The sequence below is a fragment of the Neomonachus schauinslandi genome, chromosome 1 (assembly GCF_002201575.2).
Source record: "Neomonachus schauinslandi chromosome 1, ASM220157v2, whole genome shotgun sequence".
NCBI lineage: Eukaryota > Metazoa > Chordata > Mammalia > Carnivora > Phocidae > Neomonachus > Neomonachus schauinslandi.
Window position 1 is genome coordinate 209,331,683 of NC_058403.1, and position 68,773 is coordinate 209,400,455.

General features: G+C 56.3%; 3 protein-coding genes across 7 annotated transcripts in view; all 3 read right to left on the reverse strand.

The window, feature by feature from the left end:
- ZNF414 (zinc finger protein 414) overlaps positions 1-29 on the reverse strand; it is a 3,603-nt gene extending 3,574 nt beyond the window's left edge. For 4 of the 5 annotated variants that reach the window (XM_021705338.2, XM_021705337.2, XM_021705336.2 and 1 more), the window contains exon 1: positions 1-23. This exon is cut by the window's left edge and continues 89 nt beyond it. The gene's annotated coding sequence lies outside the window, so the exon portion shown is untranslated. The other variant, XM_021705335.2, reaches the window with a different exon arrangement.
- Positions 30-3,211: 3,182 nt separating this feature from the next.
- Positions 3,212-35,746, reverse strand: MYO1F (myosin IF). The gene is made up of 28 exons (XM_021704975.1): positions 35,638-35,746; positions 27,436-27,573; positions 26,872-26,961; positions 26,695-26,789; positions 26,200-26,287; positions 25,998-26,087; positions 23,615-23,746; positions 23,322-23,453; positions 22,995-23,127; positions 22,609-22,805; positions 21,826-21,906; positions 21,617-21,703; positions 20,546-20,632; positions 19,955-20,122; positions 18,785-18,870; positions 15,794-15,875; positions 14,286-14,392; positions 13,703-13,801; positions 13,464-13,608; positions 7,678-7,792; positions 7,415-7,584; positions 6,398-6,543; positions 5,908-6,054; positions 5,643-5,791; positions 5,071-5,154; positions 4,351-4,546; positions 4,095-4,264; positions 3,212-3,583 (listed from the first exon to the last, which is right to left on the reverse strand). Exons 1-28 carry the CDS (start codon positions 35,638-35,640, stop codon positions 3,507-3,509), a joined length of 3,294 nt encoding a protein of 1,097 aa, XP_021560650.1. The 5' UTR covers positions 35,641-35,746; the 3' UTR covers positions 3,212-3,506.
- A 1,443-nt stretch (positions 35,747-37,189) lies between these two features.
- On the reverse strand, positions 37,190-52,942 carry ADAMTS10 (ADAM metallopeptidase with thrombospondin type 1 motif 10). The gene is made up of 24 exons (XM_044918306.1): positions 52,759-52,942; positions 52,224-52,570; positions 51,709-51,865; positions 50,615-50,832; positions 48,891-48,974; positions 48,661-48,806; positions 48,200-48,243; positions 47,947-48,052; positions 47,716-47,862; positions 47,373-47,514; positions 44,596-44,703; positions 44,053-44,198; positions 43,890-43,953; positions 42,769-42,871; positions 42,353-42,486; positions 42,140-42,263; positions 41,121-41,201; positions 40,872-41,035; positions 40,651-40,777; positions 40,428-40,557; positions 39,851-40,055; positions 39,390-39,566; positions 39,157-39,316; positions 37,190-37,961 (listed from the first exon to the last, which is right to left on the reverse strand). Exons 1-24 carry the CDS (start codon positions 52,844-52,846, stop codon positions 37,852-37,854), a joined length of 3,312 nt encoding a protein of 1,103 aa, XP_044774241.1. The 5' UTR covers positions 52,847-52,942; the 3' UTR covers positions 37,190-37,851.
- Positions 52,943-68,773: the final 15,831 nt, after the last annotated feature.

Genomic DNA, 68,773 nt, shown 5'->3' on the forward strand with positions numbered 1-68,773 from the left:
GCTCACGTCGACGCCATTTTCCGCCTCCCAGATCTCGCGAGAGCGCGGGCAGGGCCTGCGCACAGCGCCCCTCGAGGGGGCGGGGCCTGAGATCTGGGTCCTCCAGGAGGAGAGCTCTGTAGGCGGTGCTGCAGGTTTGCAATCCCAGACCTAGCAAAGAGTGCACCTTTAAAGACCCTGTGCTCAGAGATCCTGGCGAAAAATCCTTCGGGGCCTCTGTTCTCGTCTGCTAAATGGGTATCTTTATCCCCTCCCGTCCCATCACCAGCTCTCAGCCGCTCTCTTTTTTGAAGAGGTGATGTTGATTGGCCCGCCTTTTTGGAGATAAATTGGCAGTGATCGTCAACATTATCAATGCACGGAGTTCTGAAGTTGGAATAGGCTCCCTGTGATAGCCAGGGGCAGGAAGCAAGCTGTCTGTCCTCCGGACAGGTGTAGCCTAAGGATGGAGACCCCTGGCTGGACCCGCGTAGAATAAGTCACCTATCCATCCGACATTCCTTGAGCGCCTACTGTGTGCGAGGCGTTGGGGACCCAGAGGGGAACAGGACAAACATCCTTGCCCTCAGGGGCCTGCTCACATTTTAAAACGGGGGAAACAGACAATGAGTCAACAAATGCAGAAAACCACCTTAGGGATATTAAGTGCTACAAAGGAAAACACACACAGAAGGCAGAGAAGTCTCTCTTGAGTTGACTTTTGAACTGTTACCTGATGGTCAGGAAGGAGTGAGCAAATGGAAGGTCAGGGGACTCTGGAAAGTGGATAGCTGTGCAAATGTCCTGAGGTGGGGAGGGACAAGCTTCTCAAGGACCAGTAAGGAGATCAGCTCACTGCTGGAACAGAGTGGAGGCAGAGTGTGGAGGTCAGTAAGTGAACTTGGTGCAGGGAAGGTCACACAGGACCTCATGAACCATAGAGAGGAGTGCGGTTTCTATTCACATCATTGATGTATTTTTAGCAGGGGTAGGTTCACCATCTGATTCTTGGCTGTTGTTTGGAGGATGGGCAGTTGGGGGGATGGTAAAGTGGATCTTTGATCTCAGGTCTCTATAATACATTATTTAACATTCAAGAGGTGTCTGTTGAGTTCTGAGTAAGTATAGACTTTATGTGCAGTGTATTTCCATCTGTGTACATAAGATACACCTATGTGCCTTTATATGCGGAGAATACCATTAGAAGGAGACATTTAAAAAGTGGGGAGGAGAACAGAGATTTTCAAGTGAGGGAGAGACTGTCTTTTCATACTTTGTGCTGTTTGAATTAAAAAAACGTGGTTTTGATTATCATTAATACAGTTAAAAACTCATTAATCTAAAAAAAAAAACAAACGGATCGTTTGACGCAGGGTGGAGGTGTGTTTGTGTGTGGAGGGGAGGTTGGTGCAACCTGGGGAAGGGTGGGGTGAGGCCTCAGAAGGACATGGACCCAAGGAAGGGAGAGGAGGGGCCAGGCTTAAGAAATTCTATAAGTCGGGTGCCTGGGTGGCTCAGTTGGTTAAGCGACTGCCTTCGGCTCAGGTCATGATCCCAGGGTCCTGGGATCGAGTCCCACATCGGGCTCCCGGCTCAGCGGGAAGCCTGCTTCTCCCTCTCCCACTCCCCCTGCTTGTGTTCCTGCTTTCGCTGTCTCTGTCTCTGTCAAATAAATAAATAAAAAAAAAAAAAAATCAAAAAAAAGAAATTCTATAAGTCAACAGGATGTGGGGCTGTGGAGTAGGCAGGGCCAAGGTGATTCTGAGGTTTGCAGTCTGAAGATGCTGTAACCTAGATGTGAGGCCCAGAAAGCCCTACTTCCTGTAAATGGGGTGACTGCCATGGCATTGGGGCCCTGGGACTGTACCCCAAAATGTCAGGGGGCAGGCAGCGTGCATGGTGAGTTCAAGGAGAGAGGAGGGAGGTGGAAGCCCCAATTCCTCTTCAGCACCAGGAAACGCCCAGTTGATGAGATTGGTGGCTCATGCACTTCCTCCCCAGCCTGTTCTAATGTCTAAGTGTTGCAGAGAGAGACATGCACAGTGGTGGTTGGGCAGTGGAGGGGCGAAAATCAGAGATGGAGGAAACCAGGGACATTCAAGGGACTGGTTAAATGCTTTTGTGTAATGATTGGCTAATAAAAGAGTTGTTGAGACCCAGTTGCAACCTTGGGATTTTTTTTGGCCACGCTCAGCTTCCCAAAGCAGGGACAGAAGAGAGAGGGTTCAGATCCTGCAGAAGGTGCTGCTGGCCAGTCTTTCTCTGATACCTCATCTCCCATCCTCCAGTTGGGTAGGTGACCTCTGCTTGGAGTCCTCCTGTCACAGCGTGGATCGCTGTATGTGGTGTTTGCCGAGTCAAGATCTGCTGACCCCAAATCCTTTTCTTCCTTCTTGGCTCCTCCAGCAATGCCCACTCTCTCTCTGCATCCCCGGCCCCTGCCCCAGCCCCTGTCCCTTCTCTGGCGCAGTCCTGACCCCACCAATTTGGCTGTGTCTCTCCCAGACTGGCTGCTCTTTGAGGGTCTGAGCCCAGAGTGGGTGTCTGTTTGGAAAGTCGGAATACTTAGGCTCAGACCATGGCGGGATCCGCAGCAGTTCCAGCTGCATCTGCAGGGAGTTCTGAAAGGCTCAGGCTCCATCACTGGCTTGGAAACATCTGGGGAGTCCAGTGGCCAGGCTGACCCCCTAAATCCATGACAATAGATGCAGGAAGCCAGGGCCCTTGCGTATCAGAACTGGTTCTGACCCCAGGTGAGTGAGGGCTAAGAAAGCACAGACATGGGAGTGGTGGTGCAGGGGCCAGGGGTGGCCCAGGCTGGATTGTGAAGGACCATGTGGGACCTGCCTCCTTCCTCAGGGTCCAGTCAGGTCCTGGATGGGTTTGGGGGCTGCAGATTCAAAGCTAACAGGACCCACCAGACTATTTTCTGCAGGAAGGCCAGGATGCAAATGGCCAAGAGTGGGTGAGTGGGCAAGTGGGACAAACACCAGCTTTGGGAGATGTGGGGTGGGGGTATATACGAGTTCAAGGCTTGGCTCTGTGGGATCTCGGGCAAGTGACAAAACTTCTCCCGGCCCCCAGTTTTGCACCTGCAATGGGGTATTTGTGGCTTCTCCCTCAGTGTTTGGTTAGCGCTCAGTAAATTTAATTCACACTTTCACCTGGCAAATGTTTATTGCCTCAGTGATGACAGAAGAAGGGGAGTCTCACTTGTCAAGGTGCCCCCAACTGTGCTTGGCACTTTGCCGACAGGACACAACTCATTTATACTCACAAGGCAGCTGGGAGGTAGATTCTGCTGTTAGCCCTGTTTGACACAGGAGGTGTGTGACATGGGGGATGCCAGGGCCCTGGGGTGGCTGCAGTGGTGACCCCCAGACCCAGACCCAGGGCCTGGGCTGGGCTGGGCTGGAGGCCCCAGGACTGGACCTTCTTCTGGCTAATGTGGCCAAGGAAAACCAGGCCCTGGCCGGCAGGGCCTGGCTCTCTGGCAGGCAGGCAGCAGGCCGAATCCGGGCCCCCTCTCAGATCTTCTCCACATAGTTTCCTGGGAAGAGGCCCTCCTGGCCATGCAGCCGGCCTTTCCACCAGCCCGAGGAATCTGTGGGTGAGAGGGGAGTGTGAGGCGGTGTGCGGCCCACCCAGGAGGAAGCCATCATGTGGCTCCCTGCCTGTTTTATTCATCGCCACTCCATGACCCCTCTGGGACTCCCCACTTACCCGCAGAGGGTGCTGCTGAGTCCCAAGCCCCTCTGGGGTGGGCAGGCAGCCCAGGGGACTAAGGTAGGAAGGTGGCCTGGGCCATCCAGACACGACTGACCCATTTTTACTCATAAGGGGTCTCTTTGAGGTGGGTTCTGCTATTAGCCCTGGGCTTGACAGGAGAGAAAAATGAGGCCCAGGGGACTGGGCATGCTGCTGTGAGGCCAGGCCCCCAGAGAGCCTTAGGAGGGAACCTCCAGACCCAAGGCCTTCTAGCTTATGCAGCCACTGGCCCGGAAGAGAGTATCTCTGGTGGGGGCTTGTTGCTTCTGTTCTCTTCCGGAAGGGTGTGCAGGAATGGGGGGTTGCCCAGCAGGGTTCTGACTCCCCCTCTGCCCTGGGACACACACCTTCCATGAGGATCTCAATGACCTCGTTCACGTTGAAGCTCAGCTCATCCACATCTTGGCCCACATACTGGTACAGTGCCCGGCACCGCGGGCCATGCGTCCGAGGCTGGGGCTTGGGTCGGCCCACGCCCGGCACAGGTCGCTGCCCCACACTGCGCTTCCTCTGCATGCTGTGGGTACAGGGAGCGCTCGTCAAGGCCCAGACACTCCCCTGCCCCCTGTCCACCTCCTGGGGCTGCCCTCTTTCATCACTTACCCTGCCACACCCTGGTCAGGTACGTTAAGGAATTCTGTGTTGTGCTCCGAGGGGGGCCGTGCCCGGGGGCGCCTGCTGGCCCTCAGGGCTGAGGATGGAGGGCCCCGGAGAGGCTGCTGGAAGCCCCCTCCAGATGTGATCTCCAGGGGCAGGGGCCCCCTTCTGGCAGAAGGAGTCACTCCATTGTGGTCCAGGCCTGTGGCAGGAGCGAGAGTTGGGGCATTTATCAAGGTGATGGTAGGAGGATTTGGGGAGGACTTAGCTCCAAGATCCCAGTCTGAGGGGGAGGCAGCCAGTCACATGCTCAACCCAGCATGGTAAGGACTGGCCCAGAGGGAGTCTCTGCAGGGGTAAGATTTCCACCATCCTCTTCTGTAGGAGGGCTTTTGTTGGTGGGTCTTGGAGGATGAATGGGAGCTCAAGCTAAGTGGGAATTTGGGAGACAAGAGGAGCAAACAGCCCAAGCAAAGGCTTGGGGATATGAACAAATTTGTTAAGTTGGCAGAATAAGATATAGCTTGTGTGACAGGAGTATAAGATGGGAGGAGAGAAGAGGTTGGTGGTTAGCTGGGTTTGGCTTCTGAAGGGCTTTGAATATCAAACTAAGCTTAGTCTGTATTCTGTGGAAGAGGGGGAGCTGTGCAGAGTTCTATCTGTTGACAGCAGGCATGGCTTGGGTCATGGAGCACACAAGAGGCAAGGGAAGACACATCTCCTCACCTCTGGGAGGCCCAGGGGCTGCCCGGGTAGGGGCCTGGACTGGCCTTCGAGATTTTCCCTGGGCCATTCCCTTCCGTGTAGGCTCTGAAAGGGGAAAGGAGATGGGAATTTGAGTAGTGACCAGACCACAGCAGGCTCTTGGCCCCGCCCACAAGTCCAGGCCTCTCTGTGGCCCCGCCCCAGACTCCGCCCCCCTGGCTCCCTGGCTGTCCCATCGGCACCGCCCCGTAGTTACTGGAACAGTGGCTCTGCCCAGTAACTGGCCCAGCCCCCCAGGGCCCACTTCTCACTGGCGCGGCTCTCTAGGCCCGCCCACTACTGGGGGGGTTATTTCCCTGGCCACGCCCCCTCCACATTTCTCTCCCATTCATTGGTTACCTCGCTGACCCTGCCCTCTCCGTGGCCGCGTCCTTTCCATTACATCTCTCTCGACCCACCCCTCCCCGGCCCTCACCCGCTCCGGGCCAGCCTCACTGGCTCCGCCCCCACAGCCTTGATTAGTCCCCCCTCGCTGGCCCCGCCTCCATAGGGCCCGCCTCTTTGGCTCCGCCCCTAGCTCTGCGCAGACTCACTGGAGCTTTTGGGCAGCCCGTCGCCCACGCTGACTGTGAGGGACCGGCCGCTAGCCTTGAGCACGGCCACCTCGCCGGAGCCACGGGAGAAAGTGACGCTGCGGGTGCCACCTCCGCCCCAGCCCTCCTTCTTCACTCGGAACTGTAGTCTGTGGGGAGAGGAGGAAGCTGCGGGGACGCCCACTCCCCAAGCGGGCCGGGGCCACGGGGCGCGAGAGGGGGCGCTGTGCCCAGCCCAGCCCGGGGACGGTGGCGGGGGGCGTACGTGTCGCTGAAGGTGAGGGGCAGGGCCCTCCGCGCCGCCTCCTCGAAGCGCTTGCTCAGGAGGCTGACGAACTCGGTCTTGAAGATGCTCTCCAGGAAGCTGTCGGCGGCGTCTTCTTGGAGGATGAAGAAGTCGTCCTGCCTTGTGCTGGGGGAGGGGTAGGAGGAAAGGCAGGTGAGGGTGGCAGGACTGACATGTGAGATGCGACGGGGAGGGTCGGGTGAAGGGAAGTGAGGGGTGATGAGAGAGGGGGCAAGGAGCTGGGGAAGGTGGTCATAGAGAAGCGTCAGGTGAGGGGACAGGTGCTCTTGGCACATAAGGATCATGAGTGTGGGGGCAGGGGAAGGTGACACGGAGGGCCAAGAGAGGGTTACAGGTATAGCGTCGGTTAGATGGTCAGAGTGACAGATGGGGTGAGAAGTGTGAGGGCAGCTGAGGATGACAAGAAGGCAGATGAGGGGGACTGGGGCAGGGGAGGGCCTGGCCTCACCTAAGGGAAACTCCTCGGAGGGCCTGGATCTCCAGCTTCTTCTTCAGGACCTCACACACCTGGCCCTTCTCTGGTCCCTTCTTCACCTTCTCCCGTCCGATTATATACACACACTTGGGCGTCAGGATCAAGTCCCTTTTGATGGGCTGTGAGGATGCAGGAGCAGAGCTGGTGGCTGGAGCCCTGGGCATGGGCCGCCTGGCTCCACAAGATCAACCTCAGGCAGGGGAGTGGTGCTGGCAGGTGAAGGACAGGTCAGCTGAGTGTTTCCCTCCATGTGAAGGTATATGAGGAGTTACATTATATAAGAAATAGGAGGTTAAGGTATATTGGTTAGAGAGGGGTTTCTGGGCCAGTGAACAGGTACAGGAGAGGTGGCGCCCCCGGGCACGGCCCCCCTCGGAGCACAACACAGAATTCCTTAACGTACCTGACCAGGGTGTGGCAGGGTAAGTGATGAAAGAGGGCAGCCCCAGGAGGTGGACAGGGGGCAGGGGAGTGTCTGGGCCTTGACGAGCGCTCCCTGTACCCACAGCATGCAGAGGAAGCGCAGTGTGGGGCAGCGACCTGTGCCGGGCGTGGGCCGACCCAAGCCCCAGGTGTGTCTGGGCCAGACGAAGATACGTCTAAGTGACAGATCTATCTAGACTGGCTGAGGGTATACCTAATGGATAGGTGTGTCCAGGGTAAGTGGGGGTGGCCCTATGGTCAGGGCTTCTGGGTGAGGGAAGTGTGTAATTGTGGAAAGCTGTGTCTGGCCAGACGAAGATGTATGTGACGGACAGGTGTGTCTGGGCTACATGAGGGCATATTTAATGGCCAGACGTATCTACACTAGTTGAGTGTACAGGTGTGTCTGGCCCAGTTGAGGGTGTACCTGTGATGGGGCAGGTGTATCTAGGCTAGGTGAATATATACCTGTGGACAGGTGTATCTGGGCCAGGTAAGGGTGTACCTCTGGTGGGGGTGCCAGGCTGGGGCCAGGATCCCAGACGTGCCCACCTGCTAGTGCCTCACCTTGAAGCGGCGGTCGTACTTGGTGACCGAGTCAGCGAAGTCCACGCGTTCCCTCTTGCCCAGGAACTGGCGCAGCTCCGGCCGCTCCTCTAGCCCCAGGTAGTCCCCGACGAAGTTCCGGTTGATACTGTTCCGTCTCCGCTCCTTCTTGTTCAGCAGGATGTTGGAAGCTGTGGGGACACCGGGTCAGGGGCAGAGGTTGTGGCCTGCCTCTTCCAAGTCCATCTGTCCCCACCCTGAGCCTCCCATCTGCAGCCTCTCACCTTCCTCCCGCATCTCCTCATACTTCCGGACTGCCACATGGCGCCTCCAGGCCTTCTGGATGGTGCGGGCAAAGCCATCGAACTTACGCTCTCGCATCTCCTCCAGAAGGAAAAGCTGGGCGAGAGGGAGGGGCGGTGGGTCTTTCTCTGATCCCACCCTACCCACTTGCTCTTGCTTACAGGCACCTGCACGCATGCTCATACACTATGGTCAAAAAAATTTTTTTCTTCCTCCAAATGACTGGACCCAGGGTTCCCTCCCAATATGGGGCACAAACCCCTGCATTAAATGAAACTGTGCGCTGGTCTTGCAGGGTTCGAATCCCAGCTCTGCCTCTTCTAGCTGTGCCGTCTTGCCAGAAATAGTGTAACATCACAGTTTCTCACACTGCTAGTTAAGTTATGGCACGTCACCCACCTGAGGTGCACCCCAATTTCAGAGATGTTAGAAATGTGAACCAATGTGCATCTTAGAAAACCAACAAAATACTGTAAATGTGAAAATCTGGTGTATAGGACTGTGATGTACCTGGAGACCAGGTAGTTGTATAGTGTACAACCTGCCCAGCCATACATGCCCTCCCTGGAAAAGAAGTTTTTACAGAGAGCAGACTTTTGAGTTTTAAGAGTCTCAGTCCACAGGGGACTTAAGGTATAAACTATATTAGAGCAAGTCAGAGTTGCAATGCCATGAAGGATGTCCCTTCACTTAGAATAATAACAGTGAACATATCAAGGAGAGGAGCCCACTGGATATGAAAAGTTATAAATCTCAGTAATAAGAACAATGGGGTGCTGATCGAAGAATAGAACAACCTAATGGGATAGGACAGATGACTGGGGAGCGTTGTAATTCAAACAAATGTATTTATTTAAAGATTTCATTTATTTATTTGACAGAGAGAGAGACACTGAGAGAAGGAACACAAGCAGGGGCAGAGGAAGAGGAGAAGCAGGCCTCCCGCAGAGCAGGGAGCCCGATGCGGGGCTCGATCCCAGGACCCCGGGATCATGACCTGAGCCGAAGGCAGACGCTTAATGACTGAGCTACCCAGGCACCCCTAATTCAAACAAATTTAGTGATAAAAGGGACAGCATTGTCAATCAGGGAAATACCAAAATGGGAAATAATGTAAATCAAATGGGGCTTTATTTAGAAAAATATTTAGCACTTCACCCAGACAGATTTGTCAAATACACAAATATTACATCACTGCTAAGGCCTGCTTTGCTGAGCAAGGTGGTTGATGTTTCCCAGAAACCCCAGGGTTTGCCGCAAGGACCAAAGTAAGTCTGTAGATACTTGGTTCAAATGCACTTTAAAAAAATATATCTTGGAGGGATACCTGGGTGACTCGGTTGAGCATCCGACTTTTGATTTTGGCTTGGGTCATGATCTCAGGGTCGTGAGATCGAGCCCCAGTGGGGCTCCGTTCTTAGGGGGGAGTCTGCTTCTCTCTCTCTCTCCCTCCCTCTCCTTCCGCCCCTCCCCGCCCCCTGCTCATTTTCTCTCTAAAATAAGTAAATCTTTATATATCTTTGAGAACTTTTAAAGCTGTGAGTGTTTATAAGTATTCATGAAAGGTGGGGATCTTTTCACCAGGAAGGAATCCTAACCCCACCAAGGCTATAGTTTCACAGCCTGCAGGGAATCGAGTGGAGTTTCCATACTCCTTTGTTTCTCAGACTGGTATTATATGGGTCAGTGGGTCTGTGTGCAAAGCATGCCCAAGTAATGCCTCGTATAGGGTGTCTGGATGGCACGGAAGTACATTCTGCAGTTTGCTGAGAGGACATCAGGTATGAATAAAGAGCTTGCAGAACTGGGGGTGGGCCAACCAGGAGTCCTCTCTGCCTTAGCTGTTTAGGGCAGATGGGATGAGTGTCCTGCAACCTCGTTATTTCTGCTCAGGGAAGGGAATTCGTTTTCAATTTGGGAAAGGAATCTTCCTGTCTACAGAGTTTAAAATTCATCTCCTTCGGGGTGCCTGGGTGGCTCAGTCGGTTGAACGACTGATCCTGAGGTCCTGGGATCGAGCCCCACATTGGGTTCCCTGCTCAGCGGGGAGTCTACTTGTCCCTCTGCCTGCCCCCACCCCTGCTTGTACACGCGTGCACGCACGCTCTCTCAAATAAATAAATAAATAAAATCTTTAAGAAAATAAAATTCATCTCCTTCAGGGCGCCTGGGTGGCTCAGTTAAGCATCTACCTTTAGCTCAGGTCGTGATCCTAGGGGCCTGGGATGGAGCCTCAAGTTGGGCTCCCAGCTCAGCAGGGAGAGTCTGCTTGTCTCTCTCCCTTTGCCCCTCTTCCCACTTGTGTTCTCTCTTTCTAATAAATAAAACCTTTTTTTTAAGATTTTATTTATTTATTCACGAGAGACAGAGAGAGAGAGAAGCAGAGGCAGAGGGAGAAGCAGGCTCCCCGCAGAGCAGGGAGCCCGATGCGGGACTCGATCCCAGGACCCTGGGATCATGACCTGAGCCGAAGGCAGACGCTTAACCGACTGAGCCACCCAGGCGTCCCAAATAAAACCTTTTTAAAAATAAAATTCAGGGGCGCCTGGGTGGCTCAGTTGGTTTAGCGACTGCCTTCGGCTCAGGTCATGATCCTGGAGTCCCTGGATCGAGTCCCGCGTCGGGCTCCCTGCTCGGCAGGGAGCCTGCTTCTCCCTCTGACCCTCCCCCCTCTCATGTGCTCTCTGTCTCTCTCATTCTTTCTGTCTCAGATAAATAAATAAAATCTTTTTAAAATAAATAAATAAATAAAATTCATCTCCTTCATGTGCAGAGGGCAGAGCTGCATGTGCTTGAGGTGGGTAGACAGGCCCCAAATCTGAGCTTATCCTAGTGTACTGGCTTGAATAGTGTTCCCCCTCCAAATTCATGTCCACCCGGAACCTGTGAATGTGACCTTCCCTGGAGAGAGGGTCTCTGCAGATGTAATCAAGTTAAAATGAGGTCATACTGGAGTAGGATGGGCCCTCAATCCAATATGACTGGTGTCCTTCTAAGAAGAGGGACATCGGGACCCAGACACAGAGGAGAAGGCCATGTGATGACAGAGGCAGAGAGTGGGGTGATCAGGAGTGGCAAGGATGCCTGGCGATCACCAGACGTTAGGGAGAGTCAAGGAAGGATCTTCCCTGGAGCCTTTAGAGGGAGCATGGCCATGCTGACACCTGATTTTGGATTTCTAGCCTTCAGAAACATGAGAAAATTAATTTCTGTTGACTTAAGCCATCCAGTTTGTGGTACTTTGTTAGAGCTGCCCGGCATGACAGGCAGTGAAGGCCAGCAGGTTGTAAAACACCGAGGATATTTTGAGTCCATGTTTACAAGACACAGAATCCAAGTCAGAATCATCCCAGCGTAAGTGCATTTATGGTCGAGAAAGTCCCCAACTCCATTAGTTCTTTGATCAATTTTGATACTGCACAGTTATGAACAGTCATAAAACTGTTCCCATGTTTGTTTCTTTCTTCTGTTTTCATTTTACTAAAATGTTTCTCATCGGGATCAGTTTTGTCCCGTGCAAATTTTCAGTCTTTCTTTTTTCCTTACAGAATGTTTCCATGAAATGTTTCCCTTTGTGAATTTCATTATTTCCAGCCAGTTCATCTTCCCCACCTCAAAATGTGCAGACTGCATTTTTTGTCAGAATTTGATTGTACCTTATATAGTCTTAGCCAGTGCTAGCTTTGTTTGTCTATTTGTTTTCTTCAGTGTCAATTTTTAAAATTAAAAAAAAGATTTATTTATTTGAGAGAGAGAGAGAGAGAGAGAGAGCGGCGGGGGGAGGGGCAGAGGGAAGAGGAAGAGATAGTCTTCAGCAGACTCCGTGCTGAGTGTAGAGTCCGACACGGGGCTCCATCTCATGACCCTGAGATCATGACCTAAGCCAAAACTAAGATTTGGATGCTTAACCGACTCTCCACCCAGGTGCCCCAAAGACTGTTCTTATTTCTTGGGGCAAATGCATCTATAGGGAGAAGCTCTAGATGTAGGTACAGACAAGTTTGGGGGACCAAGAGCCCAACCTCCCAAGACAATTTTCTTCTTTCTCTCCTTTCCTTTTCCTTTTCCTTTCCTCTCCTCTCGTCTCCTCTCCTCTCTTCTCCTCTCCTCTCCCCTCCTCTCCTCTCCTCCCTTTCCTTTCCTTGCCTTTCCTTCCCCCACCCTTCCTCCCTCCCTCCCTTCCTCTCTCTTTCGCTCTCTCCTTCTCTCCTCTCTTTCTCTTTCTTTTCTTTCTTTCCTCTATACCCAATGTGGGGTTTGAACACATGACCCCAGATTAAGAGTCGCATGCTCTACTAACTGAGCCAACCAGGAGCCCCGACAGACTATTTTTGTAGCCATAAAATCTCCAGAATCTCCACCCCAGTGTTATGTGTTTGGTTTGATGAGAGAACAGTTACTTGTAAGTTACAGTAACATCAAGGGAATCATCTGGACAATTTCCCAGTTGTCTTCAAGTCCCTAAGGTGCTAGCGGAGCAGGTGGTCTGATCATGCAGGTGGTGAGGCACCTAGCGAGGCCTGGGCAGGCAGCAGCCCTTTCCCCAGTGCTGGAGCGTGGCCCAGGCTGGGGGACATAAGACTTGCGTGGGACTGTGGTGAGTTAGCACAGTTCATCCAGACGGCCGGCTCCCGGTTTGCTGTCCAATCCTCGCATAGAAGCAGGTGGCCAGGCAGGCCCCCCAAGGGGATTCCTTGCCCTGCCTTTTTATTTATTTATTTATTTATTAAGATTTTATTTTTCAGTAATCTCTACACTCAACATGGGGGCTCAAACTTCCAACCCGGAGACCAAGAGTTGCGTGCTCTGCGGACAGCCAGCCGGGCGCCCCCTCCCCCACTTGGCCCTGCTTTTATGTTCTCTTTGTCATTGTTGCTTTTTAAAAAACTCCCCCCACCCAGGTTTATTGAGATATAACTGACATATAGCATTGTGTAAATTTAAGGTGCACATGAGTTGATGTGATATATGTATATATTGCAGAACTGTTAACTAGCACCTACGGTTACCATTTCTTTTTTGTGGTGAGAACATGGGAGATCTACTCTCAGCAAATTGCACGTATACAACACAGCATTGGTTACTATAGTCGCCATGCTTACAGTAGGTCCCCAGAACAGATTTGTCATTGTGACTTTGTTTTTTCCATGCAAGCGGAGGCAGCATGGAGTTGGTGGGGCTCCCAGCCTTTCGCTAAAAGGCTAAGAGCTGATAACGACGTGCTGGAGGGATCATTTGTGCATGGAGGATGCGGGATGAGGTTTGTCTGTGGTAGATCAGGGCCTGGGGCAGGTCTTGGGATCAACCAACCACCACTAGGACAGGGACTCAGTGTGTTTATGAAGGAAGGAAGGAGGGAAGAGGTAAGAAAACATAGGAGAGGAGAAAGCACAGAAGAAAGTTAGTAAAAAAGGAAGAAAGCAGAAAGAGGACAGAGAGAAGGAAACAAGGGACAAGAGACGTTCTGGAGAAGCTGTGAGTTCTTACCCCTCATTGGCTCTGCGTTTCTCCACCTGCCGCCTGGCCACCAGGGACTATCCGGCTAATTCAGGTTTTTCTGAGCACTCGCTCACACTGCGTAGCGGACTTCCTGTTTTGTCTGAGCCTCACCCCAATCCTGCAGGGGGGCTACCACTCTCCCCACTTTCCAAAAGGAGAAACGGAGGCTCCGAGGGGTAAGGCAACATGCCTGAGGCCTAAAGTGGCCTGAAGAGCAGGACCTGCCCCCGTGCGGTGATGCACGTATCTGCCTCTCTCTCACACTCACCGACTCAGGGTTCTTGACAAAGACCTTGGTGCTCCCCATCTGGTACTGGTCTGGCTCCATGTTGACCGCCCGGAGCAGGTGCTGGACGCCCTGACGTTCATCCCCACGCCACTGGGGCCACGTCTCAGGGGTCAGAATGGCGTACCTGGAGGCAGAGGGCATGGGAGGGTTTGGGGTCCCTGCTGGCAGTCCCTCTGCGGGGTGGTGGGGAGGGCCTGGGGCAGGCGGGGGAGCCTCACCTCTGCAGGAACTTGGAGAACTGGCGGCGGTAGGCGAAGCCAGCCCGGCGCACCCTGATGTTCTCCTTCAGGCCCAGGTACTCCACCTGGTGCTTGACCCTAAGGGGGAAGGCACTGTGAGTCCCCTGGGGGATACTCCCTGGTCCTGGGTGTGAGTGGGTGCTGCTGAGCAGGGCTGGAGAGGGCAGATGTGAGACCAGGGGGGTCTGGATTCGTGCTGGGGGCAGTTTGGGGGGTGACTTCAGTGTCTGGGAGTCAGTTCTGTGGAGTGGGGGCCTAGCTTCTGGGGGGAGGGGTCTGTGTGAGTTCTGTGGTCAGTTCCAGGGTTAATTCTAGGGGTGTGTCCTAGGGTCTGGGGACAGAGGGGACTGTGCTAATCCCTGGGTCACCCGACGCTCAGTTCCACTCATCCCTGCAGTCCGGAGGGTCTAGGTCAGTGCTGGGTAGGACCCCAGGACCCTGAGAGGTTTTGCTCTGGTCCTAGGGGTCATCCTCGGGATGGGTCGCATGACTCTGGGTGGGCTCTCGAGGGAGGGTCAGTCTGGGGGGACAGGCTGTGTGCATTGGTCCAGCTGGTAGTCACCTGCTCTCCTCCCAGTCACGGGGCTTCTTGGTCTCGTTGGGTTTGATGCAGCGAATATAGTGGGGCGTACATCTCTTCAGGGTGGCCACCAGGTCATTCGCTTGTTTCTGAGGTGGGGGAGAAGGCGGGGGTGGTGCACAGACGGGGCCCTTGGACCCTCTCTCCTCCCACCCTGGGTACAGGGTCAGGGGACAGAGAGACCCTGAGTGGGGGGCTGGCTCCCAGTGAGCCAAGGGGTCCGGTGTCCCTGGTCTGTGCATTCTTCCATTAGCACACACCATGGGGCTTGATATTGTGTGTGTACCTGATCCTTGAACCTCAGACTAGGAGCTCTCCTGTCTGCAGCATTCACTGCTTAATCTGGCGCGTAGTAAGTGCTCAGCAAATGTTTGTTGATGGAGTAACTGAGCACTCAAGACAACATGTTGCGTAGAACATTTCTGCCTGTCCTTCGAGGGGGACCACTGCTTTGGGAGTAGGGAATCATGTGTGTGTCCCTTGGGTTGTGCATTTTAGTCCCTTGGGGGAGACTAGAAAGGACATTGTTCCAGGCGGGGGGATTGGAGAGAGGGGCACGGGAGACCTCGATGTGGAGTGTGTTCTGCTGTGTGGTCCGGGCTGGTGACTGCTGCCGTGAGCCTTGGTCTCCCCTCCACCGGGTGGGACTAGTCCCATATGTGTAAAGTGTCCCGCGTTTGCAGCCAGCCCTGGCAAGGGCTCAATGCGTGGTTATGAAGAGATTTTTTTAGACTGGGACACCCAGTTGATAGCAGCACTATTCATAATAGGTTAAAGTGAAAACAACCTACGTGTCCATCCACGGAGGAATGGATAGGAAAATGTGGTCCATTCATACGCTAGAAGATTCTTCAGCCTTAAAAAGGAAGGACATCCTGACACGTGCTACAACATGGACGAACTTTGAGGACATTATGCTGAGTGAGGTAAGCCAGACCCGGAAGGACACATCCCACAGGACCCCACTCCCAGGAGGTCCCCAGAGGAGTCCCGTGCACAAAGACAGAGAGGACAGGGTGGGAGCCAGGGCTGGAGCAGGGGGTGGGGAGTCCGTGCTTCATGGGGACAGAGTCTCCGTGTGGGGAGATGGAAAGTTCTGGAGAAAGTTCTGGAGACAGTTTGGGGAGATGGAAAGTTTGGAGACAGATAGTGGGGGTGGTGGCACAATGGGAATGTGCTTCATGCCACTGAGCTGTGCACTTAACAATGGTTAAAATGGTACATTTTATGTATATTTTACCACAATTCAAATTAAAGTGGTAAGTAACCAGAAGACCAAAAAAATTATTGAGATGATGGTTCACTTTTGGATTTAGAGAGTTAGGGGGGACTTCAGGGAAACTGGTCCAACCTCCCCACTAGCCCCAGAGCTGGAAGAAGACCCTGCAGCACAGAGGGTGCCAGAGAGAGGAGCGGAAGCTCCAGGACGAGAGAGAGACAGACCCCAGCCCTCCCTATGCCCAGCTTCTCCTCTCCTGCCCCAGGCCCACCTTGATCTTGGAGCCAGCCGTGCTGGGGCGGCCCTTCTTGTCTACATCCAGCTTCTCAGGAAAGAGCATCCGGAGGAAGGCCCTAGGCAGCGGGGACAGGGGGAGTCAGAGGTGCAGCTGAACCTTGGGTGCTAGCATAGTTCTCCCTGAGTGTGGGGGGTGTAATGGTGAGAACTGCAGAGTTCGTTTTGTCCTTTTGGTTCCTTGATCTATTTTCAGTGTTCCTTCTGCCGCTACGACCACGCACGACTTGGGTAGCAAGTAAAGTAGAACAAAGTTCAGTTCAGTAGGAACGTCTCTCTAGGGCTGCAACATGTCAGCATCTCGGGCTTTAGGGGCAGGTCCCCTTGTAGGAGCACACACAGGCTCACATGCGTGAGCGAAGAGATACAAGCGTGCTCGCTGCCTGTGGTAGTCCTAGATAGGCCCAGTCTGATTGTCCATCAGCAGGGGATTGCTTCGACATTCTTTGCTCCAGTCACAATCCCCTCCCTCATCTCCTCAGTGAGGTCTTCTCCGACCACCATAACACAGAACGAGTGCACTGCTCATCCATACATATTCGGGAGGATGAAAGAGTTCTGGGGGGCACCTGGGTGGCTCAGTCGGTTAAGTGGCTGCCTTCGGCTCAGGTCATGATCCCAGGGTCCTGGGATCGAGCCCCGCATCGGGCTCCCTGCTCAGCAGAGAGCCTGCTTCTCCCTTTCCCTCTGCCTACTGCTCTGCCTACTTGTGCTATCTCTCTGTCAAATAAATAAATTAAAAAAAAAAAAAAAAAGAAAGAGTTCTGGAACGAGGGAGTGGGGATGGTTGCGTTGTGAATGTGCTTCATGTTACTGAGCTGTACAATGCAAAATGGTGAAGAAGGTGAACTTTATAGTGTATTTTATCACACTTAAAAGAAAGTAAAAAAAAAAAAAGAGTGAATGATGCCCACCACACGCTCTAGCCCTTTATCAACGTAGTTTTTCTATCCAGTGCTTGCCCCAGTGGACACCAGAATCACCAGGAGAGCTTGTGAAAACACGGCTGGCTGGGCCCCCACCCGGTTCCTCTCGAGTTTCTCATTCACATATCTGGGCTGGGGCTCAGTAATTTCTAATGAGTTCCCAGGTGGTACTGCTACCGCTGGTTCAGGAACCCTACTTTGAGAACCACGGCTCTGTGCTTTCCAATATGGCAGCCCCTGGTCACTGGTTATCGAGGCCTTTGAGACTTGGCCTGTCTGAATCATGATGCGCTGGGAGTGTTAAAATGCATACCAGATTTCAACGAGTACCGCAGTATGGGGCAAGAGAGTGTAGTTCATTCATTCTTAATTGATTCATATTCATTCATTATTAATTTTTATATGGATTGCATGTCGAAATGATATTTTGGGTATATTGGGTATATGAAAACATTTTTAAATGTCATCTATTCACCTTTTTACTTTTTTTTATATATATATATATTTTATTTATTTGACAGAGAGAGACACAGCGAGAGAGGGAACACAAGCAGGGGAGTGGGAGAGGGAGAAGCAGGCTTCCCGCCGAGCAGGGAGCCCGATGTGGGGCTCGATCCCAGGACCCTGGGATCATGACCTGAGCCGAAGGCAGACGCTTGACGACTGAGCCACCCAGGCGCCCCCACCTTTTTACTTTTTTTAAAGTTTATTTATTTAAGTCATCGCTACCCCCCAAGGTGGGGCTTGAACTCACGACCCCAAGATGAAGAGTTGCGTGCTCTTCTGACTGAGCCAGCCAGGTGCCTCTCACCTTTTTACTTTTTAACTGTGCTTATTAGAAAATTTAAAATTACATGCTGGGACGCCTGGGGGGCCCAGTGGGTTAAGCGTCTGCCTTCAGCTCAGGTCATGATCCCAGGGTCCTGGAATCGGGTCCCGCATCGGGCTCCCTGCTCAGCGGGGAGCCTGCTTCCCCCTCTGCCTGCCATTCCCCCTGCTTGTGCTGTCTCTCTGACAAATAAATAAATAAAATCTTTTTTAAAAAAAGAAAAATTTTAAATTACACATGTAATGGGTAGAGGGATCGACCGCCATTTGGCACGAGGGATCTTTTGGGTGTGATGCAAATGTTCCCAATTGGATAGTGGTCATGGTTGCACAGCTCTATACATTTCCAAAGAATCACTTCTGAAGTTGGGCACGTTTCATGGCATGCAAATTGTACATGAGGGCGGTTGTTTTAAAGTCATGATGTACGTAGCCCGGATTCTACATGGATGTGGAATGTAACAGACAGCGAGGCTCTAGATCGCTGAATCTCAAACTCAAATGTACACATGGTTCTGGAGGAGGCACCGGGGGCATCTTGTTACAGTGCAGATCCTGATGTTGTAGGTCTGGGGCGGAGCCTGAAAGTCTGCATTTGTACCCAGCTCAGAGGATGCTCCTGTTGCTGGTCCAGGAGCCGTAATTTCCGCCTCTTACTGACCACTGTCTTATGCCTTTCACGCGTTGCTGTATTCTATTTGCCTTTTTTTCTTCCAGTTCCATGCCTGCCTCCCCACTTGGCTCTCCACTCAGTGAGAGCAGCCGTGTTCTCTGACCTCTCCAGTGTCCTTCCCCACAGGTTCCAATAAATGGTGCTTGGCACATGGCAGAGCTTGAGTAAAGTTTGGAGGTTAAAAAGGCAAAAAATGGAACCTGGTATGCAGCTGTGGTCAGGGAGATGGATCCATATGTGTTAACGCAGAGAAATGCAGGGTGCGATGTGTTTTCACGGTGTACCACGGGACACCGTCTACACCCTGCATGGACTGGGCTTGCATGGGGGAGGATTGGATGGGCCATAAGGAACCGCCCCTAATGCTGTCCTTACTTCTTCCTGTGGACCTCGGGCTCCTGTTTAGTCAGACCCGGTCACTAGAAACACTGTCCCTGAGGACAGCCACCCCCCACAAGGCATGATGGGAACTCCCAGGAAGATGGAGAGCTTCCCGGCCTCCCCCCATCCCTAAGTGGATTTGTGTCCGGAGGCCACTCACTGCTCACTGGTCTGCATCAGCTCTATGAGGTCAGAGAAGAGAACATCCCGGTTCCTCTCACAGAAACCGTTAACATCGTAGGAGACCTGGAGAGAGACAGTGTTGGGGGAATGAGGGGCTGAGACCTGGGGGGCTGCTTACAGCCCAGGTGGTCAGGGGTCCTGTGGGGACCTGCCCTGGGGGACAAGATGGAGCGGTACCTATAGTTCACAATAAGGGGCAGGAGGCTGCAGCATGGGCTTGGGGTCCCTGGAGGTCTGATGTTCAAGTGCAGATTGGAGGGCTGGGGCTGCAGCCTGGGCCAGAGGCAGGGGGAGGCAGCAGTTCTAGCCCAGAGTTGGGGATGAGGTGCTGCAGCCTGGACAGAGGGTCCCTGGGGGTCTGCTGTTTAATTTGAAGTCAGGAGGTCAGATTGAGTATCTGTGTTGTGGTCAATTGAGGGGCTGGGATTGGTGTCAGGAGGGTTCGAGCACTGGCTGGGGATCCATGGGGGGCTTCAGTCTGGCTTGTAGGCTGGGTCTGCCATCCAAGGTGGGGGGCTCTCCATAGTCCTGCTTGCTGCTATTCCCTGGCTGAAGGAACATAGGAGCTCTAGCCCACTTTGGGGACTAGGGTGCTGCAGGATGGCCAGGAGACCCTTGGGGCTGTCTGCTGCCCACTTGAGGTCAATGGGAGCGTCTATAGTCCTGTCAGTTGGGGAGGAGGACTGTGGCCAGGGTAAGAGGCTGGCGGATTTCTATAGTCTTGGGTAGGGGTCTGTAGGGGGTTCCAGCCCATTTTGGAGGGCGGTGGCTTACAGCTTGGGCCTGGGGTCTTTGAGTTTGGGTCAGAAGGCTGTGTCCTGGGTCAGGGGGTTAGTGGGGTTTGCAGCTCAGATCGGGGTGTGGGAGTCTGCTGCCTAATGTGGGGTCAATGGGAGGGAGTTTCTGTCCTGTTAGGTGGAGCTGTCCTATTAGTAAAGAGAGCTTGACCTTGGTCGGGGGCGAGTGGGGGTTTCCGCAGCCCTAGCTGAAGGAACAGGGTGCGGGGCCAGGCCAGTTCCTGGGGGGTCAGTGGGAGGGGTGGAGAAAGGGGTCGTGGAGTTCGGCAGCTCTGGCTGGGAGGTCCCTGAGGGCTGCTGGGGAGGCGGCAGCCAGGTGGGACAGGCAGGGGGCGGGGCACAACGCACACCTTGCCAGCGTAGTGGTGGATGACGAAGCCCGAGCTCCAGCTGTTGAAGTGCTCGTGGGTGCCCACCGCTGCCTGCAGCTTCTGCAGCAGGGTCTGGTCAGCGCCGCCGCCCGTGGCGTGCATGGTGGCGCACACGTCGTCCAGGACGCTCATGATGCCCGGGGGGTTCTGTGGGTGGGGGTGGCGGGCAGCGGCTCAGCTTGGCCTGGCCCTGCCCCCAGCCCATTCCCAGAATGGGGAGGGAGTGGAGGAGGCGGGGGGTGGGGGGCAAAGGGGGTGGTGATGGTGTGCGGGACTGCTGTGGAAGCTAGTTGGGGTGAGGAGCCCCATAAAGGATCCATGCTCCTTTCCCTTCCCCAGACTGGGATGGCCTGGTGGGGGACCTGTCAGGGTTGACCCCTCTGTCCCTGAGCAGGCTTCCCTGGGGAAGGTTCATCGAGTGAGTGGATGAGGCGGCTGGTGGGATATTTCGGTGTGCTCTGTCTGCCCTCAGAGGGGAGCAGGGGTAGAGAAGGGGCCCTAACCCACCCCCTCCTCTCCCGGGCCCAGCTCCAGACCCAGCAAGATGCACAGAGCTGGCCCAGTCCTCACCAGCTTGTTTTCAATGAGGTCGCAGACGACTTTGTTGTTGAAATACTGGATGGGGGTCCAGCGGATGCCCTCCTGTACGTATTCCTCCTGGGGAGCAGCAAAGGGGGCAGGGATGGGGGTGGGTGTCTGGGCAAGGATGTGCATGTTCCTAGAATGCGTGCTTCACAGGGGTGGGTGAAGGAGGTGTGGTGGGTGTCTCCCTATATCTCCCCATCTCATCACTCAGGACCATCTCCAGTAACAAAGCCTGTTGCCCTGTGTGGGGCAGGCTGGGACTGCCACCCCAGACCGCCCTTGACCACCGACAGACAGGAGCTGGTGGATAAATATCCTGGCTCCATTGCTTTTGGGCTGGGTCAACTTGGGTCTGTGCTACAAAGTGTCCCTCCAGGGCTCAGCAAAAATTGGCCCCAATTGCCTGCAGTGTAACCTGCTCATCAATACACCCTATTCTGGCTTTTTTTTTTTTTTTAAGATTTATTTATTTGTTTGTGGGGGGGCAGGGGCAGAGGGAGAGGGAGAGAGAGAATCCCAAGCAGACTCCCCACATGGAGCCCGACCTAGGGCTCGATCCTAGGACCCTGAGATCCTGACTTGACTGAAATCAAGAGTTGGACGCTTAACCGACTGAGCCACCCAGGCGTTTCCCCCCCAACAACTATTTTTTTTTTTTTAAATATGTCTCCCATTTCCTCACTCCTCTCCTGATATTTGCTCTGAATCCTTGTCTCAGGCTCTGCTTCTGTGGGATGGGCTGGATGAAAACAGCAGGAATTTTTGTGCCTCTCTTGCATGGCAGTCTCCCCAGCACTGCAAACTGCTTGGCACACAGCAGGTGCTCAATAAATAATCATTGGAGGAATGACCAAAGAGGCTATGCCCCAGCCCTTGTCAAAGTCTTAGAGGCAGAGAACTGCTTCCACAGGAAATGTCATGACGGGGCCTGGACAGGTCAGCAGAGAGAGGTGGGAATGGGAGGCTGGAGGGGGGTGGTTCCCCTGGTTGCTCAGCAACCTTCATGGTCCTGCCCCCACCCTCCATGTCCCCTGGCTCCTGGCTGCCCCTGCCCACCTGCTCAGCTTTCAGGGTGAGTTCGATAAAGATCTGCTGTAGCTTCTCGTTGACAAAGTTGATGCAGAACTGCTCAAAGCCATTTTTCTGCCAAGGGAGGCCAAGGGTGCTGCCATCAGTGGGCTGATGCTGGAGCCTGCTGGGGCCACTGGGCTACCGCAGGAGGCTCAGGGAGGCACAGGGTGCGGGCTGGGGAGCAGAGGCCATACCTGGAAGATCTCAAAGCCATAGATGTCAAGCACACCAATACTGTACTCCTCCTGGGGCTTCTGCATAGCCTGGTTGATGGCCTGCAATGTGGGTGGGGAGAGTAGGGGAGTGCCAGCTTGTCACCCTCTGCGTGGGCTCGGAACCACGTTCGTGGGCTGTGTCCTCTCTTGTCAGCTCCTCTCCTGCCTTCTCCAGCTCTCTGTCCCCCGCCCCCAGACACCGCACAAGAAACCCAGGTGTTAGAAATCCGGGTTCCTACCTTGGGAGCTCACTTTGCCTCTTAACCATTCTGCACTTCTATTTTCCCATCTTTAAAATGGGGGTAATAACGGCAGCCACTCTGGAGGGCTTTATAAAGGCATTAAATTGACGCATGTAAAAACACTTGGAACGGTAGCTGGCGGAGGCTAAGCGTTCTGTAATGTTGGCTCCTAGAGCATTGTCATCATGTTTGGCCTTGACACGTCCAGTGCATCCCTCTGTCCTCCTGACAGCCCCCTTGTGGCTCTCAAATGCACCCATCTGTCTCTGTCCCCACAGCCCCAACCCCAGTCCAGGCCTGGATGGTTCCAGCAGCCCCCTCCCTCCCGGGCTCTGTGCCACAGCCAGATGGAGCCTCCTCCTAAATCTTCCACCTGATCCCCTCCCGCCCCTGCTTGATGCCTCCCATTGCCGGGAATTGGTCAGGTGGCTGTCAAGCCTGCCTTCCACACTTGGCTGGTCCAAGCCCAGGGCGCTGTGGGGCAGGGCCTCTCCCACTCCCTGGCCCCGGCCCCTCTCACCTCCACGAGAAAGTCAAAGAGACGGGCGTAGAGCCCCTTGGCCAGGGCATCGCGGGTGTAGGCCGCCTGCTCCACGTTGAGGGTCACGTTGATGGACTCGCTGCGTCCGCCCCAGCGGCTGTCCATCTTGCGGCTGGTGAGCTTCTCCTGTAGCCGCCTGCTGTCGATGCCCAGCAGGTAGGCAGGAAAGGCCAGAACTGCCAGGGTTGGGGGGAAAGAGAGCAGCCAGTTAGGCTCTGGGGCCTCCTGTGGTACTTCCGTCGCCCTCCTTTGTGCCCAGTGACACAGATATTGTCCTCGTGGTTCTTGCCCTCCTGGGACCCTTCCTAGGAGGAAGCAGTTGGGACACACACATCCACCCCGCCCTCCCCAGCACCCACACTCACGGTCCACACTCTCCACCCGGGCGTAGTTCCCATCTTCACAGAAGCTGATGTTTCCCAAGTGCAGGATTCCCGCCACCAGCTGCAGGACCAGCTGCTGGATGTTGGGCGGGATCCCGATGACCTGCATGGCATTCTGCAGGCACACAGGGGCAGGAACTGTACCACGATTGCCCTCCCGGGTTAGGCTTCTGGGGCCACAGCATGGACGCAGGGAGGCAGGACACCTGGATCCCTGTCTTGCTTATTTCACCCACTCGCTGTGTGGCCTGAGGCAAGTCCCTGCCCCTCTCTGGGCCTCGGCTTTCTAGAGTGGTGGTCACTGCTCACCAAAGTCTCACTGAAGTCGCTCCGGTCATCGGTGCCATCCACCTTGTAGGTGTCCGATTGGAGGTAGTAATAGTAGTCGGGGGTCATGAGCCCCAGGTTCTGCCGCTGCTCCTGGGAGGCTCCTTCCAGCAGCTGGAGAGCGAGCAACGCTCATGCATCTGGCATTGGACTGGCACAGCCCTTCTGATGCCCCGGTCCTCACTGCCCTGGGCTCTGGGACACTAACCCTCCCATGTCTCCCCTTGGGCTCTCCCTCTGCCCCAGCCTCACCCTCACGGCCCCTTTCCTTGCACCTGATAGTAGATGTGGAAGTTCCTCTCGTTTTCGTTCTGCATGACCACACGGGATTTCTCTAGCAGGAAGTTGGAGATCTTGCCCCCGTCCGGCTCCCCGCCTCGGCTGAACTGGATCTCAAAGTATTTGCCCTGAAGCCGAGAGAGCCAGATGAGGCGCCCAGGGTTCCCCGAGGGTGCAGGCAGGGGAGGGATTGAGGATGGGTCTTAGGAGCCCGGCCTCTTTCCCACGTGATCTCAACTCTCCTCTCCCCACCTCCCACTTACGGACTGGTTGCTCTCTGCATCAGCTCCTTCCCTCCAGTCTCTGTTTAAGCTGCTCCTTCTCTAGTAACTTCCCCTCATCAGGGCATCCAGCCCTGTGCCTGGCACATAGAAGTACCCCATTTTATTGACCACTTTCCTGGTCCTTCGACCCCAACACAGAGGCCTCCGTGTCTCTTCGGGCTGCTGCTGGTTTCAGGGATCCTGGCTGTCCCTCACAGGTTGTCCCTGAGCCCAGAGCAAGGGCCCCACAAGCCCCTTCTTTGGTCTCTGACAATATCTGGGTTCTACTCTGGCCAGAAGTTGGAGGGCAGAGAAGCCCCCTTACTTTTTCCTTTCTGCCACTGTCATGCAATGACGATACCCATTACATCATCCCACTACACAGACACCTGTAATACAAGACATATACCTATTCTCTTGTACAATAAAATAATATAAAACATAACTATGTGTTGGAGGTTCATCCATGTTGTTGTTTGTATCAATAGTTTGAAAATATATACTGTTTGATTCCATTTGTATAAAGTTCTAGAACAGCTGAAAAATGGTGGGAAAAAAAAAAAAGACCCAGAGGAGTGGTTGCTTCTGGGATGAGGTGGGAATAAAGGTTGACTGAAAAGGGAGGGAACTTTCTGGAGTGACAGTGATGTTCTGTGTGTTGATAAGGCTTTGGTTGCACAGATGTATGCATTTTTCTAAACTCGGTGAATGGTCCACTTTAGATTTATGTGTTTTGCTATATGCAAATTTTACTTTAAAAGAAATGAAAGAGCACTGCAAATTTATATTGGACTATAATTAATGATCTACATGCTGACGTGTTGGCAGGGCAGAAAGTATGGTGTCTGCTGTCTTACTTTTTAGTGCATCAAAAAAAAAAAAAAAAAAAGATGAATGGGAGCGCCTGGCTGGCTCAGTCAGTGGAGTGTGTGACTCTTAAACTCAGGGTTGTGAGTTCAAGCCCCACATTGGGTGTGGAGCTTACTTAAAAAAAAAAAAAATGAACAGATGGAGATATGATAAAGTGAGTATAGCAAAATGTTAATGATAGAATCTCGGAGATGGGCATCAGGTGTTCACTATACCATTCTCCCAATTTTTCTGTTTTATTTTATTTTTTTAAAGATTTTTTTTTATTTATTTATTTGAGACAGAGGGAATGAGAGACTGAGAGCATGAGAGGGAGGAGGGTCAGAGGGAGAAGCAGACTCCCCACCGAGCAGGGAGCTCGATGCGGGACTCGATCCCGGGACTCCAGGATCATGACCTGAGCCGAAGGCAGTCGCTTAACCAACTGAGCCACCCAGGCGCCCTATTTTATTTTTTTAAAGTAGGCTCCACGTCCAGTATGGAGCCCCATGCGGGGCCCGAACTCGTGACCTTGAAACCAAGAGTTGGATGCTCAACTGACTGGGCCACCCAGGTGCCCCATTAAAAATTTTAATAATAAAATGTTGAGGAAAATACTTAAAATATAATTACATGATGAATATGTTAGACATAAAAACATAATAATATTTAGGGGAATAAAAATCTTATTAGTGTATGGAATTTATTAAATCATTTCATGTGTAGGTATTGGACTGGAATTATTGAGGTCTGTGAGATGGGTATTAACATCATCCCCATTTTATGGATGAGAAAACAGGAGCCTCAGGAGGTTTAAGCTACTGAAACATTATTTTTGTTTTTGTTTTTGTTTTCCAAGCCACAAATCTAAATAGTGACAGAATCAGACCATAAATCCAGATCTGTTGGCCTATTCTGTCTTCCATTAGGCTCAGCACTAATACCTGACACAAAGAAGGAGCCCAAGAACAATTTATTGAAAGAAAGAATGAATGAGAGAATTGGGAACTGAACTGTGAATAGGAACGGATGTAGCATGGTCACAGCCAGGGAAATATTTAAGAATGTTACAAGTCAAGGCTTCTACAGTTCAGCTGATGGGGGAGTCTTTTCAGGACTATAAGCAGGAAGTGAGTCTCTCATCCAGGAGCAGGGAGTTCCTATGTTATTGAGAACACAGGGGTGTGTGTGTGTGTGTCTGTGTGTGTGTGTGTGTCTGTGTGTGTATGGAGGGAGCAGTTGCTCCAAAACGGGGCTGCAGACTCACAAAGCGGCTGGAATTGTTGTTGCGCACGGTCTTGGCATTGCCGAAGGCCTCCAGCAGTGGGTTTGATTGCAGGATGATATCCTTCACGTGCTGGGGCAGAGGCAGGTGGAGGTGGGAAGAGGTCAGGACGAGGTAGGTTGTCGTGGGGGTTAATTACTGTGCTTCTGGGGAGACCCAGCCCGTCCTTCTGTTCTCCCCTCACCTGGACCTTCTCACCCCCGCCAGACACCTTGGAGATGTAGCCCATGATGTATTTGGCTGCCACGGTCTTCCCGGCTCCACTCTCTCCACTGGGGGTGGGTGAGGGAAAGAATGATCAACAGCCATTGGGGAGGGAAGGTTGGGGGGAATAAGCGCCCTTTCTAGTGCCTGATCATTCATTCATTCGTTCATTCATTCATTCCCTACTGCGTGCCAGGCACTATACCAGATTCTTGGGAAACAATAGTGAACAAGACAGACAAAAATCCCTGCTGTCTCAGAGCTGACATTTCGAATGGACAGATGGACAATAACAGAATGAATGAATAAATATATCATGGGTCAGGGGGTGACAAGGAAAGTAAAGCAGGGCCAGGGGCAGAGAGGGACAGTAAGGTTCTGTTTGGATCAGGAGTTCTGAGCAAAGTTCCCTAGGGTGCTGAGGCTGTTGTGGGGCCTGGGCAGGAGGGTGTGGAGACCCCCCCCCACTCTGTACCTGATGATGACACACTGGTTCTCATAGTCAATGAGCATGTTGCGATACATGTTGTCCGTGAGGGCATAGATGTGTGGGGGATTCTCGTACTGAGCCTGATGGGGAAGGTCAGGTCTTAGCCCAGGGCTAGAGGCTGGGGGTCCCGGGGCTATGCCTCCCACCTGGCCCCGGTCTTACCGCGCCCTGGTAGAGGTCGATCTCGCGGTCAGTGAAGTAAGGCATCTGCTTGAAGGGGTTTACGGAGATGAGCACCGAGCCAATATAGGTCTGGGGTGCCGTTAAGGGCTGTGCGGTGTTCTGGCTGGCTTTGTTCCTCATGGGCCCCTGTCCCCTAAATTCTAATCCCGTGGGGCCTCCAGAGCTCCACTGCTCAGAGCGAGAGATGGAGATACTCAGATGTGCTCTGGGTCTCTTCAGGAAAACACAGAGTTGGGTCCAGAAAGGAGAGATGGAATGTACTGTGGCTGAGCTACCCAGGGCAGAGGGAGCAGTGAGGACCCCCGCCGCCCCCAAGCAGAGCCCTGCTGCCACTCCCATCTGTCCCCTCCTCCCACCCGATGCTCTCACTGCCCATCCCTCCTCCTGCTCATTTGCTCAGGCATCTGTCCGTCCCTTCCGTGCTGCAGCCTCTCTGCCGCCCTTCCCTGCGTTCATCCACATGCCATCCCTCCCTCCACTGGTCAGTCACCCTCCTGTCCCTGTCTCCATCATCTGCCCACCCCCGCCCACGGCCCAGGGTACAAAGATGTAGTCGTCCATGAAGCGCTTGCGGAGGTTGCCCACGATGGCGTCCTCGGTGATCTGGGGCAGCAACACCATGTCATCCACGCCGCTCTGCTTCACGTTGTGGCTCTGCCAGTGGAAGCGCTCCTTGCTGCCCTGGGGTGGGGGTGGCCAGATGGGAGTGAGCCCCTGCCAGGGGTGGGGGTGGGGTGGGGGGGAGGCGCGGCGGGGGTGGTCCTGATGTCTCAGCGCCCCCACCTGGCTCACCTCCATCACCTCCTTCTGATTCCGCCTCACCTCAGCCACCGGCCAGCCTCCTTCCCCAATTCAGGGACACCCGGAGAGGTGGGCGAGGTGGAGTCCGGGCTCCCTGTCCCAGAGGAGGGGGCTCTGTCCTCCCATCCCTCCACCTAGTGTCCCACTGTCACGGATGCCAGGCCCCGGGGGCGGGGGCAGAGTGTGCTTGGGGCTCCGGCGGCTGTGGGAGGGGAGAAGGGGGCGGGGGAGGCTTGTTTGGGGGGGTTGACTCACCCTCCTTCTCACTTCTCTGTGGCATTTGACCTGCTGCCCACCCTTCCACCTCTAGATGGCCTCCTTCCTCCTCCTCTCCTCCTCCCTCATGGTCACGCATCCTAGCCTGTCCCGCCTGTGACCTCTGTCCTCTGTGCCCTGCTGGCTGGCCGTGACCCTGCTCCTCGGCCCCCACAGCTTTCCCTTCTCATTTCCTCCCTCAGTTTTTTTTTTTTTTTTTAAATCAGGTGAGACTTTCCTTAGGCCCCTGGGAGGAGACTCAGACACAGGCTCCCCCCCAACAGACCCCTCCTCCAGGAAGCCTGCCTGGAATGTTTTCTCTTTTCAGCCCAACTGAGCTCATCCAGCGCCTCGGACACTTAAACATACTGGCTGTCTCAGGTGCGCTCTGTTCACTATACCCCTGCCATGGAGGAGTCTGGCAAACAGGTGAGTGATGGCGGCCCGGAGCTTCCCTGGCAGGCGTGCTCATGCCTACATGAGATGTCCCCCCTCCAGAAAGCCCCTCATTCTCAGACCAGGAGCTCTTGGAGGGCAGGGACTGGGACTGAGTCCTTTCTCAGCTCTAGAAGGGATGACCTGACGGATGAACAGGGAACAGTGGCAAAGAAAGAAACCCAGCTTCAGAGGAACACCCCAAGAGCAAAGGATGCTGGGAATCAGAGGCAAGTCCTCAAAGCTGACCAGTGTTTGCCACACAGATTCCGGGGAAGAGAGATGGTGCATGGGGCGAAGAGGATGCAGGTGGGCGTGGAGGACAGAGGTGGAGGAGGGGCCAGTCTCTCTTGGGGACCCTGGGGAATTCCTGAGCAGGGGAGGTACAAGGTCACATTCTGGACATGCTGATAGCCAGAGCAGGGTTCATTGAGGAATGCCCACAGACATTAAATGAGGCCAGTTTTTGGTGGGGGGTAGATCTGGGTTCCAATCCAGGTGGGGTGATCCAACACCACTCTGAGCCTCAGTGGCCTCATCTGTACAATGGGAGAAGCAGCCTCACTTTCCAGGGCTAACGGGAGGGAGTAAACTGCTCTGGGGTACAAAATCCAAAATGGGGTGAGGGGCTGGCACTCCTCTCCAGCCCAAGGAATGGTGAGGACGGCCCCTGGCGAGGGGCACTGGACGGAATTAACATTCACCAAGCGCCTATGACATGCTTGATGCAGGGGGGCCGGCGGTGAAGCCAATATTATGAGCAGTCCTCAAGGCAGCTCAGGGGAATCTGGGGGCAGAAACTGAGGCTCGAGAAGTGTTTGACACTTGACTACGGACCCGGCTCAGTTGTCTCCGAGGGTGTGGGACTGGAGTCTGGATCCATCTGACAGCAAAGGCCAGGCTCTTGTGTCTACACCCACAAGTGGCTGGGGCCCACGGGGTGTTTGGGCTGGGCCTCGAAAGTCAAGAAGGGCTTTGGTCAAGAGCTGGGAGGAAAGGCGTGCCAGGCAGTGTGCGGGTGCAGAAGCAGGAGCCGAGAGCAGAGGAGGGAGCCTATGTGGGGGCTTAGGGCTCGAACCCCTTCAAACTGCTTCCAGCCTGAGCCGTCAGACTGAGTTTTTCATGTGGCAAACCTGGTCTCCTCGCTCCGGGGCTGAGAACCCATCTGTGGCTTCCCATCACGCTCCCAGCCATCCCACAAAAGATTCTGGGGCACTTACTCTGTGCTGGTAACTTCGGCCCCCAGGGAAACACTCTTTTAGGCCCTGACCTGGGCGCCTCCGAGCTTTGCTGATGCTCTGGCCTCTGCTCAGAACACCCTGTCTGGCCTTCACACTTGGCTCAGGTGACATTTCCTGTAAGAAGCCCTCCCCGACCCCAGGCCAGGTGGAGGTTCCCTCTGGACCCCCACAGCCTCCGGGGCCCCTCCCCGCAGCCCTGGCCACATGCTGGACACCCTGTACGTTGGCTGCATCTTGTGGCATGCAAGCTCCCAAGGGCGGGGGCTCGGGCAATGCCCGGCTGCACGTGGCGTCAGGGCTTATTTGAATGAGCGAGTCGAAGAGTGCAATAGCCCGTGAATGAATGGAAGGGAGGTCAACCAGGGCCAGGTCCCGAAGGGCCTTGAATGCGGAGCAAAGGAACTCAGCCTTGATTGTCCGCAGCATGGAGAATTCTCGGCAGGGCTCCTGGGGACGCTGTAAGAATTGTGAGAGCATTTTCATTGTCCCGGGAATGGGGACTGGCTGGCATTTGGGCTGCAGGTGCCAAATTGGCCCACAAATTATTGTCTTGACCCCAGCCCCCACTCCACCCTACCAGCTGCTCATGTAAGTGACAAAACTGTTTATAATCATTGGAATCTAGGATCAAATGCTATTTTATGTGTACACAGAAAAGCTAGGTATGTTTTGCATGGCTGACACCCACTCCATCTTCCAGACTACCTGTATCAAGGGAGATTTGAGTGTTACTCAGATTGCACTAAGACCTGTTCGGCATTTTGGAAGCTCAAGCTGCTCATCGTGTTAGCGTGGCTGACGCGTCACTTGGCATCAGCTCATTTAGATGCTCCTGTGTCCCCACGTGAGCACCTGGGGACTCCAGTGGGCATTCGTGGGCCACTGGCCTGAGCATCTTCATCTTTATGTGCATATTTTCTTCCAAGTGACTTTCTCCTCTCAATTACAGGAGATCACATTGTTTTTGAAAGGATGGGAGTCGGTGTGTTTCACTGTCTGTGAATTTCAATGCAGGGTTTCAAGGGGGCCTGCCAAGGGGCCTGTTATAAGAAGGGGGTGCTGGGTGTGATGCACCAAGAACCCCGGGGTGCAGTGGGAAGGGCGGTGGGGAGGACAAAGCTGTGGGAGCAGCATTGTGCAGGGGTTGGAGAGGATGCCTATGACAGAGGCTGAGCAGGGCGTCAGCTGGGAGGTTGGAGGCATCCAGGACCGGTGAGACCTGGAGAGGACAAGGGCCAGCTGGGAGAAGCAGGGAGCCATCGACCAGACCCCCGAGCTACTGAAGAGTGTCCAGCTCACCGGAGGCTCAGAGGGGCCCCCGTGGAGAGCACTGGCCACCTCATTCAGAAGCCAGATTGGGAGGTCAGGAGGTGTAGACAGGGAGTGAGGATGGCTTTCAGACAGTCTGGCTGAGAAGGGGAAGAGGGAAAGATGCTGTGGGAAGAGGAGGGGTCAGGGAGCAGGTTTCCTGTTTTCAAGATGGGGAGACCAGAGCATGTTGGTGAGAAGAGAGGATGAAATCTGGGAGCAAAGTGGTATCCTTTGTGGGCTGCTGTCATCCAGGGGCTGCAGGCGGGGATCTGCTCTTTCTCTGAGCCAAGGTCGGTGGGGAAGTGGGTGGGTGGGGCGCTGATGGGGGGGACAGGAAGTGGATCCTCTCTCTGAAGACCTCTGAGGGGTGGGGCTTCGGGTGGTAACTATGGTAACCAACAGCCATCATAAGGATAGTTAACAGCCCACTGGCACTTACTGTGTGCCACACCGCGGTCTAGGCTTCTTCCGCGAATGACCTCATTTATCATGCTGACATCAGTACTGTGACCAGGTCCACTTTGTGGAAGAGAAAACTACAGCACAGAGAGGTTCATTGTCCTCTCCAAGGTCACACAGCAGGAAGGGAGGATGGCCGCCCTTAGCCCCGTCTGCAGGTCAGAGGTGGCTGGGGTTGGTGCTTCAGATCAGATGAAGATGGGGCGGAGACAAGATTGGTCCTCTCCAGAGTTTCCTCTGGCGGGTCAGTCTGGTCTCTACCCTCCTGGGGCCCTCAAGCTGGGCCGAGGTTCAAGGCCACTTCCTTTCTCTGATGCTGGCTGTGTCTGGCTGGTTCTCTTGACACCAAGGACTTGGTTCCTCTTCCTGTCCCTTCCTTCTTCCCCCAGCCAGCTGAGTGGCCCTCTGCCTCTTGCAGCCCCTGCCATTCTGTCTCTCTGTGGCCTGCCCCTGGGGAACCTGGAGCATCCAGATCCACTCCCAGACCCCTGTGAGGACAAAAACCATGGGTTGTTGGTGGTAGAGGGAGAGAGGGTGTTGCTCAAGTGAGTGCAGTGTGTGGAAAGACAGTCAAGAATTTTGGCATGGGACCAGTTGGGTGTGAGGCCTGGCTTCATATTGACTGACTATGTGACCCCGGGGAGGCTGCTTCACTTCTCCAAGCCTCGGTTTTCCCATCTGTAGAATGGATTCCATAATAAACCTCCTCCACTGGTTCTCTCACTGAGAGGAGTCAGTGAGCCCATGCAGAGAGGAGGTGCACTGGATGCCTCAGGAAATGGCAGCTGGTGACCCCAAGAGCATTTAGTGGAGGTGATCAGTGTTTGACAGAGGACATAGGAGCTGGTGGATAGATGCTTGTTGAGGGAGTGAAGGAATGAATGAGGTACCATTGGGATGAGACTGCCGCCTCCTGCCCTGTGTCATGAGTACCCATCTCCCTGTGGCTCCCAAGTCTCCTAGATCAAGTTGAAACTGAATTTCTGAGTCCCTTCCTTGGGGGTGGGGGTGCAACGAAGATGTTGTGGTCACAGTTGACCACAAGCCAAGTATGACTCAACCTGATGGGGCTCTTGTGAAAGAGTCAGGGCTGGGGTGGGAGGTGGGAGGTAACTTCTAACTTTGGCTCTTCGGAGAGACTCCCCCCCAGTCTAAGACAGAGGCCATGTGGAGTGGGGCTTCTGGTTTCTTTGGAGTGGAGATTCCAGGTCAAAATGAGGCTGGAGGGTTGGGCAGCTTGGGGCATGTCAGCACCCCCAAGTCCCCACGGCCCCTCATCTTGTAGGGAGGAGCAGGACGTTGCAGGTCAAGGTGGCTGTTAAAAGCATGACCTTAGGAGTCACTGAGTTGACATCCTCTGCCACTTTTGGGTTGTCCAGCAGCTCACCTAACCTCCCTGGAAGGGAAGGTTATTTCCTCATCTGGAAACAGTGATGGCTATTTCCTTATCGGGAAAATGGGAACACTGGGGGCTGTAGGCCTCATGGGGGCGGCTAGCCATGCAGATTCAATGAGGTCAGGCTTGGGAAGTGGAAACACTAGCTGTCCTCACCATGCCCAGCGGCAGCAGCCTGAAGCTGGCCGGTCCCACAGGCTCAGGGTGCAAGGCCAGGAGGAGAGGCTGGACGTGGGAGCTTTTGCAATTTGCCCTAACTGCTCTGGCCTCCCAGCTCCTGGGTGCTGATGAGAAGAGCCCCAGATGGAGAGACTAACGAAACAGCCACTTCCTTCCTCGTTGGGGTCCTGCGAGCTGTGGTCGCAAGCAGGGAAGAGATGTGAAGCTGCCATGGCAGCCGCTGCTGGGACCGGCCCCCAGCTCCTGTCCCCCACCCCCCACCCCGGCGTGTCACTGCAGCCTTGGTCCTGTCCTCCCCCGACTCAGTGGGGTTCTGGGGCCACACCCTGCATCCCTGCACTGTGCAAACGGCATCCTCGCCTCCAAAGGCTCTTGAGGTGCCCCCTCCCTTGGGGGGAAGGCTCTCAGTTTCCTTTTGGCCTAACTGGAGGGGACAGGTGGGGACCCTTGTCCTTCTAGAGTCCTCCACCCCAACTCTCTCTTGGCCAACAGCATTCTCTGTGCATCCCCACGGCTGCTGCCTGTGGACCAAGCAGCCACATCACTGGTCTCCCTGCTTTGTGTCTGTACTTTACAATCACCCTTACCCTCACCCCACCACCACCACCACCACCAACTGGGGACAGTCAGTTGTTGCCTTCACCCTCCTTGCCATCAAAGTCAAACAAAAACTGCTGAACCTCAGTACCAGCACCAGCAGTCAACATCAAACAGGAAAACAATAACGAATCGCACCACCAATTTCCCTAGCATCACCCACCGCCATGACACCCACGCTCACAATACCAGCCATCAATAACCACACATGGCCAGCTACCATGGAAACAGCCATCCCGAAACCAACATGACCAACCAACAGCAAAAGGATGCTATACCATCCCCACCCAACTCCGAAGGACAGGGACCACCGACTGCCATTGTTCCATGGATCAACCTGACAACGACCCACCACTGACTGCAAACATTCCATACTAGCTGGCACCAAAAGCAACCATCACCACCACCAGCACACCCACGAGAACTACAGTCACTGCCAACTTGCAACAACAGACAGCAATGAGCACCATCACCGCCAATGGTACCAACAACCCAACAACCATCGTTCAACAGCGACTGAGAAGGAGTCACCTCCACCCACCACCATCACTAACTCCAGCAATGAACGAGCATCACCCACAGTGATGGTTACTATATAGAGTGCATAGGAGGTGCTCTGTAAAGCACTTTATGGACATTGTTTCATTGAATCTTTCAACACTCTTCCTGGCACTTGTCATCATCCCTCCAGGAAGCAATCAGCACCCCTCGATAGAAGTATTAGCCTCGTGGATGGGGTCTGCTCTTTTTCTTTTCCCTCCGTGGTCCTCTTGGGGGAGCTTCTCCCTTCCCACAGCCCGTCGGCGTAGCAAACCATTGACTAAGCATTTCATATGGCTTCCTTGGGAGGGGTTGCTTTTCTTTCAAGTAGCAAATCATTTCCTGTGTTCTTTTGATCAAAGTCTGCCCATCTGATCTCCTGAGCCCTCCTGGCTTGGCTCCTTCTTCGAAGAATTTCCATCCCAAGCCCAGAGCTCTAGCTGATGGTTTGGTTTGTGAGTTACCCAGAGGGGTCCTTGGCCAGTGATGCCCAATGTATCCTCGGCTTTCTGAAGTCAGGAGAGGTTCTCTCTCAGACTAACACAATCCCTGCCGCTTGGTCTACCACCCAGCCTCCTCCACCTTGGTCAGCTACCGGCTGCAACTGCCAGGAAGACTGCAGTTGTCACCACTGGCTCTGTGACTGTCCCTGCCACATGCTGTCATTGACAGACTGACAAAAAATGAAAGCTGAAGTGGCTTGAAGGAGCGGTGGGGGCAAATTTTCTAGCAGCCCGGGCTCTCTATTCACGTGTGTCATGATGCTGCTGGGTCTAGACCTGTGTGAGTGAGTCTCCTGAACCCTGTCACCTAATCATCACCAGATCTCAACCTCACCCGGGTGGTGACACCTCTGGCCGCAGAGTATCCCCTGCCATACATGCTCGGAAGGGTACCAGTGGTGGTATGGCCGGGCCGGGTCTCCCCGTCTTCTGTTTCTGGGATTGCTACGACCAGACCACCCATACACAGGCAGGATGTCACCACACCATCGCTGCCCCCCATTGCCCATTCGACCCAGCTTCTGCTCCCAGCTGTGGACTCAGAGCGATGGAACCCATAGACTTTCTGAAGTTCTGAGAGTTTCCCCGACCACCTTCTACATCTCAGCTGACTTCCAAATATGACATATGTGGGAACCAAGGCCCAGAGAGGGGAAGTGACTTGCCCAAGGCCACACGGGAAGATGAGTGACCCAGCTGGGCTGGAAACTGGTTCCCGAAGCCCCGAGAAAGGGGTCTGTCCTTATCCCTGCAGATACCGTGTGATTCCACAGGGTCATCCTCTGTCCTTCAGTTACTGGTCCATCCTTGGTCCCCCATCACCATTCTGGCATCCTGGCACCACCAGATATGAGCTTGGTCCCTGGTGAAGGATGCTGGGGGCACCTGAGCTACAGTGAGGGACCCCCAAAGGGTCTGCTGTGCCCATCCCCACAGCCCCACCTTCTGACTGGTGGCATCCAGGGCACCTCCACCCGGCTGGTGCCCCCCACCCCTGCACTTCAGGGCCTGCCCTTGAAGGACTTACCATGGTCGGAGGTTGTATCGGGCCTCTGGAGAGCACCCGGATAGGTCGTGGCAGGGGTAGAGGCTCAGGGTGTTCTGGGGGGTGGCTCGGGCATGGCCTTGCTCCTGCTCCTGCACCAGACTCCCAGCCCTAGTTCCTCTTAGAACAGCCCCCCTCCCACTTCCTTTAGCGGGAGGGGCCACTGCTACAGGGGAGGGAAGCTGGGCTAAGGGCGGGGAGAGAGCTCCCGCTGCAGGCTGAGGGTGCTGGCCGTTTGGGGCTCTGAGCCTGAAGGGAGAGGTCGAGGATTGATGGCAGCGGCTGCCAGGCTCCGGAAAGGCCCTTTCTCCAACTCCGCGGACAGAGGCTGCAGCAAATAGCACGCAGGTCAGCTGGCTGCAGGACTGACTGCTCGTTCAGAGCAACCTCGGGAAGCACTTGGGCTGCTCAGGTCTCTTCAAAACCACCTCAGATGTGCGACTGTTCCGGCGTCCCTAAGCAAACTCCCTCTTCCAGAGCCGCCTCTGCGGGTCTTTTCCCCAGAAGGGCCAGTGGGGAGCCATGCGGGTCGGGGTCTGGGTCGGGGAGCGGGGGGGAGGACGACACACATCATGAGTGGAAGTTATCAGGAACCAGGGGGCAGCTGTTGGATCCCAGACTTGGGATGTCAGCTCTGGATTTAATACCCCCCGGCTCTGCTACTTCCGGGGCCCCCCACTTTCTTATAAAATGGGGGTGCAGGCCCTCGCCGCAGTGCCCGGCACACATAGGATTCATCAAGTGTTGGCCCATGTCCCGATCTTGGGAGAGCAGCAGGCCACGTCCCGGTCTCCTCTTGACATTTAGGAAGTGGCATTTCGGACAGGTTGTCACCTCCCGTGCCACACAGGGAGAGGAGGCGTACGCCGACCCTGGGAGCCTGGCAGGGAGGCGAGGACCCGGGTATCCCTGCGCTCCGGGCGGCACACAGCGTCGCGCCGGGACGTTGGCAAGGCGCGGCGCCCCCTAGTGGGCCACATCGGGGGAGGAGCGCGTCTCTCCCGGAATCTCCCGCACGAGGTTGCTCGAGGGCTTGGCGCCTGCCAACCGCACCAATGCCTCCAGGCCCCGGTGAATGAGCAGGCAGGGGCACCTTCTCCTTGTTGGAGGCTTCCGAGGGGGCTTCTGCACGGAGGGGACGCTGAGGCTGCAGGGTGAGCTGGCGTTAACCAGGTGAAAAGGCGAGGGGAGGGTACACCTGGCAGAGGAAGCAGCTCTAGCAAAGGCCCCCCGAGATCGGAAGATGGCGGGAGGCTGAGGAACTTCCGCAAGGCCCGGGAGCCCCGTGCGGCTGGAGCCTGCCGACGGCCTGGGGATGGGGTGGCCGGGGACGGCGGGTGTCAGACCGGGTAGCTTTGAGTCCCTCCTTGAGAAGCTGTAAAATCACTGGGCTCTCGTCTGTGCTGGTGACAGGCCCCTTTGGACTGATGGGGACCCCCTGCGGGAGGGGGGCGTGGCCGCTTCCATTCGGTGGTGGGGACTGCGTGTGACTCAGACACACTGAAACGCACACAAATCAACACTCGGAAATCTACACAAGACAGAACTTTATTGATGGAGGGCTTCCTGGCGAGGGGTGTGTGGGCCCCAGGGCAGGGCCTGTAGCACCATGATGGGGGCGCCTGGGTGTCGGGGTCCCCCTGGGGCAGGCAGGGCAGAGGTTGGGGCGGATCTTGCCAACTCTGCCTCAGCCCGTAGCTAGTCTGGTCGGGGGGAGGGTGTCAGGGGGGTGGTGCTAATCCCCCTCCCCATAGCGGACATAGGCCCTCCCCCTCCCCCCCTCCCCCCCAGCTCAGAGTGGAGGGATAGGGCAGTGCTGGGGGCAGGACGCAGGCAGACCCCCTCCCCACCCCCACTCTTCACAGTACATATTCCGGTCAAAGGGGGGGCAGTATTGGGGGCTCCCTAGGAGTGGGTGAAAAGGGCGCTAGGGCGAACAGTTGTTCTCTCCTCAAACCCACCCTGGAGAGGGTCTCACTATGAACTGGGAGAGGAGATGAGGAGGGGGCCCTGGGGTGGCCAGCCCCTCTCCATCCCCCAGCCAGGGGCCCTGCAGGGGTTCCCAATAAATAACTTCCGGCTTCGTCTCACCCTTTACTCCCAGCTCCCGCCCCCTCGGGCTCCTTCAGGCTGGCCAGCTGCGGGCCGGGTCCCTTCCAGCCAGCGCCCAGCTGTAGCTCCGGGGCCGCGCGCCCCCTAGCGGCCCTGGCAGGTTTTGCAGCACATCTGGCGGAAGTAGGCTCTGCTGCAGAACTGAAATTTGAGCACCAGGGGGCAGTAGGCGACCTTGTTCACATCCTTGCATTCTGGAGTGGGGCGGGAGAACGGGGTGGGGGGGGAGGGAGTGATCAGATCTCAGAGCCCCTTCCCTCAGGGGCGCGTCTGCAGCCTGCACTGAGCTTCCCAGCTTTTCTGCCTCAGTTTCCTCGCTTCTCAAAGGGAGCTTATAACTAACTCAAAGGGGGGGGGGACTTGTAAATCGGTCATTAGGCTGTTGGAGGACTTTGAGAGAGAGACAGTGCTGGGTCTGGGACTCAGACCCAGCATTAAATCACGAGAAAAGTATTCCCTTTCAGTTATCCTTTTGATCCATTTGGGGGCTGTAATCCTTGCTCGTTATCCTTTGTAATAGACGGAGGACCCTGAGCTCCAGAGAAGTCGCTCCTTTTTAGGGTATTTGAGTATTTTGTGTTCACGGTAATCGACCATCTGTTTGCGACAATGATGCGGGCTCCCACTTGGCCAGTGATGTAGGACAGGGCCTGGTGCCTAATAAAGGGTTTCACGTGGATTGTTTTATTCCATCTCCCTCATGCGGCACCCCCCTCAAGTGAGTGTATTATTTATCCCCCTTGACAGATTAGAAGGCACAGAGGAGGGAGCCCAATCCGGGCAGTTTGGTTCCAGTGCCCGGAGTAAGCGATCTATTGCCCTGTATGGAAAATAAATTTACTTAGGTAGGAAAAAAAAAAAAAAAGGACATATTTAAAGCAGCAGTTCTCAAGGGAATACGATTTTGTTCCCCAGGAGATATTTGGCCAGATCTGGAGACACTTCTGCTTGTCACCACTGGGGGGCAGGAGCGCTACAGGCATCTAGCGGACACAAGTCAGGAACGCTACTGAATATCCTACAGGGCATAAGGCAGCCCCACTCCCCCAAGAATTATCTGGCTCAAAACATCAATAGTGCCCAAGGTTGAGAAACTCTGAATTAAAGAAAAAAAAATTCGGCAGTTGATGGTAAAGGTGGAGATGAACAGGATGAGGGTCATGGAGGTGGCTGCGGGAATGACCTGAGTTTGGGTGCCCAGAAGGATCAGGTGCCTAAAGAGCTTGGCATGCAGTAGCACTTAATACATGTCTGCAGGGAGAGGGTGAAGAGCCTGGAGGGGACAGAGAAAGGCACTGCGGTGGTTGAAGATGCTCCAGGCCAATGGTCAGGACTCCCACGCTCTGGACAAGGCCCTCTGGGTGCCCCTTGGCCTCCCGTCCCGCATACCTTCGGGGCCGTCCCCAGGGGGCGCGCTGTCGCACTTGGCTTCGCACTGCTGCGTGGCCGGGGGCCGCAGAGCCTCTGCGCACTCGCGCGACGGCTGGCCCGTGTGGCTGGAGCAGCGCACCGCGCGCTGTTGCTGCCCGATCCCGCACTGTGCGGAGCACTGCGGGGAGTCGCTGCTGAGCCTCGGCTGGGCCGCCCCGGCCCCCGCCCCCGCCCCCAGGCCGCCGGCCTACCTCGCCCCACTCGCCGGTCACCCAGCGAGCCGGGGGACAGCGGCGCAAGTTGCAACGCATGGTGGCTGGCGGCTTGGCTGCGGGCGGGCAGTGCGCAGGGGGCAGCGTGGCGCGGTGGTCAGAGCTCTTGCACAGGACGACGCGGTGGCGGAGGCCTGGCCCGCAGCTGGGGGTGCACTGCAGTCGGAGAAGGGGTTTCATGCTCTTGGGCGTTCCAGTCCCCTCACGCACGGGGGTGGGGGGGGAGGATGGTGGTCCAGAGGGAGGCGAGGAGGGGTCAGCTAACCTCGGGCCGGTCGCGCGCGCCCCCGCGCGCGCGGGGGGGGGGGGGCACTAGGTCTAGCAGGAGGGGCTTGTGATTGCGGAGAGGTGCCTCGGTGGGCACCCACTATGGGCATCCCAGTCCCTACCCGCCGCTGCACAGAGAGCGGGTTGTGCGGGGGCGGGAAGGGGCGGCTGACCTCTGACCAGTCCAGGGCGGCCCACTCGGGCGGGCAAGCGGGGCCTTGGCAGGCCTCCAGAACTGGCGGGCGCGGCTGCGGGCACGCGCTGTCGTCCAGCGCCTTCTCCTCGGCGGCTGACACTCGGCGCTGGCACACGACCGAGCGGCTGCGCACCCCCGCGTCACAGCTGCGGCTGCAGCGCGACCAGTTCCCTACGACCCAGCTGTGGGGAGGGGGCGGGCCTGAGAGAGTATGCAGGGGAGGGCACCCCGAGTCCGGGGTGCTGGCATATCCTCCTCCTCCCCAGTAGCCAGCATCTTTACGGAACCGGGCACAGGCATGCCTGTCGCTTCTGCAGGGAGCACCCCCAGTGCGCACGTGGAGTGTCATCACCCTGCACCCGCACTGGGGGTGGGGAGGTGCATCACACCGCTGGAGACGGGATTTGCCCCGACTAGGCTAAGGAGCGTCATGGTTCTGACTCCCCCTCCAGGAGAGCCCTGACCCCACCCTGGGGAGCACTGTCACCCTAATCCTGGGAGCACTGCCACTCCTGCTCCGTCTCCCTAACCCTGCAACCCCCGCGGGCACTCACTCCGGCGGGCAGGGCTCCGTGTTGCAGGCTCGCTGCCTCTTGGGCAGTTTGCTGTGGGCGCTGCAATGGTGGGGGGCCACGGCCGAGCTGTCCAGCTGATTGCGGCACTCCACGGCCTGCACCTGGCTGCCTGGGGGTGGCCAAGAGACCCGCTCAGCCCTGCTGGGACCAGCAGGTGAGCCCAGGGGACGGGTGCCCGTCCCTGACCCCACCCCGACCTCACCGCCGGCACACTGGGCTGAGCACTTGGTCCAGGGCGCGTAGTGCCAGGAGTAGGGGGGCAGTGAATCTCGGGCAATGGGCGCATTGAAGCGGTAGCGGAGGGCTGCCAGCTCTGTCCGGGCCAGGACCTGAGGTTCGGGAGGGGGCCATCAAGTGGAAGCCAAGCTCCGGTCCCCACAAGGATGCTAATATCTTCCGGCACCTTGCTCCCACTATCGTTACCATGACGATGAGAGATGCATTTATGGGTCCCAGGGCTTCTAGGCTCTGCGTCTGATCTGGCCCCTGTCGCAGCTGAAAGGTGGTCCCAGCCAGGGGCAGGCGGTGGGGCTGGGGGGTCCCGGGCAGCCCCTCCAGCAGCAGGGACTCCTGGTCCCCCTTCAGGGCTGGGGGTACAGCATCCGGGTCAGAACCCCAGCCATGCTGACCCCCTGCTGACCCCCAGTCCTCATCCCTCCACCTCCAGCTCACCCAGGTGACTGAGGGAGAGGTTCAGGTCCTGGATGAAGATGTGGACGGAGCCTTTGGGGATCCAGACGACTTCCTCATACCCTGGACGGTGGAGCTCAGATGTCGCCCACTTGACCCTTCCCCCACACCTTCCTACCTCCCCCATTCCTGGCCCTTGATGATAACAGCTAACCATTACTGCACTAAGTGCTTCCAGGGACATCACACTGCGTCCCCAGCTCTGGCTCTGTGATGCAGATGTGTCATCACGCCCATTTTACAGACGACAAGACTGAAGCTCAGAGAAGCTAAGCAACTCGCCCAGGTTTGACAGCTAGGAAGTGGCTGGGCTGGGGTTTGAACCCAAACTTTTTCTGCCTCTCTGACCACCACAATGGTCTGATCCACTCCCTATCCCCCAGCGTAGAGGGACGGGGGTGCTGTGGAGGCCCCAACCCACAAGGTGACATGTGGGATTGACATTAGCAGGGTGGCAATTAGCAGAGTTAGGTTTGCAGTGGGCTCCACCACTTCGACCTGGGTCCCCTCCCATCCCCTGAGCCCCACACTGGGGCCTCACTGTGTGTGTTTGCTCCCAGGAGCCCCCCTCACCCCCTCCCTGGGGTCTCTCTCCTTCAGCCCAAGGTTGGAAAGCATGCTCAAGTTCACCACAGCCTGCAGATATCCCTCCCCTAGTTACCCTTTTCCTCCAGCACAGAGCCCCTGAAGCCCCTGGCTCAGACCACGGAGAGCGGAGAGCGGTCAACCCCTCTCTGCCTCCAGCCCAGCACCAGGCTCCCAGGATGGGGGAGGGGAACGGTTTAGGTCACTGCCCTCTTGGCCTGTTAATTGCCAAGGTTTAGGCACCAGAGCCCAAGCTAGTCCCTGACCCTGATCTGGGGCATTGCTGTGCCCCTGGGACTTTCTGGGGTCCCCACTGGGCCCCTGGGGCTGAGTAGCTGATGTTGGCTACTGTGATGGGGCCAGTCCTGCCCCCAGTCACCAAGTGGGCAGAGGGAGAGGGAATGGGGATCTCTCACCGGCTGCGGGCGAGGCTGGGCTGAAGACCCCCTCAATGGTTTCACAGGCACTGCCGTCACCACCGCAAACCCGGCACTTGTCCTCCCTCAGGTCGGAGCCCAGGACCCGGTCACAGCCCACGTGCTGGGGAAGTGGGGGGGGAGTGTCAGTGAGCCCCCCTTCCCTGCCTTCACCCCCCCATCCCCTGCCCTCTCTCCGGGAGCCCCCTCCACCTTGCACTCGCCGCTGACGCAAATGTCCACCGTGTCGGGGCGGCAGGGCGTCCCATCCACCACGGCCGCCGCTCTCTCCGTGTAGAAATTGAAGCCTTCGGCCAGGCATGTGAGTGAGCAGGCCTTCACGCCCCCTGGGGGGCACAGCCCCGTCAGACCGAGGGCCAGGCCACCTGGGACTCCCTGCTCGCTCCCCGGGGGAGGTGAGGCAAAGAGGGACAGACTCCAGACTGCCCTCCAGGTTGGGCAGGTTGGGCAGAGGGCGTCTGGGTTCCCAGCGTCCAGTCAAGGAACTGTTGAGCCACATCCTGGGCTCTTCGGCCCCTTGGGTGAGGGGGCGCTCAGGGCAGACCCCACGATGCTGTATCCAGCTGCTGCCCTCCACTGCCCCATGGCCTCCTGGGTCCCTCACTCACCTCCTCGGTATGTCTTCCACGTGTAGAATTTTCCACGGAAGGGGACGCTGTCAAATTCGGAGCACTGCATTTCCCTGAAGTCCTGGGAGCCTGGGGGACAGTCCTGGGGGCAAGAGAGGGGAGCGGGATGGAGGCCAGTTGTGGGGGATGGAATTAGGGCACAGGCCCGAGGATGGAGGACGGATGCTCTGAGTAGGGATGGCTTGGAGGGGTGAAGCTGACGGCAGAGAGGCCAGGGAGGAGGCTGTGGAGGGCCAGGTGAGACTGGTTGGTGGCCCGGGCTAGGTCCAGGCAGTGGGGCTGGAGGGACAAGTACATCTGAGATGGAGCAGATGACTCATTAGAGTTTGGGGCAAGCTGGGGATGATGGCTGGGTTTCTGGTTTCAGACCACGAGGCCTTTCTTGAGAGCAGGCCTAGAAAGGAGCCAGGGACATTTATTATGGGGGGGGGATGGTGGCGCATGCGTGTGGACTCCCTGGAGACACGAGCCCCTCCAGGTGGGGCTGGGAAGACCACTCACCCCCCACTCCAAAGCTCTCCCTGCCCTCTGAGCACCCCCTGCTGCAGTGAGCCTTGTGCTTATTAGGTGTGCACACAGAAGACTGGCTCCCAGTCAGAAACCACAACCAGCCATGGGGAACCCCAGCATTTAAATACGGGACAGCAGTGGAGAAGAGGAGACAGAAGGTGTAGCAGGAGGAGTGTGAGCACTGGGCCCGGTGATGGCAGCAAGGGGGGCGGGGGTGGGGTGGGGAGTTCTGGACAGAGGCCGTGCTTCCTAGTCGGAAGGGAGTGCAGTAGTGGACCCAAACGTGACCACTGGGTTTGGTGACAGCGAGCTCAGCGACGGCTTTGGGGCAGGGCTGTGGGGGGGAAGTTTGGGGAAACTGGGCTTTGAAGGGAGGGGGTGGGGCGCGCTATAGCTGGAGGAGGTTGTGGAGGTCAAGCAAGTTCAAGGTGGGAGAGTCATCTGAGAATTGGAAGGAGCCAGCCGCTTGCAGGGGAGCCAGGTCCTGTCGGCTCCAGGGCCCAGGGGCCGGTGTCGGGAGGGCAGGGCAGGGCAGGGGTGAAGTGTAAGAGGGGCCGAGGATCCCGGCCTGGGGTCCTGGGGGAACTCACGTCGGTGTTGCAGGAGCGGTGCCGCCGTCTCTCACCAAGGCAGTACCTGCCCCCGATTGTTGGCCTGGAAGGGGTGGGGGTGGGGGGACAGAAGAGATGTGGGGCCGGGGGGAGACAGAGGGGGGCCGCCCCGCTCTCTTTACAAAGGGGCCTGAGGGCTGACCTGGGGCTGTCGCAGTGACGGCTGGAGGAGGACACGCCGCCGCCGCACGTCCGGCTGCAGTCGCCCCACGGGGTCCACGGACCCCAGGCCCCGTCCACGCCCTCCGGCCGCGACCCGAAAGGGACGCACACGCGCTTGTAGCACCACTACCGGAGGTCGGGGGGGGGCGGGGAGAGGGAGGGGGTGAGTCCGGCTCCGTAGACTCCGGGATCTCGGCGCCCCTTTCTGCCCCGCCCCTCCTCCCAGCCCGAGGTCTCAGCCCCCATGGGATGGGACGGAAGGGGCGAGGGTGGAAGTGGGGTCTGGGCACTCGGACCCTGGCAATACAGGGGCGTGGCCTAAGCCTACGGTCGCCGCCTGGAGGTGAAACTCGCGCGGGGACCAGCGCGGCTGGAGTGGGGGCGGGGGGGCGCCTCAGGCCATGGGCGGGACCTGCGGGCAGTGGGCGTGACCAGAGCCGCGGGAGAACCCCAGCGGCGGCGCGGTGGGCGTGGCTCAAGGGCAGGGGGCGGGGCCCGGCTGGCGGCCTTGGCCGGCGCTCACCCCCTTGTCGATGGTGTGCGTCTGGCACAGCGTGCCCTCGGCGGCTGGAATGCTGTTGGTGATGCACCGGTTGCTCTTGCTCAGACACCACAGCTCGCTGCAGACCTCCTGCGGGCCAAGGCGCCCGCTCAGGCTCGCCCCCCGCCCTCCTCCCTCCGGCAGCCCGCCCGCCGGGCGGCGACCCGCTCACTGCCGCTTCGCAGTGGGGCCCCGGCGCTCCTCTGCTGGGTCTCCAGGAGCCTTCTTGAATCCTCCTGTGGGGCATGGCCTGAGACCTCCCCTCTGCCTTATGGGCTGCACTTATCCAACGTCCGTGTGTGCCGTAAGCTCCCTTAGGCATTACTACCCCCATTTCACTGTCAGAAAACCAAGGCTCAGACAGAAAAAGTCACTTGCGAGGGGCCACGCAGCTTCTGAGGGGCGGCCCGGGTTCTAACCCGGGCCTTTAATGGACCGCTCTGTGATCTCATCACTCTGGTACCTTCTGAGTCTCCAGACCTGCTGAGGAATGGAGACGATTCTGCATTCCTTGTTGGGATGGGTGCAGGGGCCCCTGGGAGAACAGGAATTCTGAAAACTCGGGCCTGGAAGATGGCTCAGGTCAAAGGCCTCATCTCTAATTTTTTCCAGCTGGTGGTCCTCCTTGTTGCCACCCCCCCCCCCGCCCCCCAAACTGAGGAAGCTCCTGGAGCTTTTACTCTATGGAAGGCTGGGCAGGAACAAGGTCAGGCTGGATCTGGGTGGGACATTTCCTCTACTTCCCCCACTGAAAAATCTGCCCACCTTCCTGTCCAAATCCTGCTTGGGCTGGACCAGTCCCAGGAAGTCACTCTTGACCCTTTAGGTGAACATCCCTGGACCAACCCCACTGGGTTCAGGTGTGGCCAAATCTCTGACCCTCTAGCCTACATCCTGCCCCACCTCCCAGGGTCTCCGCCCCCCACCCCCCCCAAGTGGAGAGCCTTCATTCTCCTTTTTATAACCATGTGCCATTTCCTCTTTGAACCTAATCCTTTCAAGTTTTGACGATCTGGGCTTGGGCCAATCAATGGCTGTAGGAAGGGCCAGCCTCTGAAAGACGTGCACACACATGAGAAGTTCGGGAAGTTTTTCTCAAGTCCTCTCCCTCAACCGTCCTCCAGAGTCCCTGCCTTCTGCTCCTTCAGAGGACATGTCTCAGCTAAGAACTCCAGCCTGCTTTTCTGGCTTCTCTTGGCTTGTGTCCTCCCGGCCATTTGTAAAAATATCACGGGCCCCCTCATCCCACTTCGGACCCCTCTTAAAGAGAACCGGCTATTCCAGTGCTGCTTTTCCTCCTCTCCACAAGGAGGCGCTGTGGCGCATATGAACGGGCTCTGGGCCGCTCTGGGAGACTTCAGCTCCGCTGGGGAATTGCGACACGGACCCCTCTCTCTATTTTGTCATCTGGGAGATGGGCCTTGCCTACATAAAAGTCTGAGAGGCATGCGAAAGAGATTGCATAAACTCCCTGTTATTGTGTAACAGTGACCACAGCTATCTCTGGACTAGGCACTAGGCCCAGCTCTTGACACACGTTAGCCAAGTTATATGTAGTCAATAATTTCCCCCTTTGCCAGGGGCGCCGGGAAGATGTTCCTTGGAGAAATAAAAGAAAGAATCAATTCAACATACAGCCAGCACTGGTCCATGCTCCATATTCTGACACTTTCTCCCCTCCCCCACCTCATTATAAAATTTCGAGTCACAGAGAGACCTGGATTTGAGTCCCAGCTCTGACATGTTCTTGAACTGTGACCTTGGGCAAGGCACCCTCCCTATGCCTCGGTCCGTTTATCTGTAATGTGGGAGTAGCAGGATGGTCAAGAGTTTAAATGAGATGGTATGTATCACATGCTTAGCACATAGTGGGTGCTCAGTAAATGTCAGCCATTGTCATCGTTGTTAGGATACCTGGGATACAGCAGATGCTCAATGGTGGCTTCCAGATTCTTTGGAAATTCGTTAAGGGTGCTGCAGTTAGTTACCAGCCAAGTTGGGGGAGGGTGGGCAAGAGTAAATAGAAATGATTCCAGGGTTTGTCTCCTTGTCTTGCCCTGGGATGAAGTGAGGGCATTTCAACAGTTGCCTTTTCCTGTGTTGAGTGAACATGGCCTTAGCTTGGACATGGCCGTCCAGACTCTGATCTTTGCAGTCTTGAGGAAGCCAGCAGGCCTCCAGCTTCCTGTGGGCGGCTGGGAGTGGGACCCCCAGCTTGCTTCTCTACAAAAGGACGGGGCTTTGGGAAGTCAATCTAAACCTCACAAAGAGTGAGGGGTGGTCCGGAGGCTCAGAGCTTGTCTAGCCAAGCATCAGGGCCAGGCGATCTTGGTGAACCAGTTGGTGGGGGATGTGGGGAATGAAGACAGGGTGTCCTTGGAAGGCTCTGCCCAGTTCTTTGCCAAGTGGGAAAGATGGTCCGTCCCCAGGGAACTCTTTCCACCCCATTTGGAATGTTTGGTGAAAAACTGCCCAATTAGGGGGCTTGGGACTTCAGTCCTGCTGCAGCCCACAGGTGGCCTGATAGGCTGGACAGAAGGTGGTACCCAAGCTCTCCCCAGCCCGGCCCCCAAAATCAGGGGTCTGGAGGACCAGGAGAGCCCATTCTTCATCCCCGTCACTGTCTGAGTGCACGGGACATTTGTACACCCGTGCACCTCTTTCCCCCTGGCCCCTGTGGGGGCTCACCCCCTTCCCGGCTCTCCCACACCCTGTGGCCCCTCCCCTCCCAGGAAGGAAAGCAGGAAGGCTCTCTCTACCCCGTATTTACACTGACGCGATTTGACTCCATGTTGGAAGCGGCACTGTTCGTCTGCGTCGTAGGCCTGGCCAGGTGCCACCGTGGGGTACACGAAGTCCTGTCTGGGGGGCCGGTTGTTCAGGCACAGCCCCAGGCCTGAGCTGTGGCGAGAAGAAAGGAGCTGTTACGTTAGGGGGCTGCAGGCGAAGAGTTCAGGGGCCCCGGTGGGGTGCGGGTCCTAGGGCGCAGCCCTGCAGGGAACAGGACCCCTCTCAGAGGCAGCTCTGGTTTCCAGACCCTCCCCCCTCCCCGCCCAGCCAAGGTGAGTGGGCGTGTGGGCGGGCACGCGGGCACGTCCTCACTCCAGAAAGCTGGTGATGTAGTCGCGGCTGCAGGACGACCACACAAAAGGGTTGGTCTTCATGGTGATGTGGGCGGCCATGAGCTTGGCCGGGTCCTGGCCACGGGCCCCACAGCTGTTCCCCACACCGTCGTGGTTCATGCCAAACCTGGGGAGAGCAGCCTGGTCAGCTCCACCACCAGGGCTGAGGAACCTGCCCCCCCGCCCCACCCTGCGGTGTCCCCGGCCTCACGTATGTCCAATCTCATGGGCGATGGTGAAGGCAGTGGCCAGGCCAATATCCTCGTTGATGCTGCAACTTCTCTCCCGCTCGCACATGCCGCCCACGGGGGCCAGGCCTGGGGAACGGGCGCGTGGGGTGAGACTGGGCTCAGGCTGTGCTGGCCGGCCCGGCCACCCTGCCAGGTCCCCACCCTGCCAGGGCCGGGCCGGGGGCACCCATCCACTGCCTTCACGGGTGCCTGAAACCTACAGGGGTGAAGTACCTAGTGTGCCGCAGGGTTTGTTCCTATAGATGCAGATGTCATAGCTGTGGAAGGAGAGGGGGGCGGTCAGGGGCTGGGCTACCTCCCTAAGCCCTGCTAGTGACACCATGACCAGCTCTGGAGGCTCCCCTCTGCCTGGGAGGCACTACCTGCCTCTCGCCCGGAGCCCCGCGCTCTGCCCCCAGCGGACCTCGGGGATGCTGGGGTGCGTATGTGACTGACCGACTGCATCAATGAGACGGTGAGTGAACGAGTGTGTCTGTGTCCAAGCGGTGGCCCAACTGTCCCTGCCTCCCCTCGCCCCCCGCACAGTGGCTCTCAGGCTCCCAGCAGCCCCTCCCCACCCCTGGCTCCCCAGCCTCTCCCATCTCCCAGCAGAAGTGACCCCTGCCTGGACCTGGATGGTCCCTGGGACCACTCGTTCCCCCGGCCCACGTCCTGGAGGCCTCCCCGCCCCTCACCGCGTGATGAGCACCGCTGTGTCATGGTTGGCCACACCGTTCTCCGGAATGGCGTTGCCATGGCCGCTGCGGTTCACGATGGATTTCTGCCACTTACAGAAGCTGTCCAGGGACTTCCCGGCATGGTGGGTGATCTCCAGGGTGGGCTGCAGACAGACAGAGGGGCATGGGCGCCAGCCACCCCGGGGGGCACGTGCAGGGGCAGGGGCAGGTGGGGGGTGCCCTCGCACCTGGTCCTCCGTGAGCAGGATGAGGCGTGTCACCAGGATATTAACGATGTTTCCCAGACTCGAGTCCTGGAAAAGTTTGGCAACCTGACCTCCAAGAAACAAGAGAGACCGAGTCTTAAGAGGGGCCCAGAGGAGGAGACAAAAAGCGGAACAATGGCAATAGCTCTCTTTCACCAAGTATCTCCCGTGTGCTGGGCCTCGGACTAAGCCTGCTGTGCAGATCTTCGCATGAGTAGGTCCAATTACCATTCCCGTTTTACAGAGGGGCAGACCGACACACAGAGAGGTTAGGACACACAGCGGGTAAGGTGCCGCAAGTGGGCTTCATGTCTGGGTAAGGCTGCCTACAAAGCGCAGGTTGCTTACCAGTACATTTCTTTCTGACTCACCCCCATTCAGCTTGTCGATTTGTCCTCCATCCCTACCCACCCCTGCAGCAGCCTCAAGCGTCTCTGCCCAGAGGCGGCCTGAGAGAGTGCACATTTGGTCTCATTCCGTGGCTGTCTGAAGGTATCAGTTTGGGGGCACCTGGGTGGCTCAGTCGGTTCAGCATCTGCCTTCAGCTCAGGTCAGGATCCCGGGGTCCTGGGATCGAGCCCCGTGTCCCCGCGTTGGGCTCCCTGCTCGGCGGGGAGTCTGCTTCTCCTTCTCCTTCTCCCTCTGCCCCTCCCCTCTGCTTGTGCGCTCTCTCTTTCTCTCTCAAATCAATGAACAAAATCTTAAAAAATATATAAAGGTACCAATTTGAGCATCACCAGAAGAAGGTGGAAGTGTGAGGGGCAGGGAGCTCTGGAGACAGTGCTGGGGGAAAAGAAGGAAGTGCCCAGGGGAGAGGGGGGCCACAGTGTGCAGCGATCTTGGAGCCTGGGGCATCACTGTCCCACGCAGAAACCCACAGAAACCCTGGAAGGTTCCAGACAACTTTGAAAGCCCAGGGGAGGGAAGCAGGGCTAGGGCAGAACACAGCGCTGTCACACACAATGTTATGTCAACACATCGGGCCACCTCTCTGTCTGCTAACCTTTTTCTCTTCCCTTTTCGCATCAGCGAAACAACAACGCCCCTTGTCAGGCTCTTACTGCGTGCCAAATGCTCTGTCTGGCACCCACCCCTCCGCCAGTCTTTCCCTCTGTGGTACATACTATGGCAACACCGTTTTACAAAGGTGGAAACCGAGGCTCGGAGAGATCCGGAGTCTTGACTGAGAGCTGGTGTGGGCCCTGGGCATATCTGAGTGTGGGTCAGTGAGGTCACCTGTGTGCAGTTATAGGCAGGTGCGTGCAGGAGGATTTGGACTTGTGCCCATGTGGGCACTGCTGACCTCAAGTTCAAGCTGCGTCCTTGTTTTAGACAGCAGACGCTTACGCAGCCCCTACCGTGTGCCAGGTACTCTTCCACACACTACGTCGATTCACTGCAACCACCTGCGCCTTGTGAAGGAGGTACTATCACTATCCCCATTTTATGGGTGGGTAAACCGAGGCACAGAGGGGCAGTGACTGGTCCAAGGGCACACGGCTAAAAAGCAGCAGAACCGAGATTTCGGCCGGGCCCTGCAGGCTGCTGAGTCCACGCTCCTGGCCGCCCAGCGAGGCTGCTTCTCCTCACTCCTTGCCAGACACCGGCCACCCTTCTCACCCCACCCCCTCCATTCGGGTTCCCTGACCTCAGGAGGCTGGCTCCAGGTCCCGGGGCTCCGTGGCCAGGGAGGGGGAGGCACTTACAATGTTCATGATGGCCAGCACGTACTGTTCCACGTCTCGGCGCCCATGGTAGGCCACCATCATCTTGTCAGCCACCACCAGGGTCTCCACGTAGCGCTCTCGGCTGACCGAGCGCTTCAGGCCTGGCTGGCCACGCTCAGTCTCATTCCCCAGGGGCCTGGCAGGTGGCGGCTTCAGCGTGCGCAGCCACCACGGCCGCCCCTTCCACGGCTTCTCGTCTGGATGGACAATTTCTCGTCATTCTGCTGCCTACTCTTATGTCCACGACCGACCCTGTCTGACGGCACATCTGCCCCCTAGGCCGTCACACCACTCATGCTTCGGCTACTGGGTGTCCTGGTTGTGCAACGTCTGGCTCTACAACAGCCTGCTACCCAGATGACGGGCTCCACGCCGTCACACGGGTCGGTGGCATGGCTGCCCCGGGCCCCACGACAACCAGCAAGACCATGCCACTTCCTGAAAGTTCCATTGCCCAACCGTAGGCGTGGAGCCACCCGCCTCAGCACGGGAACTGTGTGCTGGTGGGACTCTGTGGCCTTCCGTGCCACGTTCTCGTCAACGCGCTGCCCAGCTGTGCAGCTGGGGGACACCCCACTGCTGGAGGGTCTGACCGCCCAACCGGTCTCACTGGCCGTCCGGCTGTGCAACGACCCACCCTTCCGTTCGTACAACCGACTGTGGTTGTAAGTCCGACACGGGGTCCCACTCCCAGACGGTCGGATTGCGCACCTCATGTCACGTCCCAGGGCTCCGAACTTGTCCCTGCAGCTGGACGATGGCCCTTATAAATATCTATCTCATCCAGCTTTCTTATTCCCCTGCCCCCTGCACGTCTGATCAGACCCCTGTCCTCCTGCAAGTCTGGTTGTAAATCGGACCTTCTGAACAGGGTTTGCACTGTGCAGTGGCTCGACTATCTGCCACTCCTCGGTCACTTAGCTGTCTGATCACACTGTCATCCTGGAGACGGAGGGTTTTACACCTGAGCAACCTGTCTCACTCACTGCTGGGCCATCAGACACCGCTGCCTGCCTCGGCCTCAAGGCAAAGATGTGCAGCCCCTCTGCCCATCCCCAGGAAGACAGAGGTACCTCTCACTCCACAGGCTGTGTCCAGGTGGGGGTGACGCAGAGAGGAGCGCTTGTATACCACATGGGGGCCACTCTCCTCTGGGCCCTGGGCCCCTCTGGGCCCACCTTGCAGGGGCTCGATCAAATATTCTTCTTCATCTGCCACAATCAGGCCATGCTGGGGGTTGGGGAGTGGGCGGAGGGCTTGGATCAGATTTTGGTTCCCGGGACCCACGGGACCCTATCTCTGTCTTTACGATTTCATTCTTTCCATCTTACTGGGTTTATGTTGCTTTTCCTTTTTTACCTTCCTGAGGTGCAATTTTGGTTCATTCATTTACAGCCTGACCAACGGCTACACATTGTCCTCAAAGTTCTGCTTTAGCTACATCCTAAAATAACTGATCCTTGTGATTAGCTCAAAATGTTTTAAAAATATCCACCAGGATTCCTTCTCTGACCTATATTTAGAAGTATTTTTCTTAACTCCCAAACTGGTGGGCATTTCCCCCTGCTTCCCAGAACCCTCTGCTCACCAGGCCCCCACAGGTGCTGATGGCCACATGGGAGCTGTCAGCCTGGCCCTGCAGGTGGCCGGCATAGAGGCAGTGGGGCCGGGCAGCCCTCTGCCAGGCCAGGCCCTCCCGTGTCCAGTACTCCACGGAGACGTGCCCCGCTAGAAGGCGGGGGCTGCGGGTCAGGTTCAGCAGGAAGTGGGTGCTGGGTGCGGCCACCTTGTAGTAGAGGCGAGACTCTGGGGCTGGCCCTGTGCCCCGACGCTGCCTCCGGGAAGCCGGGGGCGAGAAGGCCAGCAGGGCCCCATTTTGGTCCACTCGAGTGGGGAAGGCGATCTCATAGCTCTCCAGACTGGACAGGAACTCATCTGTGGGCGAGGGTCAGAGGCTTGGGGCGAGCCCTGGGAATGATCCATGTCTTTGCTGCTGGGCTACAGGGCAAATGATGTTGGCCTCGCTGACCCCAGGGCCCTCCCCCAAGTGACTGCCATCCCAGCCCCACTGACCCTTCCTCGGCTCCTTGTTCTCTCCCCATGCTGCCCCTGAACACCCCTACCTTGAGACCGGAAGGCGTGTATGACTTCGAATGTGAGGCCCAGCCCCAGGGTGAGGGCCCAGTGGAGGATCTGGCAGGCGGGAGCCATAGAGACCACGTGTCCACATGTCTCTCTCCAGCCCCGGCTGCCGGCAGCCCCCACAGCACCGCCTCCCCTGTTCACAGCCTGGGCAGCATCACCGGGCTCCTGGGAGAGAGGAGTTGGGTTGGGGGGGGCGGGTGCCTGGTCCTGCTGCCCAGTGTGGCCAGTGCCAAAGCCCCTCACTCCCAGCCTCAGGGATGCCCGTTGCATTTCCTCATGCAGAAGTCCCCCGTCCCCCTATCCCCACCCCCCTCATCCTCACTATACTCTGAGGATACAGAGGGATCTTGACTCTGTGGGCATCTACTACGTGCCAGCTACTGGCCTGAGCGTTTTCACACCATTTCATTTCATTTCCACGATAATCCCGAGGATTCGTTCCCTGGCTAATGATATGCATGGTATAGATGCCGTCCCTGCCCACCGAGGGGCTGTCTCCTGGGAGTGACCGAACAAGAGGAGTTCAGATAGTGACAAGTTCTCCAGAAATAACGGGGAGGCTCAGAAGCAGGGGTGCGGAGGATGAGAAGAAGCTCATCACGTGGAGACAGGAGAAGGTGCCCAGGGTGAAGAGCGGCAGGGCCAAAGGCCCAGAGGCAGGGAGGAGCTTGACCCAGGACCACAAGGGCCAGTGTGGCTGGGCAGAGTGCCTGAGAGGAGCATGCAGGAGGGCAGCAAGGGGAGGCTGGCCTGGGATACACTTGAAGGCTGTGTTGGTTAGGGGGCATTTTCAGGCCAGATTAAACCAGAAGCCAGTGCTTGGCTCCTCCCACTAACCCCATCTGACTTAGGCCCTGCCACTGGATCCCCCGCCACGGGGTAGCATTATTCACCCCTACAGGTGGCGTCTGTCCCCGTGACCTCTCCTCCACCCTCTGTTTCCAGCCTTGCTTCTGGTTCGGCTCCTTCTCCTTTCAGATTCTTCTTTCTGGAAGCTCTAGGCCTGCCCGGCAGGTCTCAGTTTCTCTGGCATCTGCCCCAGGCCAGCCTGCTGCGCACAGAAACCACTTTGGGCCACTACCCTGTGCCAAACCCTCCTCCCCACTCCTGTCTCCACCCTCCTCCTCCTCCTCTGTGCTGTTTCCCCCTTAATCACACACTGTCTTGTTTTCTTTGCAGCCTGGCCAAGTCTGAGAGTCGATCTCCAAACAGGGCAGTTCAGCACATGAGGGAGGGAGCCAGGTTTTCAACAAGATGCAGACTTAGAAGTTGAAATTACCCGCTTCTGCTTGGACCCCTCCAGCAATGGGGAGCTCACTCCAAGACACTCTGCGACCCTACGGCTCCCTTCGGCTGCGCTAATGATTACCCCTTGTTTTTCTGTTTGTTTTTACCTTTTGGGGGCTTCAGTTGACGGCCTGGCGTTGGACACCTGTGTGCGAGCCCCTCTGGGCCTCAGTGCCTCTTCTTCAGCGCCTGGACGGGGAGGGGGCAGTGAGGAGGAGCTGGGCTGGGTCTGGAGTTCAAGGGTGGCTGAGAATACTCTGTCCTTCTCCCTGACCCTGGTGAACCTCCTCTTGGATTTCATCCTCCCTCAGTTCCTAGTCCCCCACCAAAGCTCCCTCATGCCTTACTCGGCCTCCCCCTGCCCCCATCTCCTCTTGCCTCCTCTCCCCTATTCCATCCTGGAGACCTTGACCAGCTCTGATTAAACCCCTTCCTGGTCAGTTTCCGCGGCCCTCCTCTTGCCTTAACCCCCCTCCCCTCCCATGCCTCATTGCAGCGTGAGGCTGGAGCCCCCTTCCCCCAATCCTGTCCCTCTCCTTCTTTCCTACACTGCCAGGCCTGGTGCAGAATCTTCCTCCCCCAGTGGCTCTGTGGCTCTGGTCCTGGCTGCAGTGTCTTTGAGCCTCTCCTGCTCCCCACCCCTGAGGTCCTCACCCCTGTCCTCCAGGGCTGGGGCCCTTCTCCCAATGACCTCACAGCTTCCCTTGTGCTTCTGGCTCAGGTGAGGTGTGGGGGGAGGGTGTGGAAGGACCTGGCATAGGTGGGTGGGGATGGGGAGGGGGGGATCTGGAGGGGGAGGGCACACAGGTGTCCCACCAGGGCGAGGTGGGAAAGAGGATCTGGGACAGTGGCCCCGCCTGCAGGGTGGTGGTGAGGTGTGACCTGCCCAGGGCACTGGGGCTACTGGGAACAGGTCAGTGGGTCTGGGGAGAAAATGATACTGATGGCAGGGAGGTTAGGGGGTTCCCGGCCAGAGCCTGGCTGGGGGCAACAGCAGGGGACCTACACCAGGGTGTGTGTGTGACTGCATGTGCATGACTCTGTGTGTGTGTGTGTGTAACCGTGTAAGTATGTATGTAGGTGACTTTTTGTGTGGTGTGTGTGCCCATGTGACCCCGTGTGTGGCCATGCGTGTGCCCGTGTGGCTGTGTGCGCGCGCACACGCACGCACGCGCGCGCGCGTGCCCAGGCTTGGCCATTCCTCCCAGCCCCTCCTCCCAGAAGGCAGGAGGGAGGCGGCCAGCACGGGGACGGTGCCAGCGCTGGAGGAGGAAATGCCGCGCGGAAGCGGCCCGGAAACAGCGGAGGCTCCATCCCATCCCAGTGATCGGGGAAGGACCCGCCGCTCCACACCCAGACCTCCTGGGCCGTGCCGGGGAGACCTGGCCACTCTGTGGCGGCCACGGCCGAGGCCGCCCGGGCAGAGGCCTCCTCCAGGCGCTGCACATCTGGCTGGGCGGGAGGCAGACCCTGCCGGGAGAGCAGACAAAGGCCCGCCCGCGGCCCGCGGGAGGAGGGGGCCGGCGCCCCGGCGGGTCCCCCTCAACTAGCCACTAATTAAAGGCCCTGAGCCCGACGGGCTGGAGACACTCGGAGACAGACGGCTGTGGCCTGGGTGACCCACTCAAGGGAAGTGGGAGATGCCACTCCCACACCCAGACACACAAACACACACTGGTAGCGACGCACACACTCGAGGGTGACCACACCTGCGCAGCCGGGGACCGACAACCGGACACCGCAGACCCACAAAGGGCTCCCGGCCCAACACACCCACACGCTCAGAACACACACATCCAGAGGCGAACGCACACGACACACAACCACACACTCCCCAGACCTATGTGCACACACACGTACACACTCATTCACAGAAGACAGCCCAGAGACACACACACACTTGGGCCTACACACACAGACACGTACACACTCGTTCACACACACCAGACAACAGACAAACTCAGAGTCCCACAGAACTTGACATACACACCAGACGCATTCACATACGGGCATTTACACACTTGTTACACTCAGACACACTCTCAGCACAGAGACACTCACACTCACCTAGACATTTACACACCCAGCAGACACTGGCTTACACTCACACCTCTGCACACACACAGCACCCCATATGATCGCACACAAATTCGAACACACCCAGACACTCAGGGACATTTCATGCGGACACACACATGCAGACTCACAACACTCACACGTACGTGGATGCCCACACGCACCCCGACACAACATACCCACACGCAGCAAACACACCCAGACAGCCGCCCACATGACCTCAGTGTCGCACACACTTAGGGACATTACACACCGACACAAGCCCCGAGGCTGGACGGTCCAACAGACCGGGGCCCGCGGCCGTCCCCGCCCGACGCAGACACACAAGGTCACCCCCGGGCACCCCGCGCCGGCCCCCTCCCCTGGGCGCCCGCCGGCCCCGCCGAGCCCGCTCCCTGCCGAGCCGCCCGCGCCTATACCTGCGGCCGGCCGCCCGCCCGCCCGGGCCTCCGTCCGCCGTCTCCGCCGCCGTCTCGCCGCCCTGCGCAGGAAGGGAGGGAGCGAGCGCGGCGGCGTGGCCGGGGGAGGGGGCGCGGGGAAGGCACTTCCTGAGCCGCCTGCCAGGGTTATAAAAAACCCCCAAACCGCGCGCGGCCAGAACCCCGCCCGCCGCCGCCGCCGCCCGGCCTGGGCCGCGAGCTGGACCCGAGCCAGGGACCCGGGAGTCCGGGCGGCCCCGCCCGGACCGGCCCCGCCGTGGGGGCTGGGTGGGGGGGAGAGTAAGGTGGCAGGTGGGGGAGGGGAGACAGGCGGGGTGGGGGGAGGGGAGGGAGGAAGAATTGGGTAGGGGTAAGGGGAAAAGGAGGGAGAGGAGTAGGGCTGGTTGGGGGGAGGGGAGATTGAATGGAAAGAGACGGGCGGAGGTGGGGGATGGAGAAGGAGGCACCGTCGCGTGGGGGGCAAGGGGAAGGAATGGGGCGCGGAGGGGAGAGGGGAGCGGCTGGAGGGTGGGGGAGGGGAGAGCCCCTTCCCTCGCCGGCATCGGCCCGCTCCGCGGGCATCGACAACAGCTGTTACTTATTGAGGGCTAGTCCTGCTCAAACAAGCCTTTATTGGGCGCCACCCGTGTGCCAGGCACCGTGCCCAGGGCGGCTGAATAAATCTCAGCCCGCCCCTGCCCTCCCAGAGCTCCCCTCTGGGGGGTTGACCTGCCGTGGGCCTGGCTGGTTCCATTTCACAGAAGAGAAAACTGAGGCTAGAGACGGGGAGAGTGACAGTTTCATGAGAGCAGGGGCCCAGTGGGTTTTATTCACCCTTGGGTGGGTTCTGAATAGATGTGGAGCTAACACATGGATGGGGCTGACCTGCACAGTCAGGGCAGGAGTGAAAATCCAACCCAAGGTGGCCCCACAGGCCTCTAGGTGCCTGGCCCTCCCGCTGGTGCTCCAGGAGCTTTCAGGGCGGTGACCCCCAACCTCACAGAGCCTGGCCTGGCCTCACCCTTGGTCTTCCTGAATCTCCCTGCAGGTTGGGTAATAACAACCTTACAGGCCGCTGGGAGAGGGGTTCATTCAACAGCAAACATTTGTTTCTTTTGTCCTGAATTTGGAAGGTTAGGTCAGGGCTCAGGCATACAGCAGGTACTCCATAAATACCAGACTGCTCCTGGAGCTCCTACCAGATTGCGGCTCTGCTTCCATACCATCCGCACCCCAGGCCAGACCTGAGGGACGGCCTGCCTGTGGGTTTGCTAGCCACACCCCCCCATAGCCTCTTGAACCCCCATTTGAGGAACAAGTCCAAGTAAGCCAGCTCTGGCCTCTGCCAGCAGCCCCTCCATTTCATGAGGGCCCCCGGGAGCCCACCCTGAGCTGCCTTCAATTTACCTCTTTCTCTAAAGAGCTGGCTGCCTTGGCATTCTCAATTTCCCTAATGCTGAACGCTCCCACCTTTAGCCCGGTGGCTCCTACAACCACTGGGTCTTTAGCCTGATGCTGGGTGGCCACCAGACAGTGCTGGAAATTTCAGGGCTGCTTTGAGCCAGGAGCTCCCAGGCTGTCATTTACTACTTACTAAACCTCTTATAATTATTCTGGGAAACTGGCTCTTTGCATCCATTTCTCCTTCCTACCACCCTGCAACCCCAGATGTCCCATGGGGTCTCCCTCTCCCCTCAGAGTGTGGTCTGGATAGGGCATGTGACTCAGCCCCAAGCCACTCCCACATCCCCATCTCCAGGCCTCAGGGGTTGATTGGGGGATGGGCATGTCCAGACTTTTGCAGGGAATTCTGGGAACTTTGGAGGCTTGAGTAGCATTGGGAGCCGAGTCCCCATCTTAGACAACAGGGAGAGGCTTCTTGTAAGAACAAAGCCACCGGGTGGAGGAGGGTTATGGCCCCAGAGCCATCATTTCAGCCTTGAGCAAGCTGTTCCTAAAGCCCACAACTGGGCTTTCATTTGTGAAATCTTTACTGAGTACCATTATGTGCCAGGTGCTGGTCCAGGTACTGGGGACACAGTCAGCAACAACAACACGGCAACCCCATTGAGGTCACCATCCTGCCTCTTCCCCCTGATATTGCCATGGCCACTCACGTTGTTCTTGAAGTTTCATCTCACACATCAACCCCGCCCCCCGCCCAGAGGCCTGCCCCTCCCCCCACTTCCAGATTACATCCACACACCTTCTCTCCCATTTCCTGGTTTATTTTACTCTTAGCACGAGTCACCACCTGACACTGTGGAATACTTATTTTTGTTGGTTCTTTCTCCCTCACCGCAATACCAGCTCTGAGGGAAGAGGTTTTCACCTGTGTGGTCCACAGCAGCATCCCTAGCGCCTAGAACAGGGCCTGGCACACAGGTGATGCTCAGTCCTGAGTAACTAGGGAGCCACCCAAAGGCTCCCCAGGGGAGGGGACATTGACATTTGAATGTTAAGAAGGAGGCTGAGGGGGTGAGGGCATTCTAGGTGGAAAGCACAGCAAATACAAAGGCTGCTATGGCCAGCACATTCTCTTTTGACTTAAACAAGCTTGGACTGACTTAAAAAGTGTTTTGTTTGGGCGCCTGGGTGGCTCAGTTGGTTAAGCAACTGCCTTCGGCTCAGGTCATGATCCTGGAGTCCCGGGATCGAGTCCCGCATCGGGCTACCTGCTCAGCAGGGAGTCTGCTTCTCCCTCTCCCGCTCCTCCCTCTTGTGCTCTCTCTCTCTCACTCTCTCTCTCAAATAAATAAATAAAATCTTTAAAAAAAAAAAAAAGTGTTTTGTTTGTTTTTTGGTGACTTAGAACCTTTATAATCCAGGTGATGTAGAGCGCGCCTGGAGGGATGCAGTACTCAGTGCAGCCACAGGAGGCCCTCTGCAATCCCGTTGCTGCCCAGGGGGCTGTCCGAACTCGGGAGGTCAGAGAGTCAATGATAAGCGTGTGACCCAATGATAGAGCACTTGCTTTGAGGCGAGTGCTCATGAGGTAGGCACCGTTATCGTACCCATTTCCCAAATGAGAAAACTGAGGCACAGAGAGGCTGAGTAACTTGCTCAAGGTTGCTCAGCTACAGGTGGCGGAATCAGAAAAGAACAACCAAGGTAAACCACTCAGGGGGAAGGCAGGTGAGCTTGAGGGTAAAGACCTGGGATCATCGCTCTGAGACCGGGGGGACCCCTTTCTCAGGGGCTGGAGGCCCCACCTCTAGCCCTCCTGCTAGGTCTTTTCCCCTTAAATATTGAGATGAATCTTGCCTGCCCCAGGCCAGGTGAAATTGACACCCCCATCTCTCCCAATTAGGGGGTCAGGGAGGGCTTCTCCCAGGAAGGCACGTTTAATAGCAGATCTGAGGGGCGAGTAGGAATGGGGCAGCGCGAGAGGTGAGGAAGGGTTTCAGGGCACAGCATGGGCAAAGGCCACGCCGAGTTTCCCCAGGATCCCTCCCGTGTCTGGAGTGAATATATGCTCAGACTCCGCCAGGCAGGGCGGAGGGGTAAAGACAAACACTGTGTCATGTCACTTATATGTGGCATCTAAAAGAGCCAAACTCGTAGAAACAGACACTAGAATGGTGGTTACCAGGAGCTGTGGGGTGGGGGCGATGGGGAGATGTTGGTCAGAGGGTACCAACTTCCAGCTACAAAGTGAGTTCTGCGGGTCCACTGGATAGCCAACAGCGTGGTGAGTATAGTTAACAATGCTGTCTTATATACTTGGAAGCTGCTAAGAGAGGAGATCCTCAGTGTTCTCAGCACAGAAATGACAGGGTAACTTGTCGGGTGAGGTGGGTTGCTCGCTAACGGGACTGTGGTTAACATTTCACCATATGTAAGCGCACCAAGCCCGTATTTTGCATGCCTTAAATTTACACGGTGCTGTGCGTCAATTCTAATTCAATGAAGCTGGGGATCAAAGGTAAAACAAAAAAACAAACCCTGCCCGGCAAATGCAACACAATCCTCTCACCTTCCCCTCTTTCCAGAGCCCTGAAGATTCCTGCCTCCCACAGCCATCCCCCTGGCCCCCATTCTGGCCCAGAAGGGTCTCCTGTCTCTCCTCTCCGGCTTTGGGGCCTGCTGTTGGAAACATCACACTTGATCTCGGAGTGATGATGTGAGGGCTGGCCTCAAGGTTTCTCCCCTGTTGCTAGGGCAGACTTGTGACTCAGCTGTCCCCCTCTGCCACTCCCCGAGCATGGGGCCAGCCATTTTCCTCCAGCCCAGCACTTTGTGATGTAGATTTCAGATGTGGCACCTTTCTTGTCCTGCCCCAGCTAGATCTCTGTGCTGCCCTGGGCACGTCCAGGTGAGTGGCCGTCCTCAAGCCTTCTGTTCTTGTTCAGTCGCGCTTGGCAGAGGATGAATAAAATCCCCCCTCACCTTTCAGTAAGAGACCCCAGGGGGTTGTGACCTCCTTACATCTTGCCCATGTGTGTGTGGTGGGGGTGGTGAGTGGGGGGGGGGGGGGGGGCGGTGCTCTCAGGCTGGGGATGTGGCTTCAGCAAAGCCCAAGTTGGCTTCTTCCTCCAGAACAAGCTCTTAGCATTGGGGATCATCTCCCATCCTCAGCGTGGGGGGAAGTCATGCCCAGATGGAGCAGCACCCCCACCCCCTTCTCCAGGGTGGCCCAGGTCCAGCAGAGGGAGGCCAGAGTGTTAACTGGGAGTCAGGAGGCTGCTGGGGAGAACAAGATGGGATGAGGGGGCCTGGGATGGGTGGGGTCCAGCTGGAGAAAGAAGCAGATGCAGTGGACATCCTGAGGGATAAGGGATGCAGTTTCCACTCCAGAGGATGCGCCGAGGGGTGACATCCAGGGGACATCTGGTTCCTGGGCTTCTGCTGGGCCCCATCAGGGCTGCATCCTCAGCCCTAGGGAGCAGAGAGACCTCTAGAGAAAGCAAATGCGTGCTCTGGTTCTTAGACCCTGCAAATACCAAGATGCTTCAACAGGACTGTGGATCCAAAGAACAAAATGCTGATGATCCCCAGGAGGGGCCCCTGGGTGGGGGGCTCTGAAGGTTAATGGGAGACTGGAGAGATGGAGCAGGGAGCCTCTTGACTCCTGCTTAACTGCTGTGTGTCCCTGGCAAGTTGCTTGGGCTCTCTGTGCATCTGTTAAATATGAATGCAAATATTGGCGTTCAATAGGTGCTTAGCTCCTGGCTGTTGGATGAGAGGCTGGGAGAGGTATTGCAGGTAGAGTCTTGGCAGGAAGGTGAACAGCTCAAGACTAGTTTTGTTGCTCTTTTCTTGTCCAGAACATGCAGCACACTGTAAGTGCCTAAGAAAACCTTGCCAAGCTATTTGGGTCCAAGACTCCTGGGAGAGAGCATCCTTAGGTGCCACCTGCAAACCTAGAGCTTCTTTTTCTTTCTCTAACTTGTCCTCCAGCCTCACCTGGGTAGCCCTGGCAGGACCACTGGGCAAGCAGGCAGACGTGGTGTTTAAGTGTAGATTCTGAAGCCTGGGTTCGAATCCTAACTCTGCTGCTTACCAGCTGTGTGACCTTGGGCAAGTCAGTCCACCTCTTCGTATTTCTGGTTCTGCCTTGCAGAGAGGTTTAATCACAGTCCTCTCATCACGGGGTCTTTCTGAGGATTAAATGAAAGAATAGACCTAGAGTATGTGGCACATAGTAGGTGCCATAGGACCACATTGCCATAACAGTGATTTTTCTTTTTTAAAGATTTTATTTATTTATCTGGGGGAGAGAGAGTATGGGGGAAGGGACAGAGGGAGAGGGAGAAAGAGTCTTAAGCAGACTCCACACTGAGTGTGGAGCCCAAAGCAGGGCTGAGATCCTGAAATCACGACCTGAGCCAAAACCAAGAGCCCGATGCTCAACCGACCGTGCCACCCAGGCACCCTCATAACACTGATTATTATTGCTAGCTGGGGTTTCAGGCTCTAGACTCTTCTGGGGGGCTTCAGCAAGCAGACCTTTTCATGCTGATCAACCCCTGCCCCATCCCAAAGTGTAGGGTCAAGGCAGTGGTTTCAACCAGGGGCAGTTCTGCCCCCCAGGGGACATCTGGCAATGTCTGGGGACATTTTTGGTGGTCATGCCTGAGGAAGGTGTTCCTGGCAGCTGGTGGGTAGAAGCCAGGGGTCCTGCTAAACACCCTACAGTGCCCAGGACCTTCCCCATCACCGAGATGATCGCGACCCAAATGCAAACAGTATGGAGGTGGAAAAACTCTGGGTTAAGAGCAGGCGCTCAGAGTCACACCTCCTACAGCCTGGCCCAGGGCAGGTGGCTTTCCCTTCTGAACTCGCTTCCCTGTCTGTAAAATGGGGATGATAGGTAGTAGTGCTTACAAGGGACTCTTGGGATCAGGAAGTGGGTTCAGGAATGGAGGGGGTTTAGGACCTGACCTGGCTCCCAGCAAGTGCTCAGTGTGGGACAGTTGTTATCGATGAGTTATTATTAGTGACAGCGAGGACGATGGTGGTGGTGGTGGCCTGTGTTGTCTGTTGCTCTGGCATCTGATTTCTGAACTCCCTCCCGGAATAACCAGCCCTTGTTTGCCAGACCCCAGTGGCCCCACAGCCAAGTGGGTTTACTTCTGATACCAGAACAGGCAGAGTTGCGCTTACCACCGCTGGAGAAAATGTCCGTAAGCACCTCTGCTCAGGGAGGCATGTGGATCCAAGCGTTGGAGAAAGAGAATTTGATATTTTATAACCCATTTTAACCAACCTTTATTTTGAGCCCTCGTCCAGCTATGGTGGCGGGGGGGCGGGGAGAAACTGTGATCTGAATGGATTCAGGCTCCCCTCTCCCACCCAGGGTGGGGGTGAGTTAAGAGAAGGATCAGGGTTGGAATCTGGCTTTGCTCTTTACTAGCTGTGTGACTTTGGGACAGTTACTTAACCTCTCTGAACACAGGGACAATAATAGTACCCACCTTATAAAGAGGTCATTATGAGAATAAAATGGTCAATGTGTATAAAGCACTGAGAATAGAACTTGGGACCCTGTAAGTGCACACTGAAGCTAATCAATATGATGATGATGGTGATGATGATGATGATCCCCAGTGGATTGTGGGTGACTGATCCAGGGTCTCTCCCCCTTAACACTACTGACATTTTGCGCTGGAGAGGTATTGGTTCTAGGGGGCTGTCCTATGCAGCATAGGGTGTTTAGCAGCATCTCTGGTCTCTCCCCACCAGATGCCAGGAGCACCCCCAACTCTGACAACCAAAACCATCTCCAGACATTGCCCAATGTCTCCTGGGGGTGGGGGGCAGAATTGGTTGGGTGACAGCGACTGGCCTGATCCTCGGCTGTCTTCTGTCCCCACTGGCATCCATTGGCATGAGCCGGGTCCTTCCCAGCCCAGCACTGTTCCCCGACTTGCAAAAGCCTTCCCCCACCAAAAAAACAGCGTCTCTCTAAGACAGTGGAATTTAACTCACTGTCCTGGGAACGCACAACTGCTTCGTGGTGACCCCACCCGTCTGCCCCCCTTGTGTCAGAAATAACACACGAGAGTGTCCATCACTGTCCATGCAGCGTCGTGTCCACTAAAGGCTACCTCCAGTCTTTCTAATGTCATCACATAGTGGGCTGACAGCGCCCATGATGTCTCCACGATAACTCTCTTGGCCAGGGGGAAGGAGCAGGAGACATGGCTGGGGGGAGGGGGGAGGAATTTGAGGTCCTGGGTGGAGGACTGGGGGTTTGGTCAGAGAGCCAGGAGCGGGAGCAAAGAGCAAGGTGGCAGCAGGGAAGGCTGAATCCCCTTCTAGGCTCTTGGGGACATTTCTGGTCTCTGACTGAGGGTGGCATGCAAGATCCCCAGGCCCGGCTTGTGTCCCCCTTGTCTCCTCCCTCCCTCCGGTCAAACTGACTCACTCCCTCTGCAGCTTGACCGCCCCCATCGCCCTTCTGGGCTCTCACAGTGGGCATTTAATTAGGGCCTTGGATGCTCAGAGAACGTTCCATGGAACCGTGGCCAAACCAGGGATTAAGCAAAGCTCAATGGGGTTGTTCCGTGCAGGTCTTCTCAGATGTTTTCATATGCTCATATGTTTTGCAAAATTTTCCAGAACGTATCTGCCCCCTTGACATTTCTGGCCCTCTGAAGCACTTTCGGGGTGCTCGGGGTTCCTGGAACAGATAAAGGAAACACTGCTTTAGCCCAAAGGGGAAACTGGAGTGGCAGAATTTCAGGCTGAGGCTCCTGGCCAAGCATCAAAGTTTTCCTCCTCCTCCTCTTCCCAGGACCTGGGCACTGAGAACAAGGCTGGTGTCCCACGGTTCTCTCTGGGGTGGCCCAGTGGGGTTGCAAACACTGGGCAGCCAAATTAGGAGCTCAGGATGAGGCTGGATGGGGTCAGCCCAGGCAGGACTGGGAGCTGGGCTGGTGGGATGAACGGGCTCTGTGGGGGATGGAGAGGCAGGATTCCTGGGCTGGATAACGTCCCTGGATCTCCAGGGGTTCTCGAGGGGGGGGCGTGTCTTCTGGGAAGGCTTGTGGAGTCCCCTGGGACGAAGCCCAGAGTTTAGCTCAGGAGAGAAACATCTGATCACTCCTGGGGCCCAAGTCCAGGGTCACAGCGGGAAGCTGAAGATTGGCCCTGCTCTTCCGACAGTAAACATGGGCTGCTGGCCTGGCTTCCCCTCGGTCTAGCTGCCCGGCCCTGGCCCAGCCCCCCTCCTGCCGTGGCTCGCTGATCTTTCATCTTCCACCTCCTCTGTCCACCCTCTCCAGCCTCTCTGGTTGTGGGGACGCCGGGGACTTGGTCACTCCAGGCCTCGGCCCCTGTGTGTTCCTGATGGGTACAGGCTGTTAAGGCCCAGGGGGGCGGAGGCAGATGGGGGCTGGCTGCCCCTGGGCCGGCCTGTCCTGCAGTGTGGCTGTTACTATGACCGCTGTCCTTGGCATTGCCAGCGAGACAGGGAAACTGGGACAAAACTGAGAAAGCAGAGGAAATGCATGGTCTCCAGGACACCTTGACCTCGGGTGCTTGACAGGGCTCCCAGGCTCGGCCCCCTGCCATTCTCTCTTCTCACCCACCTCTGGCTGTTCCCGCTGCACCTGCTGGCACCACAGGAAAGAGCTCTCCGCCCTGCAGCGACTCCTGTCCCCTCTCTGGTCCTGGGACCAGCCCCCACTGCGCTGCCTTGCCCTGGGTCTCTGTGGGGAGCAGCTCTACCTGAGTGCAAGGCAGGGCTGGTGGATTTGGGAGGACGGAGAGGGGTGGCGATGGTGCGCCCAGGGGAGGGCGCAGCATGACGCAAGGATGGAGGTATGCCAGGAGGAAGGTGCAGAGGCCAGGCTGGCTGGAGCAGAGGGCTGAGGAGTGTAGTAGCTTCGGTGAGGTCGGCAAGAGGGAGCCACGGCAGGTTCTGGCTTTGTTGTCAATTGTGGTAAAATTACGTAACAAAGATACAAAAGTAGGGATCCGAAGGGGTGCGTGCACCCCGATGTTTATAGCAGCAATGTCCACAATAGCCAAACTGTGGAAAGAGCCAATATGTCCATCGACAGATGAATGGATAAAGAAGAGGTGGTTTATATATACAATGGAATATTATGCAGCCATCAAAAGGAATGAGATCTTGCCATTTGCAATGATGTGGATGGAAATGGAGGGTGTTATGCTGAGCGAAATAAGTCAATCAGAGAAAGACACGTATCATATGACCTCACTGATATGAGGAATTCTTAATCTCAGGAAACAAACTGAAGGTTGCTGGAGTGGTGGGGGGTGGGAGGGATGGGGCGACTGGGTGATAGACACTGGGGAGGGTATGTGCTATGGTGAGCGCTGTGAATTGTGCAAGACTGTTGAATCACAGACTTGTACCTCTGAAACAAATAATACATTATATGTTAAAAAAAAAAAAGAAGAAGAAGAAGGTAGCGGGAGGGGAAGAATGAAGGGGGGAAATCGGAGGGGGAGACAAACCATGAGAGACGATGGACTCTGAAAAACAAACTGAGGGTTCTAGAGGGGAAGGGGGTGGGGGGATGGGTTAGCCTGGTGATGGGTATTAAGGAGGGAATGTTCTGCATGGAGCACTGGGTGTTATACGCAAACAATGAATCATAGAACACTACATCAAAAACTAATGATGTAATGTATGATTAACATAACATAATAAAAAAGTTACATAACATAAAATTTACCATTTTAACCATTCTTAAGCGCACGGCTCTTAAGTGGCGTGAAGTAATTCACAATGTCGCGCAACCATCCCCACCCTCCGTCTCCAGAACTTTCCATCTCCCCACATGGAGACTCTGTCCCCAAGAAGCACAGACTCCCTACCCCCTTCCCCAGCCCTGGCTCCCACCCTCTCCTCTCTGTCTCTGTGGATGGGACTCCTCTGGGGACGTCTTGGGACTGGGGTGCTGTGGGATGTGTCCTTTTGGAATCTGTGTGGCTGCTTCTTCTGTTTTTTTTAAGATTTTTATTTATTTATTTGACAGAGAGAGAGAGAACACAAGCAGGGGGAGTGGGAGAGGGAGAAGCAGGCTCCCCGCAGAGCAGAGAGCCCGACTTGGGCCTCGATTCCAGGACCCTGGGATCATGACCTGAGCTGAAGGAAGATGCTTAACCGACTTGAGCCACCCAGGTGCCCCTGGCTTCCTTTCACTTTACGTGTTTTCAAGGTTCATCCACATTGTAACATGCACCAGAGCATCACTCTTTTTAAGGCTGGATAACAAACATTCCCTTGTATGGACAGATCAGATTTTGTTTATCTGTTCATCCATCAATGGACACAGAGTTATTTCAACCTTCTGGCCGTTGTGAAGAACGCTGCTGTGAACAACTGTGTGCAGATATGTTTGATTACCTATTGTGTACAAAACTTCTCTTTGGGTAGATACCCGGGAGTGGAGTTGCTGGGTCACATGGTAGCTTCCAGTGTAATTTTTTGCGGAACTGCCAAACTGTTCTCCACAGTAGCTTCTCTCCTTCACTTTCCCACCAGCTGTGCACAGGGCTCCAGTTTCTCCACATCCTCACCAACACCTGCTATGGTCCTTTTTTTTTTTTTTAATTTTTTTTTTAATAGCCCTCATAGTAGGTGTAAAGTGGTTTAGGTTTGTATTTCCTTAATGACTTACAACGTTGTGCATCTTTTCACGTGCTCATCGGCCATTCGCACATCTTCTTTGCACAAATAAATGTCTGTTCAAGTCTTTGGACGAGTTTTGGATCGATTTTGTTGCTGTTGAATTGTAGCTTATTATATATTCTGGATATTAATCCTTTATGAGATATATGATTTGCAAATATTTTCTCCCATTCTATAGGTTGTCTTTTTGCTTTCCTTTCTTTCTTTCTTCTAGATTTAACTTATTTACTTGTCAGAGAGAGAGAGAGAGAGCACAAGCAGGGTGAGCGGCAGGCAGAGGGAGAGGGAGAAGCAGGCTCCTCGTTGAGCAGGGAGCCTGATGCCGGACTCCATCCCAGGACTCTGGGATCATGACCTGAGCTGAAGGAAGACGCTTAACCGACTGAGCCACCCAGGCACCCCTGATTAATTTTTTTTAAAGATTTTATTTATTCATTTATTTGAGAGAGTGAGAGAGAGAGAGCACATGAGAGGGGGGAAGGTCAGAGGGAGAAGCAGACTCCCTGCCGAGCAGGGAGCCCGAAGCGGGACTCGATCCTGGGACTCCAGGATCATAACCTGAGCCGAAGGCAGTCGCTTAACCAACTGAGCCACCCAGGCGCCCACCCCTGATTAATTTATTTTAAGTAAGCTCTATGCAGGGCTTGAACTCACCACCTGAGATCAAGAGTCTCATGCTCTACTGACTGAGTCAGCCGGGTGCCTCTCTCTTTGCTTTCTTTCTTTCCTTTTTTTTTTTTTTTAATATTTATTTATCTTTAGAGAGGGAGAGTGAGAGAGAGTGTGAGTGTGTGAGCGGGGAGATGGGTGGAGGGGGAGGAAGAGAGAGAGTCTCAGGGGGACTCTCAGCTGAGGGCAGAGCCCCAGGCAGGGCTTGATCCCATGACTGGGAGGGAGTTCATGACCTGAGCTGAAACCAAGAGTCAGTTGCTTAACTGACTGAACCACCCAGGCACCCCTCTCTTTGCTTTCTTAATAGTGTCTTTTTTTTAAATTTAAGATTTTATTTATTTATTTATTTATTTGGTGAGGGATGCTGGGGGAGGGGCAGAGGAGGAGGGAGAGGGACAAGCAGACTGTGTGCTGAATGCAGAGCCCATC

Coding starts and splice junctions, on each gene's coding strand:
- ADAMTS10 (XM_044918306.1), bottom strand. CDS start 52,846: ATGGCTCCCGCCTGCCAGATCCTCCACTGGGCCCTCACCCTGGGGCTG. Junction 48,975..50,614: donor TGCTGGCCATCATGAACATT/GTAAGTGCCTCC, acceptor CTTGGAGGTCAG/GTTGCCAAACTTTTCCAGGA. Junction 39,317..39,389: donor TGACCGGCGAGTGGGGCGAG/GTAGGCCGGCGG, acceptor GACTCCCCGCAG/TGCTCCGCACAGTGCGGGAT.
- MYO1F (XM_021704975.1), bottom strand. Junction 21,704..21,825: donor ATGGCTTTGAGATCTTCCAG/GTATGGCCTCTG, acceptor CTCCCTTGGCAG/AAAAATGGCTTTGAGCAGTT. Junction 6,544..7,414: donor AGTACGACCGCCGCTTCAAG/GTGAGGCACTAG, acceptor GCATCCTCACAG/CCCATCAAAAGGGACTTGAT.